Source organism: Corythoichthys intestinalis, chromosome 2 (genome assembly GCF_030265065.1).
Source record: "Corythoichthys intestinalis isolate RoL2023-P3 chromosome 2, ASM3026506v1, whole genome shotgun sequence".
Lineage (NCBI taxonomy): Eukaryota > Metazoa > Chordata > Actinopteri > Syngnathiformes > Syngnathidae > Corythoichthys > Corythoichthys intestinalis.
In genome coordinates, this window is record NC_080396.1 from 37,545,959 (window position 1) to 37,602,776 (window position 56,818).

At 40.5% G+C, this 56,818-nt stretch overlaps 3 protein-coding genes across 8 annotated transcripts; 2 read left to right on the top strand and 1 right to left on the bottom strand.

The window, feature by feature from the left end:
• Positions 1–2,344: 2,344 nt before the first annotated feature.
• snx21 (sorting nexin family member 21) lies at positions 2,345–11,149 on the bottom strand. Its single transcript, XM_057830738.1, has 6 exons — positions 11,017–11,149; positions 7,689–7,964; positions 7,542–7,630; positions 7,328–7,469; positions 7,082–7,247; positions 2,345–4,537 (listed from the first exon to the last, which is right to left on the bottom strand). Exons 2-6 carry the CDS (start codon positions 7,954–7,956, stop codon positions 4,132–4,134), a joined length of 1,071 nt encoding a protein of 356 aa, XP_057686721.1. The 5' UTR covers positions 7,957–7,964; positions 11,017–11,149; the 3' UTR covers positions 2,345–4,131.
• A 5,366-nt stretch (positions 11,150–16,515) lies between these two features.
• On the top strand, positions 16,516–28,165 carry LOC130908492 (deoxyribonuclease-1-like 1). 4 transcript variants are annotated; one of them, XM_057823957.1, is made up of 10 exons: positions 16,516–16,644; positions 19,198–19,366; positions 19,437–19,537; positions 20,771–20,782; positions 22,866–22,949; positions 25,209–25,306; positions 25,380–25,492; positions 26,171–26,328; positions 26,412–26,508; positions 27,665–28,165. In XM_057823957.1, exons 2-10 carry the CDS (start codon positions 19,208–19,210, stop codon positions 27,776–27,778), a joined length of 936 nt encoding a protein of 311 aa, XP_057679940.1. In that variant the 5' UTR covers positions 16,516–16,644; positions 19,198–19,207; the 3' UTR covers positions 27,779–28,165. The 4 variants fall into 4 exon arrangements, with proteins under 4 accessions (XP_057679940.1, XP_057679954.1, XP_057679949.1 ...); XM_057823971.1 differs by having other exon boundaries at positions 19,437–19,525; positions 27,665–28,164; XM_057823966.1 differs by lacking the exon at positions 20,771–20,782 and having other exon boundaries at positions 27,665–28,163.
• Positions 28,166–29,264: 1,099 nt separating this feature from the next.
• Positions 29,265–56,562, top strand: hm13 (histocompatibility (minor) 13). 3 transcript variants are annotated; one of them, XM_057823938.1, is made up of 12 exons: positions 29,267–29,669; positions 41,103–41,138; positions 46,606–46,704; positions 47,012–47,094; positions 47,174–47,262; positions 47,344–47,429; positions 47,522–47,647; positions 47,721–47,778; positions 50,228–50,348; positions 51,047–51,149; positions 51,229–51,314; positions 53,858–56,562. In XM_057823938.1, exons 1-12 carry the CDS (start codon positions 29,454–29,456, stop codon positions 53,928–53,930), a joined length of 1,176 nt encoding a protein of 391 aa, XP_057679921.1. In that variant the 5' UTR covers positions 29,267–29,453; the 3' UTR covers positions 53,931–56,562. The 3 variants fall into 3 exon arrangements, with proteins under 3 accessions (XP_057679928.1, XP_057679921.1, XP_057679927.1); XM_057823945.1 differs by lacking the exons at positions 41,103–41,138; positions 53,858–56,562 and adding an exon at positions 53,338–53,762 and having other exon boundaries at positions 29,265–29,669; XM_057823944.1 differs by lacking the exon at positions 41,103–41,138 and having other exon boundaries at positions 29,269–29,669.
• Positions 56,563–56,818: the final 256 nt, after the last annotated feature.

Here is a 56,818-nt window from a genome sequence, read left to right on the forward strand (position 1 = left end):
CATGATCCACCTTCTGCCAAGCTTTAACTTCAAAACAGATGGCGTCAGGTTATGTTCTAGGATTTGACAATATTCCTCAGAATTCATGATTCCCTGGACTATGTGGAGTTGTCCAGGTCCTGAGGATGAAAAGCAAGCCCAGATCTTGACATTCCCACCTCCATGCTTCACTGTTGGGAGAAGGTTCTTTTGGTGGTATGCAGTGTTGACTTTTTGCCAGACATGGCGGTTTTGGTTGTGACCAAACAGTTCAATTTTGCACCTACATCAGTTGATGAAAACTCTTTTTAATTTAGTCTCGACAACACAACTGTTAAAAAAACAAAAAAAAAACTACTGAATTGATTGATTAGGAAATCAGGTTGAAATAATAGAAAATTCCAAAATGTTGAGGGGGTTCACAAACTTTTGAGCAGCACTGTATGTATATACAAACGAGCTGTCCCGAGCCGAGTGCATAGTCTCACTGTCCCTCCCTCTCCCTGCTCTTTGTTGGTCAGGCAGTGCACTGGAGTTGCTTATGAACGTTAACGATGATTGACAGACGTTTAATGTTTGATCTTGCCACAGATGCCTGGATCATCATTTAACTTGTTAAACAGTTGCTGTGGCAACTCATTGTGGGTAAGTGAGCAGTTTGAGCAGATTTGAGTGGACTCACTCAATGAAGCATTTAATATAGACAAGCGTTATTATACTTTGATCTTAAAAATAATTTGATGGGACAGTAACATGTTTAAAACTTATAATTATTACATTTGAAGTGCTTAAAAAATGAAAACCATTTATTAAAAGATATATATATTTGACGAAAAACACAGACGAGGCCTTAAAAGCTGTTTCTGCTCTTGCACCACTTTAAAATAAACCTCTGTATTTTAAGCCAAAAGAACTTTTGTGTTTGATAGAACAATATGTCTATATGCTGCCACAGCAGTTTCATGGCGCATTAAGCCTCCAAACTATTTTCAATTTGTCCGTTTTACCCTGGAGACACCCATTTACAGACACCGAGCAACCGCTTTTGTTTCAACCCAGCCATAAAAAGAAGGTAAGTAATTATATTTATTATTCGAAATGTCTATCATTTTGTCAGCCTGAGATGGCAAGGTGGACTCAGCTGCGGAGTACTGGCAACAAAAACTTTATCAAGAAAACAAAGGTTCTTCTACTGGCATGCGGGGATGAGAAAAAGTACACATATAAAACACTCAAAACGGACGAAAAAGCCAATTTGAAAAGGAAAATCTCGACCACTCCTTGATGTCTGCAATTTCTTGTTATATTACCGTGTTTCACCCACAAAATCCCCCAAAAGTCCGGCTGTAGCCATTCACAGCTGTGTCTAGACCAGGGGTCCCCAAACTTTTCCCTGTGACGGCCACATAACTTTTCCCTTCTCTGATGAGGGGCCGGGGTCAGTTTGTAACAGAAAAGGTGTGAGGATTGCAGGAGTGCCAAAATGTAAAAATGTATTGTTTTTCAGAAAGCCACAATGAAATAACCCTTTCTGTATTCTTTACGGAACAAACGTAAATAAAATAATATAATATAATATAATTAGGGCTGTCAAAATTATCGCGTTAACGGGCGATAATTAATTTTTTTAATTAATCACGTTAAAATATATGACGCAATTAACACACATGGCCTGCTCAAACAGATTAAAATGACAGCACAGTGCAACGTCCACTTGTTACTTGTGTTTTTTGGAGTTTTGTCGCCCTCTGCTGGCACTTGGGTGCGACTGATTTTATGGGTTTCAGCACCCATGAGCATTGTGTAATTATTGACATCAACAATGGCGGACTACTAGTTTATTTTTTGATAGAAATTTTTACAAATTTTATTAAAACGAAAACGTTAAGAAGGGTTTTAATATAAAATTTCTACAATTTGAACTAACATTTATCTTTTAACAACTACAAGTCTTTCTATCCATGGATCGCTTTAACAGAATGTTAATGCCATCTTGTTGATTTATTGTTATAATAAATACAGTACCTATGTATCGTATGTTGACTGTATATATCCATCTTGTGTCTTATCTTTCCATTCCAACAATAATTTACAGAAAAATATGGCATATTTTATAGATGGTTTGAATTGCGATTAATTACGATTAATTAATTTTTAGGGTGTAAGTAACTCGATTAAAAATGTTAATCGTTTGACAGCCCTAAATATAATAACACTATTAATTAAATAGATAATAACCAAATAACCCTCTCTAGGTTCTTCACAGAAAAAAGCCAGGAAATGAATAACACTATTGAAAAAAAAAAAAAAAAAAAAAATTTTTTGTACAGGGGGCTGGACCAAATGTGGCCACGGACCGCATCGTAGTTTGGGGACCCCTGGTCCAGACACTCGATGAGACATGCTACACTGAATTTTTGGATCAGAACAAGGTAAGTACACAATAATATCTCATTAAAATCATGGTGTCTTTAATTATGCTCTCTCATGCTCTCATCTCAAGTTACCGGAAAGCTACATAAAAACATACACTGCAGGTCAATGCTAGTGTGGGAATTATGGACACAGCATGCTAACTGACTAGCATGCATAGCATTTTTTTTAAATGCTCTCCTGTTCAAAATTTTTCTTCCACCAGAAAATTGAGATTTTAAGCTTTCCAATGATATATCACACACGCATGTAGGACAATTTTTAAATTTAGCCAAATTGGGGGTCTCAGCGTAACTTCAAGTCACCTGAGTGTTTTCCGCCATATACATAAGTGTTTTTTATAATTATACTTTGAGGGAAAAAACAGTGAAAAAACATGTCTTATATGTATCTCTTTCCTATGCTAAATCTGAATAAATACATTGAACACACGAAAAAAAAAAAAACATTTTGGGGGGGTGGCGCTACTCCACGGTTTTTCACTTATCGTGGCGGGTTCTGGTCCCCATGAACTGCGAAAAACGAGGGATCATTGTAACTCCATCCTCAGATATTGGTGTTTTTCACTGTTGTGTGTCATTAGCCTAATGCAAGATCAATGGCGTTCGACTGACGGTTTCTGATACTGGGCAGTTTATTTCGCTATGAAATGCCATAATTTCCATCCAGGCCTGTTTTATGAGTTAGTTTAAAAATAATTTGCAAGTTCAAAAATTGTAATTGCATTATTATTTATTGTTAATTATGTCAGATCCTAGATTTATGATGATTTATTCACAGTGGGGTACCAGTACCACTACTAAAGATTTTACACATGTAGGCCTTCATAGGCATGGTAGTGAGAAAAGCGGACTTTGCCACCGAGGGCCCATTGACGGTGGGGAGATGGCATGAAAACAATGATTTAAATATTTTTTCCCTTCCAAATGGACTGGGACCTACAATTATAATCTATTTCAAATGCAAACTCTAGTATACATGCAAAAAATAAAACCACAGAGCAGCTCAGGTTTAGCCTTCATTAATGGCACAACGGCACCCAATTTAAAAACACAAAAGTTACATGAATGAAAAAGAAAATTATAAAACTTCATTGCACATTCATTTTCATTTAAAGTCTGTCTTTATCCCGCATTCAGACTGTTTTCCACGGCAACTCTGCAGCCAGATAAGCAGCACGTCTAAGTACATGCCATTGAAATTTGAAATTCACACATCAATTCAGTAAATGGAATGCCCCAATTCAAATAGAATGTTCCAATAAAATCTGCTTCAAAAGTCAAAGCATTATCATTTTGTGTTGCATCATATAGAACCCAAACACAGTGAGCATCTAAAGTACTGAAAGAAGAAATTGTTTTGAGTCTTGTTACTTCACTATTAAATAATTATTATTATTGTAGGGGTGCAATGGCTCAATGGTACAGTACGTAGTTGTCTACCAATTCCCTACCCTGGATGACCATGTCGAAGCTCCTGATGCTATGTTATCAGTAGGTGAATACGGTGACAACGTCAAAAAGCGCTTTGAGTGCCCATTAATCATTTTCTTTAGAAATATAAAATATTAAAAAAGTTACGAGTTACAAAAACTGACTTTGAATTAGTGACATTTGCATCAATGAACACTACAAACTATTGCAATGGTGTAAATGGTGAATCAAACAATAACTAATATCATAAATGCCCTATTTAAAAAATGTAGTTTTCAAGATTCCCTTATATTGTGTCGTTTTGGTTGTCTTGCAAGTTACATTTGACCAAAAACTCCTTCATGGTTGTCTGGTTGTCCTGCCCCACCCCCTTCTCCTCCAGCGTGTGCAAAAGCTCCTCCCATCGCCGCTTGTCTTGTCCTGTCTGCCACGACAAGCGCACCACGGCCCGTAACAGTGGTGGAAGCAGTGGATGGGGCCTGTCTAAGTGTGTCCTCTCTGATGGGATTAGAAGGTGGAGGGCTTGGTCACATTGATCCCTAGCTTCTTCTAGCTGCTCCACTTCTTGAAAGCAACAGCACAGAGCCACAAGTGTAAAGAGCCAATGAAGGGGCTCCAGGGGCTTGCCCAGTTTGTCTTGCAGCCTCTTAGCATTGAGCAGTGGTCCTAGAGCATCCTGGTAGCGGCCCACACTGGACACAATTAAAAAAAAAAAAAAAAAAATCAATCAATAACTCATTGAAAGCGATAGACATCAAATACATTTTAACGGGGATTGCTGGCACTAATTGATCATCTTTCAGTACCATAGATGGCGGACGACATCCAATGCATTTGGATGAATAGTCGAGTTAGACCTCCCAGTCGAAATGGATTGGGCGTCTATCGCTATCGTTGGCAGCTTATGAGTTAACATTAAAAGTGGGTTGGAGGGCTGACCTGTAATCCAAGCAACACACTCTGAACTTGAGACACTTCAGAGTTTAAGCATTTTATTCATGAAAACCACTGCTGTATATAATAGAAATACACAACAACTAGAAATAATCCATGTCCTCAAGTGATATGTAATGTATATAGTAGTATAGTAACTGTTGCCACAGTTAGAGACGACGTTAATGCGTGTGCCACCGTCATGTTGCATGCATTGACTGTTGTTGTTGTTCCTTAGCACAGCGTGTGTTGCCATATAACCGCTCATTTACAACCACCATTTTGGCGGTGTAAATGCCTGGCTACCAGGCAACTTGTGTTGCCCCATATGACACATAAAATAAAATAACACAAAAGAAGCAGCCAGATCCGCCGTCGTTTTTCCTCCACTAAGTGATCGCTTACGTGAAAAGGGGTTTGTTGGAGGTAAAAATGTCTTTTGATGGCCCAAAAACAACTTGTCGAGATCAGTTACCTTGCCATTTAGATTCGCTTGGAATGCTTAGAGGTCGCAAATGGTACTATGCGAATGGGCTAAGCCCGACTTCCCCACCTTCCTCGAACGCAGCATGAGCACGAGTGGCCGAAGCACTCCTCTCTATTGTGTTCGCATTACGCATCTAAAAAAAAAAAAAAAGTCCTGCGGAATAAAATGATTTACAGCAGTTTGGTGTGACATTGTTTTGGCCGGATGGATATTTGGAACAATGATCTGCATTTTGAATTTATTTGACCATCTTAGATCTGTTAATATCGTTTTTTTATTGATATGTTAAGATGAAGGTACCATTGAGTCACGCTAGTTTAGCCCCTCCGGAGCCCTAAAACTAACAAATAACTGACAAACTGCACGGAATTTGTTGAAATCAACTCCACTGACTAATTCAACCCCCCCTAACTCAATATTAAGCCTAATTTCAAAAATTCTAAAATTCCATTTTAACAAATGTGTTTCAAGAGCTACAGGTTAGAGCTGGGCGGTAAACCGAAAATTTACCGTCACCGAAATTCTTCACGATGACCGACGTGATTTTGAACATGTCGGTAAATTCGGTGAATCAATAAAAGAAGAAAATAGTCTTTTCATCCCGCTTTGACTCTGTGTTGTTCGCCTATGTTCATTCCCCTTTAAGAAAGCAGTGAATGTACTCACGTAGGGAGTCACGTGATCATCAGGAAGCCAATCAAACAGAAGCCCGGTAAGATAACGCTAGCAGCTAATGCTACAAGCAAAACGTGATGGAGTGTGGCTTAAGGGAGGTTCGCCAAACTTTCACCTGACATTTAATAGACTCTTGGTGGCATCCAGACGGGCTTTCACCCGCTGTCCCCCCTTGTTCTCACGATTTCCGGAGATGGTGCTTTCATTGCTTTCTACTGGTAGCCAGGCCACAGGGTAACGCTAGCGCCTAACGCTAGCGGCCGCTAGCGGCTAACGCTACAAATGAACGTGATGGAGTCGGATAGCGGCTCTAACCTTGTCAAAACGGCTGAACTTAATGAGTGGATTGGGCACGGACTGCATCTAGCAATTACTATGTCGCGTTATTTTGTATCTGACTGTGTGTGATTTCTCTGATAGCTTTTGTGATTGAAAAGCATTCAGCATTAAGCACAATCCAACGGTAAAAACTAGTATTACCGAGAATACAGCTATTTTTCTGTATGTGCTTAATTCTGTGTCATTATTGCTATCATAAAATCTTAAGTGTTTCATTTGCAGAAGATCAATATAGCTTTAATGTGTGTCTGTCTGTCTGTTTGGGGGTTCATGTATGCCTGCATTTATTAAAAAATGCACTGGGGGGGGGGATTGTTAAATATATCAAATTGAATGCTGGTAACTAAATCAACAAGAAACTGTTAATCTGTATTTCATGCATTGATTTAGATTTTCAAATTATATAACAGTCCGCTTGGGCGACTTTATCGTCATTTATCGTTATCGAGGTAAATCTGCTCCATTTATCGTGATACGTGTTTAAGGCCATATCGCCCACCCCTACTACAGGTGAGAGACAGTTAAATTTTGTTGTACTCAGTACAACGAAATTAAAGGCTTTGTATTCTATTCTATTAATAATAACATATAAAGTATGTTTATTATTCTTAGTTTTTCTGTCATTATAATCAGTATCCAAATGTATTTATTGGACAAGAAACACAACATAACTGAAAAAAACCCAAGCAGATCTCGAGGCCAGACAGACAGAAGAACACTAAGGGTCAATTAATAATACATATGAAAAATAAATATACAAAGGTGTGAAAGCGCACATTAATAAGTAAAAGTGATCACTCACCTGACGAGCAGCTGTCCAGTCTGGAGATCTGGCAAGTAAAAAAAGAATCGTACAGAGGGCGCCCCCCACAGGTCTGGTATGGAGCAGAGATGCGTCAAGTACTGCTCGAAGGCACGGCTCCGCTTGGCAATGGTCTCAGCTGTAAAATTCCTGCGCAGCTTCTTCCCTACAGAAGGAAACAAGAAGCGGTCACAGACAACCAAAAGGATTGGCCACAAAGACATCCTGGGCAGAGATTTCGCTCACGCGGGAAACACACACGCTCCATCTGGTCTCGATAGTGATGGCGCAGGGTAGCGTGCAGCCGCTGAAAGTCGGAGTAACGGCGGGTGATGACGGCTGGGGTCTTGTCACTGTTTCCCGCCTGGACGACGTGAATGGTGTACAGCTGGCAGGAGTAGTGCTGGTATCATCAATGTCAGCTTCATGAGCCTACCTGAACTTTCAACTCCCAACTTACCACATATTTTGAGGATACGTCCTGAACCACACTGGCATCCGTCACCTCAAACGACAAGCTCTCCGACTGGCCAACTCCAACCCCAATTCCTTGAAAACAAAAGAAAAACATTTCTCTTCTGTTGTGGTTTCTTACACACAACCTTACCTGTGTTGCAAAGCCCCTCCTCCTCAAGTGACTCGCCCAGGAAATCAGAGTCACTATCCAAGCCTGACCCCTCCTCTTCCACTCCATCCTCAGCCGCTCCACCGTCGTCGAAGGACAGCGTTCCAACCAGTTGCTCCGTCACACACTCATCTTCCTCTTCCAGTTCCGCCTCGCAAACATCCTCCCGTTCCCCTGTTTGCTCAGGCACCGCTCCTTGGCCATCTTTAAAGATCGAGCGCTTCAAGCGAGACAGCAGCCGCGATGCCATAGTGCCATCTGGAAAACATACCAGAGATGTTACTGATATTCATGTTTTATATACTGTACTGTTTGTTGCCTTTTTTGTTTTATCTCTTTTCAGTGTCTCTCCAATCCAAGGGCGTAGGTTTGGTCTCAACATTGGTAGGGACGATCTAGCAGCATAAACTGCATGTACACTTTTTGCTGAGGAAGGGGACATTAATAAGACCAAACAGATTACTGAACAGGGGTCAGGGCTAAATTTCTCACAAATATGAGATAAGAGATGATGATCAATGAAAAATACATCTGTATTGACTTATACTAACTTTCATGCGTATAGGTTCAGGTGAAACACGGTCAATTCAATCCTTTGTTTGCAAAAACTACTAAAGAACCATTTGAAGTGTAAGTCCCTTTATCGAAAAAACTGGGATCCATCCAAGAATGGGTCCACTTTTGGGGGAAACTGGAGCACCCCAAGATTCAAATTAAAGTATTGTAACATAAAAATGATTTGGGGGGCAAAAAAAAAAAAAAAAAAATCAATGAAAAAAATATGACATATCCAAGGACCGATGTACATCTGAGCCATACTAGACTACTCCAAGACTTTATAAATTAAGGGACTTGCACTCTAAAGCAACCGTGTTATGTTATCGTGATGCACATAACGCAAATAATGATCCAAATGAAGGATGGCTAGCTTGACTTCATTGTTCCTTGCGGAGGCTGGCTTGATGGCAGTTGTTTTGCAGGTTAGCAAGTTCACACAGTTTAATGTTATGCCAACTCTGATGCAGGTCCGATTTTCAGTTGCAAAATTAGTGGTGTGTTCCCCACCTCCACAACATTGACGTATTTTTACATTACTTACTGGCTGCTGCTGGCTGGAAAAAAACTTCTAATATCCCTCCTCTTCTACGGGGGCGGAGGATGCAGCATGTTGTCGACATGAATCTGTCGGGGTTGCGTGAGTGTGCGTGTGTGTCTGTGTGTGTGTGGGGGGACAAGTCCTCAGCCAATCAAACGTGTGTTTGAGGGGGGATAAATGAACCAGCACATTCAGCAAGTGAAAAAGTTTAAAATAATTCACTTATTAATGGTAGGGTGTATTCTATCCTCACAATATATGTGAAGATAATCAAATTTTTTATCATATAAATATAGTTACTATTGTTATATAACTGAATTCATTATGTAAAGCAAATAAGGTTGTTAAAGTTGGTGGGGACAATTTGAACATCCTGAAAAGTTGGTAGTGTTGTGTCCCCACAGTCCCTATGCTAACCTACGTCCTAGCTCCAACCCCATCTAAAACTACACTCCAGTTGTGTTTTTGTTGTTGTCTTTTGTTATTGCTTCTTGTTGTTTCCTTTTCTGCCACCTCCGAAACTACATGAAGCAGGAGTTATTACAATTTATTTCCTATGAAACTGCTGTTTGTTGTCTCTCCTCTGTAACACGAGAGACAATTCTACTAAGGGCCCCCTGAATTTCAGTGGAGGGAGCTTCTACTGGGGTTCAGGGTCAAAGGTGACTTGGCTGCCAAACAGTGGCAAGTTATGTGGTTTTTATTGGAAGGCATATTTCCCAAATACAATATCATGCAATTAGCCAATAAACTTTGCCCACAATCCTAACAAAACTTACTGAGGTAGCAGAAAGGTGTGCATAAAAATGTGACCGACAGCTGTTGTTTCCTGAGTATGCACTCATAAAGTCCAACTAGCATAGAGATGGTAGCAATTTTCCCACTAAGGCCGGATTTATGCTTCTGCGTTGAATTGACGGCGGAGCGACGGCGCAGACCCTACGTCGTTATTGAGAATTCGAAGTTCTGTGTCAAGAGAACGTGTTGCTCTGTAATTCACCACCAAGCCACTAGAGGGGTGTGTCATTGTCTTTGTACAGTTTTGGGGGACTCTTTTTGAATCCCTGTAGTTTTTAGCAATGGCATCGGAAATGGAACATGTGTATTTGCAGCTGCACTAATCAATATTGAACAACAAATGTTGTAAATACAAATGCTGAAGCACTGGCGACACAGACGTTTGCGGATGTTTAAAAACGGCGGTGTTGTTGTGCTGAACTGGAAAGAACGTTCTGAGCAGACCAATCACAGTCCTGTACATTCACGTTACCACGCGTGACACATAGTCAGGATTTCTTAGAGGGGCACGCCAGGCTACGGTGTATGGTCGTAAATCGCGTCTGCATTAACGGCATAGGTCCTCCATCATCGCAACGCAGAAGCATAAATCAGCCTTTGGGTGCGTGCACAATTGCGCACTGCTTGCACATACTCAGCACACAAGAAAATACGAAAACCTATAGCCTAAATGTTTGGGTGGTTTTAGTTAAAGCAGACAGTTTTTTCATCTGTGTGATTTTGACAAAGATCAAATCACATTTGATAGTGTTTTTATGCAGAAATGCAAGAAATTCCAAAATGTTCAGATACTTTTTCATGCCGCTATAGTTGTGAGATGTATGACCAGGGTGGGTGCGCAGAAACCACCCAGGGCTTTTGACACCCTGCCAAGCTGTTGTTCGATTTCTTTTTGAATGAGTTTACTTCCTGAATGAAATGAATTCTTTTCATTCTGGGTCAGTTGACAAGAGCATTTGCTTTAATTCTGGCATGTAGGCTCCAGAAAAACTCAGAAGAATACCAACATTTTCCTAATACATATTTGCTGTATTTTCTTCCTTTGGTGCGGTGGCGCTAAATTGCAAATAGGCATACACAATAATGTATGAAGTGAACTTTTTTTTTTTTTGGGACAGAATGACGTGCTACAAAAAGGTGTCACTGATGTTTAGCACAGCTAAATTCATGAAGTGAAGGAAATAAACAAGGCGATTTAGTTTTCTGAGACGTCCTGAATCCTTGTCGTCAAGATTGGTTATTCGATGGCCCAACTCGCAAATTTCAAACAGGGCATCTCAACACACAGGCTTGACAACTGTTTAACCAGCATATTTGTTTAGTTTGACGGTGACTGAGCACCAGGCTAACCGATAGCCGCAGAGTTAGCATGAAAGTTTGTGGGTTGTTGAAAGTTTTCATTGAGTTTGCACTCACCCCGAGCTGGTCACCGGACCTTTTACTCCTCGCCTATCTTTGTTCCGAACTTTTAACTTGGTTAAACTTGGTACTGATTGGATTCAACGGACCAAAACCCAAGACACCCAAGACGCCCCAGTCTCTCTCTCTCTCTCTCTCTCTCTCTCTCTCTCTCTCTCTCTCTCTCTCTCTCTCTCTCTCTCTCTCTCTCTCTCTTCCAGAGAATGAAAAAGAGAGAATGAAAACCTAACATTTCACAAGAGTCGTGGGGACCTCAATTACAATGAACGTAAAATAGTGACCTGTGTTTGAAATTAAAGAGTAAAGGTTGTGTTACGACTATTGCCTAAATGTGATTCTCATTTGTGTTTGGTTTGCTTTCAGATGTGAAAAAAATGAATATTGATGCTTTGCCCATGTGGTCGGAGGGAGGAATGAGGAGGCTTTGAAGTTGGGCAGTTTAGATAAAGTGGAAGTGACAGTGTTTTTTACCACTACCAGCAGCAGCAAAGCAGTACATAGACTATCTTCTTTCTCTTTATTTTCATTACAAAGTTTAAAGACAGAGACAAAAAAAAAGGGCGTTTCCGAAGAATTATAATTCCCCCAAAATTCAGTATTATGGAAAAAAAATATTTCGGTATTAAATTGACATCATGGACAAGTTTCTTTTTCAATAATTACTTTTTTCATCATATTCTATTTTTTAATTGAAATATTTGGAAAAGGGTCTGTATATTGATAACATCAATTGAGAGAATTTACTTTATATCACAGCCCGCTGTGACATTGGACATTCTTGGGGCCCTATATTTAGGAGAAAAATTGTTTTGTCGGCTGATAGCAACCGGCCTATTTGTTTGTTTGTTGTTGTTGTTGTTTTGTTTTTTGTAATATGAAATAAATACCACCTTTTTTATTTTGCTCACGTCTCCTACTCCGACATGAATAGGGGCCCACTGACATTAGGAGGGCCCAGAATTTGGTGCTACACCTACTGTATGTCATCAACAGCACAGCGTTATCTGCATCCATTTGCTCCCCACTACCCACTGTTCCAGCCAGGCGCCGCTATGACAGCTGCAATGCTTATGGTCAGAGATGGGTAGAGTAGCCAAAGATTTTACTCAGTGGTAATGGTAATGTAAGAGTAATGTTACCTCCTCCGTGAGTCATCACCTTATCGTGGTGGAGGGGTTTGCGTGTCCCATTGATCGTAGGAGCTATGTTGTCTGGGGCTTTAAGCCCCTAGCAGGGTCACCCATGGCAAACAGATCCTAGGTGAGGGGCCAGACTAAGCATGGCTCAAAATGACCCCTTATGATGAGAAAAATAAATGAACTCCAGTTTCCCTTGCCTGGATGCGGGTTACCGGGGCCCCCCTCTGGAGCCAGGCCTGGAGGTGGGGCTCGAAGGCAAGTGTCTGGTGGCCGGGCCTGTCCCCATGGTGCCCGGCCGGGCACAGCCCGAAAAGGCAATATGGGTTCCCCTTCCCATGGGCTCACCACCTGTAGGAGGGGCCAAAGGGGTCGGGTGCGCAGAGAGTTGGGCGGCAGCCAAAGGCAGGGGCCTTGGCGGTCCAACCCCCAGCTGCAGAAGCTAACTCTTGGGACATGGAATGTCACCTCTCTGGCAGGAAAGGAGCCTGAGCTGGTGGGTGAGGCAGAGAAGTTCCGACTAGATATAGTCGGACTCTCCTCCACACACAGCTTGGGTTCTGGTACCAATCCTCTCGAGAGGGGTTGGACTCTCTTCCACTCTGGAGTTGCCCATGGTGAGAGGCGCCGAGCAGGTGTGGGCATACTTATTGCCCCCCGGCTTGGTGCCTGTACGTTGGGGTTTACCTTGGTAGACGAGAGGGTAGCCTCCATCCGCCTTCGGGTGGGGGGACGGGTTCTGACTGTTGTTTGCGCTTATGCAGCTCAGAATACCCACCCTTTTTGGAATCCTTGGAGGGTGTGCTGGAGAGCGCCCCCTCTGGGGACTCCCTCGTTCTACTGGGGGACTTCAACGCTCATGTGGGCAATGACAGTGAGATCTGGAGGGGCGTGATTGGGAGGAACGCCCCCCCCCCCGATCAGAACCCGAGTGGTGTTCTGTTATTGGACTTCTGTGCTGATCACGGTTTGTCCATAACGAACACCATGCGCAAACATAGGGGTGTCCACATGTGCACTTGGCACCAGGACACCTTAGGCCGCAGTTCAATGATCGACTTTGTAATCGTGTCATCGGACTTGCGGCCACATGTTTTGGACGCTCGGGTGAAGAGAGGGGCGGAGCTGTCAACTGATCACCACCTGGTGGTGTGTTGGCTTCGATGGCGGGGGAAGTTGCTGGCCAGACCTGGCAGTCCCAAACGTATTGTGAGGGTCTGCTGGGAATGTCTGGCAAAATCCCCTGTCAGAAAGAGTTTCAACACCCACCTCCGGCAGAACTTCTCCCTTGTCCCGGGGGAGGTGGGGGACATTGAGTCTGAGTGGGCCATGTTCCGAACCTCCATTGTTGAGGCGGCCGATCGGAGCTGTGGCCGTAAGGTGGTTGGTGCCTGTCGTGGCGGCAATCCCCGAACCCGCTGGTGGACACCAGCGGTAAGGGATGCCGTCAAGCTGAAGAAGGAGGCCTATTGGGCCTTTTTGGCCTGTGGGACTCCGCAGGCAGCTGACAGGTACCGGCTGGCCAAGTGGACTGCGGCTTCGGCGGTCGCCGAGGCAAAAACTCAGACATGGGAGGAGTTCGGCGAGGCCATGGAAAACGACTTCCGGACGGCATCGAGGAAATTCTGGTCCACCATCCGGCGTCTGAGGAGAGGAAAGCAGTGCACCATTAACACTGTGCATAGTGAAGATGGTGTACTGCTGACCTCGACTCGGGATGTCGTGAGTCAGTGGGGAGAATACTTCGAAGCCCTCCTCAATTCCACCGACACGCCTTCCTTTGAGGAAGCAGAGTCTGGGGACTCTGAGGTGGGCTCTTCGATCTCTGGGGTTGAAGTCACTGAGGCGGTTGGTAAGCTCCTCGGTGGCAAGGCCCCGAGGGTCGATGAGATCCGCCCGGAGTTCCTAAAGGCTCTGGATGTTGTAGGGCTGTCATGGCTGACACGCCTCTACAACGTCGCGTGGACATCGGGGACAGAGCCTCTGGATTGGCAGACCGGGATGGTGGTCCCCCTTTTTAAAAAAGGGGACCGGAGGGTGTATTCCAATTATAGAGGGATCACACTCTATTCAGGGGTGCTGGAGAGGAGGGAAGTCGAATCTCGGATTTAGGAGGAGCAGTGTGGTTTTCGTCCCGGCCGTGGAACAGTGGACCAGCTCCACACCCTCGGCAGGGTCCTCGAGGGTGCATGAGAGTTCGCCCAACCAGTCTACATGTGTTTTGTGGATTTGGAGAAGGCGTTCGACCGTGTGCCTAGGGGAGTTGTGTGGAGGGTGCTCCGGGAGTATGGGGTGCCGAGGGCTGTTCGGTCTCTGTACGACCGATGTCAGAGTCTGGGCCGCATTGCCGGCAGTAAGTCAAATTCGTTCCCAGTGTGGATTGGACTCCGCCAAGGCTGCCCTTTGTCACCGATTCTGTTCATAAGTTTTATGGACAGAATTTCTAGGCGCAGCCTCAGCATTGAGGGTGTCCGGTTTGGAGGCCTCAGCATTGCATCTCTGCTTTTTGCAGATGATGTGGTGCTGTTGGCTTCATCAAGCCGTGACCTCCAACTCTCACTGGGGCGGTTCGCAGCCGAGTGTGAAGCGGTTGGGATGAAGATCAGCACCTCCAAATCCGAGACCATGGTCCTCAGCCGGAAAAGGGTGGCATGCCCTCTCCAGGTCGGGGATGAGATCCTGCCCCAAGTGGGGGAGTTCAAGTATCTTGGGGTCTTGTTCACGGGCGAGGGTAGGAGGGAGCGGGAGATTGACAGGCGGATCGGTGCAGCGTCTGCAGTGATGCGGACTCTGCACCGGTCCGTTGTGGTGAAGAAGGAGCTGAGCCAAAAGGCGAAGTTCTCGATTTACCGGTCGATCTACGTTCCTACCCTCACCTATGGTCACGAGCTGTGGGTCGTGACCGAAAGAACAAGATCCCGGATACAAGCGGCTAAAATGAGTTTCCTCCGCAGGGTGTCCGGGCTCTCCCTTAGAGATAGGGTGAGAAGCTCGGTCATCTGGGAGGGGCTTGGTGTCAAGCCGCTACTCCTCCGCGTTGAGAGGAGCCAGTTGAGGTGGCTCGGGCACCTGGTTCGGATGCCTCCTGGACGCCTCCCTGGAGAGGTGTTCTGGGCATGTCCCACCGGCGGGAGGCCGGGGGTCGACCCAGGACACACTGGAGAGACTATGTTGCTCGGCTGGCCTGGGAACGCCTTGGAATCCCGCCGGAGGAGCTGGCTGAAGTGGCTGGGGAGAGGGAAGTCTGGGCTTCCTTGCTAAAGCTGCTGCCCCCGCGACCCGACCCCGGACTAAGCGGAAGATAATGGATGGATGCATGGATGGAAGAGTAATGTTACTTCAAATATTAAATTACTCAAGTAAAAGTAAAAGTAGTCATCCAAAAAATGTACTCGTGTACAGGTAAAAAAGTATTTGGTGAAAAAAAAAAATACTCAAGTAATGAGCAACATTTTGAGTAACTGCTTAAGATATTAGATTTTTTTTTTTTAACAATGGTTTACAGCTGTCAGACCTAATGTTTTTTTTTTAATTTTTTTATTTTATTTTTCTCAGCACAAAGTAATCTATATGAATTATTATTATACTGTTCTATAACATATTACATAACCACATCATACCAAAGTAAAATACAAAAAAAAAAAAAAAAAAGACATTGAATTCCTGCAAGTGAAAAAAATCTACAGAAATTAAGCATTATTTGTCCAAAGAGTATGAGTGCCCTCTAGTGGAGAAAACATATTTCCTATGATGAAACTAAAAGGATCATATCTCTGGTTTTCCTAATGTTTTCCTAAAAATTCCTGGTGTGCCTAATGGGACGCGACGCCTCTGAGTATGTCTTAGTAAAACTACTCTAAAGTTACTTAAGTAAATGTAATGGAGTAAATGTACAATAATGCATTCCTACCCGCCCCTACTTATGGTCCGCGTTGGCGAAGCTCAAATTCAGTATGTGGTATTTGGATGGGTGCATCACGTTTGTTACTTCCTCACAGTCCCAACGCTACATTAAGCTCACAGTTCACTTGTAAGTCTTTCATTGTTAACGCCAAATTTAATGGGAGGATGTCCTTTTGTGACTTTTGTCAGAAATAAATTCTTCTCTTTTTCGTCAGTCCTCTCTGCTTGGGGGGGGGGGGTGTCAAGATGAAGATTCAATATAATCATTAAACAACTCACTTCATGAAAGACTCATAGTACTGTAAGACTGTACAGATTTCATCCATGATTTCGTGCAATCCTCATTAATTTGTCCTTAAAAATATCATTTCACCTATGGTTCTTACAAAAGTCCTTGGATGTCTTTTTTTTTGTAAGGGCTCTGAATGCAGCATAGTTGAGGTGGGCGTGTCCAGCTGTTGAGTCATGAAGGTGTGAGCAGGTAAGGCAAAAGTAGAGCCCTCACCCAGTCACGTCTGTGCAAATCTTCCTATTTTACCCTATTCACCAAACAAAACAAGGGCGAACTTTGGGATCAATCGCTCAGGTAAGACCATTCGGAACAGAATGTCATTCACTTGACCGCGTTTTAGTGTCGCAATAGGCGCTGTTTGTGTGAAGTGTCCAGGCCTGCCTTCTTAGCTACAAACTAGCATAAACATTTCTACCGAAACACAATTAAACAAATACACGCAAATATCCTTGGCGTCCAGCACATTTAAAATCCAATTCTGTGTAGAAATTGTAATGAATTATATGACGTAAATCAAAAAATTAAATGAACCAAAACGTAGTTTTGATTGTCGGGCGGCAAAATCATTTTTTGCTGAACTAAAGGGTAAAAAACACATTTTGTTGCAAATTCAATAACTGCAAGTTATTCTCAGTGTGTACAAGACGAGCGTGCTGTGTGAATGTCACTGGACTGGTTCCTGCCGCCTCAAAGTTGATGCTGAGCTCTCTCGCTTCCGGTTTTGCGACCACAAGCCCGAACACGTTTTTGACAACGATATCAACAATAGTTGGGGATTGAGCCCCAAGAATGAATGGAAATTTGTAAAATGGGCGATTCAAAACAGTGGCGGTTCTAGGATTTTTCTGAAACGGGGGCCAAGAAAGGGCCACGTGTAACCGCCAGGGGCTAAGTGTTTGTTTTGGTCAACAAGGCAATACACAGGTTATTCTGCATGTAGCGGTAAAAACTTCTTTGCTTGACACTGTCAAGCAGAGATGAGCCAGTAAAGTTGGTAACACTTTGTATTTAATCATACTCTGTGCACGTAAGGATACACGGAACAATTATTTTAATCACTTTTTTGAAAAGGCATTTTAAACATGAAAAACAGCATTAATATGTACCATACTAGAGAATACTCCGAAACGACATTGGAAAAAAGTATCATTTCGATTTTTGGGGGGGGGGGGGGGGGGGGGGGGGCATTTGTGATGCATTGCGATATTATATTGTGATAATAAAAGAAGAAGAATATTCACGAGTTAGCTCTGTTTGGGATAGACCTGAAATATATTGGAAAAAAATAACATTGTGAAGGTTCCTTGCCATGGAACTCATAACATTCATATATGTCATTCATTCATTCACCTTCTGAACCGCTTATCCTCACGAGGATGGTGGGGGTGCTGGAGCCTATCACAGCTAACTCCAGGCAGAAGGTGGGGTACACCCTGAACTGGTTGCCAGCCAGTCGCAGGGCACGTGTAGACACACAATGATTCACGCACACACTCACACCTACGGACAATTTGGAGTGTTCAATCAGCATAGCATGCACGTTTTTTTGGGATGTGGCAGGAACCAGGAGAAAACCCACATACGCTGCCTTCATAACGTGAATTATTTTTAAACAAGAATAACGTGGAAAAATGCTTGTCTTTATTTAATGCTTCATTGAGTGAGTCCACTCAAATTCACTCACGCTTTGACGCTCATACTGTCGAGAAAAGCCTCTCATTTACAATGCCACAGCGCACTTCAAACTCTGCTGCAAGTTTAACGATGATTGAAACATTTGTGATGGGACAAACTTTGCCGTAGTGGAAATTCTTTTTGATGTGATGAATGGGTAAGTGTATGTACGATGGATGTCTTGTGTAAAAAGGCTAGATAATGGAAATACACGAAGTAGGAGCCTAGAAGGTGGTCCTTTTAAGGTTTCCAAATTGGTTTGATCTAACAAGAAGTGCAGCTTGCAGTCATATATTCTTGCATGCAAATGTATGCCTTTACCCAGGATGCTCAAACCCGCACACGGGTATCCACGGGAACTTAAGAGTGTTGTCAAAATGGAACAATCACCGTAGTAGTTAGTCTTTGAACACACCTTAAGTGGCAACATTGTAATGATGTGCCGGGCAGAGGAGTGAAATGTAACTAAAACATTTTGAGAAAATATGAAGCACATTTGTCAAAAAATTTAATAAATACTGTAAGCTGCTCCATTGTAAAAGCCAAAGAGTACAAACCGGGAGGAAAAACAAGTTTCGACTTATATTCTGAAAAAATACAGTACAGTGGTACGTCTACATACAAATTTAATTAGTTCCAGGAGCTGGTTTTTAAGTCGAAATGATTATGTCTTACGGGATTTTCCCATAAGAATACATTCTAATTCGATGAATCCGTTCCACAGCCCTAACTAAACCTACGTTAAATCCTTAATAACTAACTAACTAACTGATAGCAAATACACATAGCAAAACAAATGAAATTATAAATACTAATCATAATAATAATAAATGGGGTAAAAAAAAAAAAGCGTTTTTATTGTCACCTCAACTTAGAGACTGGCGACCAGAAGTGGGAGGTATGAAGCCCCTAAAGGGACATAAACAGAAATAAAATAATTTTAAACCTACTGGCCCTTTACATGTCTAAAAGTTGCCTTCTCTCGCATTTCAAGTCAAACATGTGACATTTTTCTTCTTATATCTGAATTTGTGTCTTTCACTTGTGATTTCTGTCATGTTCTTCTCATGCAACCTCACTTTCCCATGTGACCTCTCTCACCTGCACACAAGCGTAATACCATACCATCACTTGTGACTTGATTTCCTTAACGTGCAACCTTTCTGCAAACAGGGTTCCCATCATGAGGGGGCGCACTCCTTATCATTGTCTCTTGTTTGCCTTCCTGTGCTACGTGGTCGGGGGTGGAGCCATCTCAGAATTCAGGATATGTGCCTTCAGTATGAACAAGTTTGACACACAGAAGACGTTTCACTACAAAGTGCTGCACACGCTCACAAGGGTACCTTACACGGGCACACACACTCTTACACTTTTACTGTTTAAGTGCTCAAAGGTGTACGTGTGTATAGATTGTGTCTCGCTGCGACATCGCCTTCCTCCAGCAAGTGGTGGATTCTGATGGCTCACTCATCAAAAGTTTGGTGGCATCACTCAACAGGTACAGTGGAAGGTACTGATGCAAACCACAACCATTCTGACAAGCATTGATGTTCCTTTCATTTTAGGTGTTTGAACTTATATCTGTGGACCTCAATTTGCTACTGTTAACTCATTGAGTGCCAACCATAAAAAACATTAGTTGCACTGATCTTACAAGGCACACAAAATTCAGTGTTCTCGTACGATATATAGTAAAAGAAAGAAGGAAGAGGGTTCTATTTTTTGCCATTCTTCTCAAATCACCAATAGAGCATAGGAATGTTTTAGAAATGTTGTATGCTTGGTGAAAAAAACACACTAAAAAAAACCTGAAAATTAGCATTTTGTGAAGTGAAGTTGTACTCAACTGTATTTGTCAAATTAATGTAACACATATACTGTTGCTTACAACCAAAATCCTGAGTACAACTTTGACTAGCATTGTGCTTCTGCTGGAATCTTTCTTAGAATAAAATGTCAGTTTGCCTTGCGGATGAAGCTGCTGAACATGACTGAAAACCAGTCACTAAAATGTTATGCACGTTGCAAGCAATAATACACACTGAACCAGACACTACCCCCAGGATTTCAGCGGTTGTGGAATGTTTGCCCTTCTTCTGCTGGATGTCAGGCGCTTCAACGTATGCATTTACCGCTCAAGGCAAACGAACTACAGCACGCTGATGCTTGAACACTTGAGATATTGCCCATATCTAAGAGACATTAGCGGTGTATATATAGACACTCATATTGTAGACAGCCGCTCCCTTAAAGTCCCTGTCAAATGACCGGTAGGGAGTAGCAATGCTCTTTCACTCACTTAACTGAGCTCGTAGGAGTCCAAATAAACACTAAAATATTAAGGTCTGTTCATGCAAGATTATTTACTCAATATAACACTTGAGAATTTTTGACAAGGCTGGATAATTCGTTTGACTTCGGAGCCCTTGAACATGTCGGGATGCTGGGTTGCTAACCGGCTTCTAATGTAGCTCGTATTTCCATGGTGCACTTTCAGTATTTGCATATTGTCTATTGTTTGTCCATCAGCTTTTTATCATAATTTTTGTTGATGTGAAAAGTCTAAAACGCTTCCACACATTCGACTTATACGCCAGTGGTCCATTCATTCATTATCAGTTGGGTCAGAATACATTAAAGATTAGTAGCTTTGTGTAGCTCTGTTGGACGCATGAACCACTAGGTGCTTGTAGTGACCTTTAACCCTACAGTGACACCATGTCTTCTTTGTGACCTTCAACAGGGAAGCTCAAAGGTATGATAGTTTCTCCCAGCATGTGCAGTCACAGCTTTCGCAATCAACCTAATCCCCTCTACTAATCTGATTGGCTGCAATCACGTAATGTGAATGCATCAAGAGACTTTGAAGATGTCATTCAATTTTTATTATGCCATGTGTACAACTACGTATATATTATCACATACTTTTGATTTAGATCATAGTTTCTAATGGTGGACTTTAAACAACCTGTGTTTATCTATTTGATCAACACTCAAAAACACTGTTTCTTATTCTCAGTAATTTCAATGATAGTTGGTTTAATTTAAGGCCCCTGACTAACATGCTCACTAATAGAATTCATGCTGATTCTGCTCTGTTATTATTTGGTGAAAGTGCTTGACCTGTGATTGGTGGATGCAGCGCTTGCATGTCTGATTGTCTCTTGGCATAATTGTGTACTGTCATCATTACATGACAAGGGAGGAGGGTTGGGTGTTGCTTATGACTGATGATCATGCAATAATTCGTTAGCATTAGCCGACTAACAGGTAACAACAGAAGGGGAAGGTGGAGGGGTCTGCTGCTGTGAGGTTTCGTAAAACAGCGGTTCTCAAACTAGGGTGAAAGAACCCCTAGGATTCCGTGAGCTGTAACTTTGAGGTTTGCAGAATAATTTGCAAAAAGTTTCTTTTATCACTCTTTTGAAAAAGTGCATTCCTACATTATGGAATAGTGGTCACTGTGCAAATAATAACAAACCAACTACCTCTCTATATATTGGCTTTGGGCGAATTAAAAGCGCTTATAAGATAGAATCTTAAAGTCCTCTGTGCATGCAACATTTCTTGCTCCCTCACACATTGTAAGGCCAGACATGGAGGCACGTAATTTAAGTATACAGTAAAACTTCCAATGTGAATAAATCAGAGATGCACAGCTTGGGTACAATGTGTGCTGACAGTGCGATGGCGATGGGCATCCAAATTGGGGTGTGTGTAAATTTGTAAAGAAAGATACCTATTTTAACTTTTTTTTTTTCTTCCTAGGATTGACAATAACGCCAGCACCCCTATTATCATGTACCATAGATATTTAGTTGAAAATTTAAAAAAATATATGTATAAATGTAACTGTGGTGTTCGTCTCTGCATTGTATATTAATGACGACGGGAGTCAAGACTGCTGTGTGATGAGCTCCTAATTGCTCTGACTGATAAAGTCACAAAATAAACAATCCTCCTGTCAAACTCGGTAATAAGTAATGTGCCCCTATTCAAACTAAAAACAAAGAAAGATAATGCAATAGTTATACATGAATACACGCCTGGAAATTACATTTTTAGAACAAATGCTCTTCAGGCACATTGGGCTTACCTCCCCATTGACATCCACAAAGAAAAATGTGTCGCGTTAATGACTGACATAGGGGAAACCACATGTAAAGAAAAACTTCCAACTTTGAAAGAGGAGAATAGACTGAAACAAAATGGGGAAAAAAGAAGAAACCAACCAAGTTTTGCGTAATTATAAAATAAATATACAATATTTGCTTAACTGGAGTACTCCTGTTACATTAATAACCATGTTATTTTTCCAGTAAGGGGTCTCGGGATATAAACAGTTTGAGAACCCCTGTTTTGAAGAAATGCTAAAGGGGGGAAAATGTTCTAAATCTAAATAGCTTTAGCCTTAGGAGAGCTTACAGGAAGTGACATGTTGTAGACCTGCCCAGACTCAAATCTTTCCAGTAGTAAAACACCACATTTACTATTATACTTAGTATTAGATGCATACACAGAAATAGTGAAAAATACACACTTCAATCAAAAGACACTACGCACATATCCATCCCAAGAAACAATTATTAGTTCTAAAGGGACATTTCATAAACAAGTGTGTATGTATGTATAAAATACATATATCGGTACACTTTTTTGTTCACTCCAAAAGATGCACTTCTAGGTCATTCCAAAGAAGATGTGAATTATTTTAAATATACATTTAATAGTTCTTAATAAGTCAGTGTGTAATTCCAAATCATTGATTATTGCAAAAAAAAACAAACTTTAGTTAATGTTTATGCTGTGTGTGTGTGTATGGTTTTGGTTGTGTGGAGGTATGAAGGCTACCACTACAACTCTGTGTCCAGCGCCAACCTGGGAAAACCTAATGACCTGCAGAAGTACGTCTTCATTTACAGGTAGGTTACATCACAATTTTCTTTTGTGCATCTCCAAATGTTGGATGGCTCATGCTTATGCCCTGCTGTAGATATATGCAAGTGATGCACAAGATTTTTAGACTTCCCGTAGGGAGGTCTCAAGTTCTCGCTCACTTCGTTGTTCTTATTATTGTTCTACTAGGGGAAAATACAAGCTTAAATTGCTACTTCTTTGTTATTCATGAAAGGATCAGAATTAAATGTGGTAGGTATATTCAAGGCCTGTATATTCATTGATTGTCAAAGGTGGATTTTTTTTTTTTTTTTTTTTTGTCGCGAGGCTGATTAATTACATTGATTAAATGTGGAATTAAACTGCTACTGATGTGTTCTTTGTGGATGAACCAGAATGAAATTGTGTAGGTAAATTCTTGATATGAATACGAATCAATCCTCAGATCCCTATTTCTATTTTTTGTCTTAGGGCTGATTCATCACATTCATCCATTCATCTCATCCTCATTAATTCATTATTTGCAGACTAATGGTTGCCTGTAGGTTTTGAGTTAGCCAGTAGAAGGAGCTGGTCAGTTCTTGTTCATTTTGTACTTGTTCTCAGTCCGATACCAATGTTTTTATTCCAATGTTAATATCTCTGGAGGGTGGTACATTGGATAAGTCCTCACAGTTCTGAGATCAAGGGTTGTGTTTGGAGTTTGCCTTAGGGATGTCCCGATTACATATTTTTGCACCCGAGTCCAAGTAACATGATTTTGAGAATCTGCAGATACAGAGTCCTGATCCGATAATGAAAAGTTTTTTTTTTTTTTTTTTTTTTTTAAATCTAAACAAAAGTTCCAAACATGTTACAGTACTGTACTTTTTACAGTACTTCCTCTTCGGCTTTTTCTGGGAGTGTTGCGGTGTATAAAACATATATATTTTTGTATGTTTTGGCAATGCCATTGTATTTCTGGATTATTTTGTTACATTTTAGTCCTGGATAAGTAAATATTTATAATGTATATGTATATATATATATATATATATATATATATATATATATATATGAATTAGGCCTGAACGATATTAGTTTTTTACTAATGATTTAGTAAATGGTTAATTAATTACTATCATTGCAATTTTATTGTGGGTTTGCAATACATATATTGTGATATTGTATTGCAATATTAAAACTAGAAGAATTTTCACCAGATTACTTAAATAGCTATGTTTGGGATAGGCCTGAACAATATTGGGAAAAGATTAACACTGCAATATATTTTGCCAAGCCTCCACACTTACGTTTTGCATTGGTTACACTGGTATGCCTAACTTTTTTCTTTAGACGCACCAGCACAAAATGTAAGCGCACCCACATTTTTCATTGTATCACCTTTAATGCCATACTTTTTAACCACTGTCCATAACATTCATATAATTCATTCATCTTCTGGAACGCTTTTCCTTACGAGGATCACAGTGGTGCTGGAACTTATCACAGCTAACTCCAGGTAGAAGGCAAGGTAGACCCTAAACAGGTTGCCAGCCAGTCGCAGGGCACATATAGACACGTAACCATTCACGCAGACATTCACACCTACAGACAATTTGGAGTGTTAAATCAGCATACCACATTTTTTGGAAAGGTGGCAGGAACCCTGAGAAAACCCATGCAGGCACGGGAAGAACATGCAAACTCCACACAAACTCCACTCCTCCTGCTGTGCCGCCTTCATATTGTGAATTATTTTTAAACAATCACGTAATAAAATGCTTGTCTTTATTAAATGCTTCAATGACTGAGTCTACTCAAACCCGCTGATGCTGCCAAGAACAGCCTCTCACTTAAACAATGAGTTGCCACAGCACACTTAGCTGTAAGTTCAACGATGATTAACACATTTGATCATAGAGCTACCTGAAGCTTCCATGGCAAGTTAAAAGCTACAACCCTGTCAATCATCGTTAGGTTTAAGTACCAAACATCAGCTACACTGGAGAGTTTGGTCGCACTGCTTAGAAGGGGGGAGAGTTTTGGGCTGTACGAGCATGAAGCAGAAAAACATAAATATATATTTGTAATTAAAAACCCGATCCTTTTCACCCGATTCCGATCCTCTGAAAAATGGCGTGATTGGCCCAATTTCCAAGCCAGCCCAGCCCATCCCTCCTCCCGCAGCCCAGCAAAGGGGCCATCGTCACCCCTCAAGATCCAGGGTTGTCCCCCGGGCCACCCGCGCCTCCATCACCCGGCCCAAATTAGCTTAATTTTTCCTCCTCTTTGTTTTTTGTCAGGACCGAGACAGCACATGTAACTGCTCAACAACAATACCAGAAGCAAAATCAATTTCTCCGAGCGCCTTTGGCTGTTTACTTCCACAGCAACAGAACTAGTAAGCAAAAAACTTGAGAACTATTTTCTTTTTTTTGTGTGTGTTGTTTTACTTCACTTGCTTGTGTTATCAGCTATCAAAAATTTTGTTCTGGTCGGGTTGCATACGGACCCAAGTAGCACCGTACAGGAGATCAACCGCCTCTACGATGTCTTCGAGGAAGTGCTGAAAAAATGGAATAACAAGGTGATGTGACGTTCATGCTAATTTGCTGACCACCTGAAATCTAGTTAACCAACTTGCACCTAGTACCTACAACCTTGAAAAGATTTTGGGTCAGTAAAATTTGTCAAATATGACAATAAGAATCATATTAAAAAATTGCTTGTATTCTGGGATAAAACTAAGAGTGGCTTGCTATGTCATTTTAGGACACCTGACTCTACATTGTTTAAGCATGCATTGTTAGAACAGATAGCTACTACGTTTGTTGGCCATTTAAGCGACATTCAAATGAAGATATTTTGGTTCAACTTATCCACCCCCCTTAATGAAGAACTTGTAAGCCACAACGCAATCAGGGTTGAGTACAAAAAAATCCTTTGTTGTCCTCTGGGCAGCCTCTCTTCCTGGCAGGCTGTCACCATCTTTACTGGGTGAGATGCAGAGAAGATGCATCAGTGCCAGTTAGTAGAGAGAGCCCATAAACTGACTTCTTGTTGTAGGCATTTTGTTTCTGCGTTATAGGAGTTTGGGTAATAAGATTAGTATAAGTATAAAATACGGTGCAATGTTTAGGGAAAACATGTTTTTCCAGATAGCATGATCATGACTACATATGCGAATGAGGTTCTTTCATGCAACATGGTCAATCTTCATATATCCCCATCGCACAGGAAAACCAGTGTGTTTGTGTGTTTATAGAACGTCATGTTCTTGGGAAATTTCCACGCTAGCTGTGCCTACATGACACGCCGTGACAAGAAGCAAATCCGACTGTTCACCAACACTAGCTTCCACTGGCTCATTAAAGACAAAATGGACACTACCATCACAGATGAGACAAACTGCGCATATGACCGGTGTGTGTATGTGTGTGTGTGTGGGGCATGTCTGTTTTTGTTGGACTAATGTTTGACGGGTGGCGTTGCATCTTTTAATGCAGAATCGTTGTGCACGGAAAGTCTTTCCTGAAAGCTATCGAGCCGTTCTCCGCTGGTGTCTTCGACTTCCCTCGAGAATATAAGCTTTCCAAGACAAAAGTAATGGACACTTTTCTTGTCACCTATCATTTTTTTAATGTTTAAGTATTTATTGATGCATATTGCTACACCAAAGAGCATTACAGCAACACATGACTTAAAACAAACACAGTATGTGTATGTTTCTAATACTGGTGCACAAATGTGACAAAGGGAGTCAAATTTCAAATTAGTTGTAAGGTTGTGGCAAGCACTTTTCTTAGATCGCAGGTCATGTGGTAATACAAAAACATAAGTGAAGATTGACAACTTTTATTTCAAGGGCAATATGAGAAAAACTATTGTTTTTGAATAGTTTTAAATTCAAGAAAAATACATCATAAACGGATGGGTTTTTTTTAGACACCACGGTAAATGTCTTTTTCAATTTTAATTTACACACAAATAATTAATTTTGATGCAAATTGACCCCTACCACGTGGGACGCCACTGGAGCTTGTAAAAAGCAGTAGGCGTCTCGAGCTTCAATCGTTCATTCTATGGACCTGACTACCTCGATAACGGATGTCGTGACATTAGACACCAGGCATACCATCAGTTACAGGATTTTTGCAAGGCCCAACTATGGACGCAATTACTGTTTTTCTCATGAAAGTGGTAAATATTTTCTCCAGTATCCCCATCAACATAAATGTATCTATATGTCTGCTAAGTTGACTTGTTCAAAAGATGCTCATGATTGAGTGGGACAATTTTTCTATGTAACACTGTTGGTATCTAACTAGTGAACCATACACATACACACACATAGTGTATATATATATATTAAACTTTGATTCATGAAGTTAATGTATGTATATCTGGTACTGATATACTTCCTCAGAGAAAACATTTTTGCTCTAGAGAGTGTAGTATTTTATAAACAAACAGGAAAATAATGGTCTGTAAACTCTCCCCAGTATTAGAAAATACACATAAACAAGTGTAAAGGGAAGTTAACCACTTTATATTCTGTATTTAGCTAAATGGTGTTGATGTTAGACGTCTGCATTTGTTCAGTTAAAATATATTTACAATATGCAGTTAACGCATATTACTTCTTTGCTACGGTCCATCATTAAACACTACATAAAAAAATCTGCTTCGGTGTTCTTAGGATGACGGATCTTAGTTGATCCTTGTTTACTGAGCTCAAGTGTTTCTTGTTGCTTTCCAGGCGCAGGAGGTGAGCTCCCACCTTCCTGTGGAGGTGAGGCTCAAGAGCTCTGCCCTACTCCTTCAGGCCAAACATCTCCTGGTCCTGCTTGCCCTGTGTTGCCTGTTTCTGTGAATTGTTTTTGTCATGTCGGCGTGCTCACTGGACGTCTTGTATCACATGATCACTACCATTTGGCATTGCACCTTGCTCCTCGGAATTGTTCTGGTCCGAATGGCGAAGGTGCTGTTATCTCAATGTGGAGAAAGTTTTTTTTTTTTTTAACTTGGCAGTGCCAAACTTTCATCAATGACACAGCTGTTATATTTTTATCACACACGGTCATATTTTTCCCTATGGTGGGGGATTGCACAGATCAAGAAAAAAAAAAATCACCTAAGGTTTCAATGAAACTTAAATTGTGATGATTTGAGTTTGTGCGTAATGTGATTACTTGTGAAACCACATTCTCTTCACTGTTGATTTTAAATTGTTTTTTGATTTTTTCCAAATAAAATTATGAATATTTAAAAAGATGTTTTTGTTGTAACAACAGTTTGTTTTGTTTTTAAATTTAATACTTTATTCAAATAACATTGAGCTACTTATATTTTGCAATACTTGGGTCAGACTGACAAATCTGTCATGCTCCCAATCCTTACTGTTAATTACACTTTGATTCAATGACCCCACTTGAATTATCAAGTGGACAGAGGCGATACGATCACTTCTGTTGCCCGTATAATGAAACCACGCAGACGATTGACTTTACCGCAAATGCAGTAAGGGCTTCTGTTGCCCGTATAATGAAACCACGCAGACGATTGACTTTACCGCAAATGCAGTAAGGGTCTGCACTACGCTCGCCTTATCAGTGGGTGGCGCTGTTTCGAGAATCAAGTGCCTTGAAAATGCATACATACATACATACATTCATACACTATATAATGTAGTTAGTTGTAGGACCTCATCGCTTCCTGCTTATTGGGAAGAGATCTACTGTTACTAATTTACTTCAAAGGTTCTTTACCCAACTGTTGACAAGTGTTTTGTCCTCGTAGCAGAGATCGTCAATTTTTGCAAAGAGCACATTGATTTTAGTGTAATCACTTGTGTGCAATGGTTGGTTCTTTAGTGGGGATGTTTCATCCAAGTAATAATAATATTAACAAGAACACCCTTTATTTTTAAATGTGATTGAATAGTTTATACCATTTTAACCTTTGAACCAAGATAAAATGCTTTTACATTACAACTAAGCAAGAGTTCTATGCATACATTTATTATATGTTGGTGGTAGCGGTCTTGAGGATAAACCATGCGTTTAGGACTAGACCAACTCATGTTTTGTTTGTTAAGGTTTTCCCTAAATACAGTCATATCAGTTAATATAAGCTATGCAATGGTATTCAATTCCTTATTTCTGATATACAAAAAAGATTCGCTAAAAGTTGAAAAGCATATACTAACAAACTAGATGCAGTAGCACAGACAACATAACGATAACGTGGTCAAATAAATAACGAAAGTACGGTGTCAATTTAGCGGAATTCGATTAAGATTTTGACCTTTAAAAAAAAAAAACAATGATGTCCGGTTCTTAGACCGCATCAAAGTGGGACGTCTGTGCACGTGGGGAAATCTTTGCTTTAAGAAACGTGGCCTTAGCGGGTCACCGGCTTGCTGGTTGGCGTCTCGTCCATGACACGCATACGGTTGCAACTTCTATCTCCGACTGTCCGCCTGTTTTCTGTCCACTTCCAGCGACACCCGACACCCTTGCTTAAACAGCCGCCATCCCTGGCGAGACATGTCTGAAGTGGAAAAAACCGTGGCTTCGGCTTCGGAGCCCACCGCCGCGATGCTGGACGCCCTGAACGCCAACGGGACGGAGGCGCTCAACGCGACCGCCAAGTTCGTGGCCACGCCGGAGGGCACGGCACTGGCATACGGCAGCCTGGTGGTCATGGCTCTGGTGCCCATCTTCTTTGGAGCCTTGCGCTCCGTGGCCTGCTCCAAGTCCAAGGTATGACTGCTGTTAGCTGGGGCTAACTGAGCTAGCTCTACGTCACAAATTGTGATATGAAATAGAACGTACGTTCTAAATACTGTAGGTCAATAACAAGCTTGTATTGATTCTATATGCCACATTGTTTATGCAGTCTCATGTTGTATTACGCGGTTGTTGACGTCGTCGTATTGTTTGTTTGTCAAGTCACATTTATTTTACATAGCCTTTCTTTGTACAGCATGTCCATCTACGTGGACATTAGCTGGCAGACCCGTCATCTTACAATGTTGTCATTGTGATAGATCTATTTTGGTGCTTCCTTTCTTAAGATGCTCACTAAAAGCTTGGAGTGACGTGTACTTTGGGAGGTTTTTGTTTGAACACGTCTCCGACTGAAAGTGGCGCTAAAGGGCTTTTTTTTTTTTTTTTTGACTGGATTCCCTTTAAAGTGCCAGTGACACGATAAAAAATCATAAATACCATTATAATTGGAATTAAAATCATATTGTGAGACGATTTGACTATAAACAACAATTTGGCAAAGCGCAGATGACGAGAAATGAGTCTTTTAGCTCCTCCTGTCATTATAGCGCTCTGGCGCCTCTATCTGGGTGATGACGTCGGCGGAGTAGCGATTTCAGCGGATTTAGAATTCACCCCAATGAAGGAGGAAGCGTTTTTCAGTGATTCTGGTTCAAGTGTGGATCTTTCAAGTGATATTGTCGATCCAGAGGAAGGCTGTGGCATATGGCCATATATGTTTGAGTCGTATTTGGAGGAAGAGGAAGATTCAGAACGACCACAAACACGAGGCTTATGACTGGAGCATACTGTAAAACGTTGTCATTGTTTTTTCTTTCTACTCCAATATTTTTACAGGATATTCATTGTATCTAAGTATTTTTCCCCGATAGCTAAATAAATTGTATGGTCATGACAAACAATAGTCTTGTGCTAAATGGAATATGAAATATTAAAAATGCATTTATTCAGTACGACAGGGCTAAATTACTGCATAAAGGTCCAAACTGCCAACTTCTTAAACCTCCCGAATGGCATTTTATGCCAACGGAGTTAATCCGGCTCTTGTCATCCGGCGGATACTTGGAGTAGGAGGAAAGCGTGTAAACAAAATAGGACTGTGAGAGCTGGGGTACATGCTAACCACAACCAAGCGGCTCTTCCAATTCTCTTCTTCGCCTTTCGAAAAATGACACAAAACTACCCCGACTCATGGCACACACGGCAGCGGGGGTGATAGCCTTGACCGATCGGCCAGCCCCTGGCGGCGAGCAAGTTTCGGCTTGTCGTTCCCCCTGCTGCGATGATGTCTCCCATTAACGTCACATTCGTCTCTTCCTCAATTTGAGACCGTGGCCAGAAGTCATTTTCGTAATGGGATTCAATTGAAAAAATATGTAGATCGCTTCTGCACACTTACATGAGATCGATTTCATTCAGGAGCATAAAATACCGAGTGTAGTGTCACAAGCACTTTAAATTGAAGCACAAGTATTGATTAAAAACTTAATGCAATGATGTGGAGGGCTTGCTTTCAATATTTTTTTCCGGAATAGATCAATAGAAAGTGGATAAGATGATAGGCAACAAGTTTAAAGTGAGAAAATGTGTAATTTTCTGGGAAACAACAGTATGTTGATTTTTAAACTTCATGGTGTGTGTGCACCCGTTGGTGTGTGTGAATGTGTGCGTGAAAGGATAAGTGTTTGCTAATGTAAAGCACTTTGGGCAAGGTGACCATGTAGATAAATTTATGCGTGATATAAGTAGTTTCCATTTACATGGTGTCAACAAATTTCAAAATGGTTGGGTCAAGGCAATTTTCAGCAATCTGAGGCATCCTCTCTTCTAACAAAAGTCTGTAAGAGGACTGGAGACCAAGGAGATGATGCAGACCTAACTGTTTAACTGTCCTAGGCCTGCTTTGTTGCACCTTTTTCTTTATGATGTGCTGTTTTACGAAATTTCAGACGAAATTTCAGGACCGCCAAAATGTCGCCAAAATGGTTTAAAACAATTCTGATACTGCTTATGATCAATCACAGTATCAGTGAAAATGAATTAATTTGTCTGTTATATCCAATCAGACAAGCATTCTTTGAGTAGATACTGTTTATAATCAATCACAGTATCAAATAATATCGGCGACTTACATGGAAATTTCGTAAATTTATACGAAGGTTCGGGATCACCCTTTTATGGAAGATGAAACTTCGTAACAGGTTCGCAGTGAGTAGAATAACAGGCACACTTTTGCGAAATAGACAATGTTGATTAGAAATTGTAAATAGATGAATAAATGGAGAATAAACGAAGAAGTTTAACTGATTACAGTCCCACAAAAGCAAGCAAAAACAAAATCAAGAATAACCACAACGCTAGGTCTGAATTGTAACCCTTACGAAGTAGTTGAAAACACGTCAACACACAACAATGGCGCTAGATAATTATTAGTTGTCGAAGCTAACACAATATCTTCACACCAAAGCACAATGAGTTCCTTTGATATTGAAATCAAGCTCTTACCTTGTCGACAATGAACGGAGGGCCACACAACGTTCCCGGTTTGAGCGAAAGGAAACTCCGGGCGAGCGACCACACGTGAAGTCCTACGATTCCGACCCTAAAGTGTGGTCCGGGATTAGGCTTTTTATAGGCATATGTCACGTGATCTCAGGAGACACACTGCCTGTCCAATCATGGCTAGCCTCTGTATTGTCGTGTCCAATCATGGTTAGGCTCTTTATTGTCGAAGGCAGCTGTTGTATTCTCAAAGGAAGGAACTCACTGTACTTTAGTACATAGTTGTACTTTTATACATAGCCTAAATGCATTCTTATGGAATCAGTGACTGTGCTTTAGTACACAGTCGTACTTTGTTATATACTTTAATGTGTATTAAATAATGATGGAACCAGTGCGGGTCACAAAAAGGTCACAGGTGTTTTTCTCCATACATTCCACCCTTTGACCCGCACTGGGTCACCATCATTCCCTTACTTAATACCCTGGTGCGAAGTCAATTCACATATCTACCGATTGTATTCTCATTGATAGGCCAAATTATACATTTCATTAGTTAGCGACCGCTTTACCTTTCGGACATAGCAAAAAACATACATTCAAAACAGTATACTTAATACAATGATTACATATAAACATCGGAGGTACGAAATATTGTCTTGCTGTCATAGACATCCCAGTAAATATATCCCACCAATGATGAGCAGACTCCTGCTCAAATTCCTTGGCTGCATGTACCACTTCATTTCGAGCTATCAATGTGGACACTTTAAGCTTGGAAACATTAGACCTGTGTTCAATCGTTCAAAACGAATTGGGCCCAGCTCCCCCACTGCGCAGCCAATTTCCTGTGAGCAGTTTGTTAATGCCTCATCGGTCTGTTTCGATGACATGCCAGCGGGTCAACGTAACGCTGTGCATCCCCACGCTGCACATCTTCTCCTGTCTAGTCCCTGTTCCTCCATCCAGGGACTGAGGCCGGGTAATCGTGACTGTGCCTGCCTTAGGTTGTCCCAGAGTTAGGAGGCGGGATCTTACCCGTCCTTGGCTATCCAGCCTTCCATACCCGCCTGTTATAGTCAGGAGGTGTGCCAGGTAATCGTGACTGGGCCTACCTTAGGTTGTCCCAGGTTTTAGAGGGATCTTACCCGTCCTTAGCTCTCCAGCCTTCCATACCCACGTGGGAAGCGTTTCACAAGTACCTCCTAGTTTTTTTCTATATGACCCTCTGCATAATCAAGAAGCCATAGCCTACAGCATCATTATTGGGGTGCTGCAAGGGATTTCTGCAGTGGGAATGCTGGGGGCAGTACCACCTAGAACCTTAGTGCAATTTATAGGTCTGGTTATTCCAAATGAAAAACTCCACATTGTCAAGACAACCCGAAAACGGTGTTTTAGGCAACGGTGGGTGTGGTTTCATAGTACCAATCACATAATGCCTGTGTCGCGTTTAAAACATGCTTCTTGATACATTACTTGTTTCATACATGTCATACCTTTATCCGATGTGTCGCATCCGCTTAGGTCATAAGTAGGATTGGTTTGTGGGCTAAACCATTCCCCTTGAGGTCTCACAAAATAATAAGCATTAGTTGTAATTACAGGCAAAACATATCTGCAAACTAATAAGGGTTCAGTTATAGTTATTTGCAACCACATTATGTGACCACCCTTAGGACCCTTCCTTTCTGTAATTTCATGTTAAGTATCTGTAAATTACACACAGTCATATTCAATGCATTAAAACGGCATTTCCGATTGGATCGGCTTCCCTATATATGGAGCAGGGGGAAGTGATGTCTACCCTGCAGCCTCCCTCTGGCAGGACACGTCCTCAGTCGCCAGAAACCGCAATGAGCTTCCCAGAGAGTCGGTATCGCCAGAAATGGCAATGGACTCCCCAGAGAGTCGACGTTCTTCCTCCACCATAGCACAGAGGATGGTGGCCCGGGATCCGACACCACCTTCGATGCAGAGGAACGCAGTACCGCTGCGATCTTCCCGCAGGTGTTCCAATCCACCGTCTCCACATCAATCACCAAGCTGAAAAAGAAAACAGAACAAAACGCTTCGGAATGGACAAAGATTGGGCGCTCCGAAGTTTGTCCATTCCGATGATCTATTCCACTGAATAGATATCTTTTGGCAATCGTCCAATTAAAAGGGGGAGTTAAACCTACACTCCATTCACATTCCCTTGCTAAAGGTTGTGCAATTTTATCGCCGGATTTCACAATGAACGGTTCAGGGGTCAAATTATACATTACAACCCCCAATTTTCCCTGAAAATCGGCATCGATGACTCCCGCAAGTATGGTTACCCCTTTTAAGTGACAATCCAGACCTAGGTAAAATGTGCCCGTAGTGTCCCTTGGGACATCTAAGTCCTAGTCCAGTTGAAACTACATTAGGTATCGCGGGAATTAAAGTGCTCGTTTCAATGGCTAACATCGAAAAGTCGAAATCATAGTCAAACTCGTTATAATTGTCACGTGACGACGAAATCTAGAATTGTCTATTAGCCACTGAGGTCACAGCCGAACAAAGACAGCCAAATTCCATAAATTCAAATTACCAATAAAGCAACTCATGTCAAATTAAAGTTCAATTCATGACAGTGAGTGTACATTATTAACCCTTAAATTGCCAATACCACACTTCAGTTGTTACAGCTTCAATTCCTTAAGAACAAATTTTAAATTCAAATTACCAATAAGGCAATTCATGACAGTGAGTGTACATTAACCCTTAAGTTGCCAATACCACACTTCAACTGTTACAGAATAATCACTTTATCACTGTTCCCATTAACATAATTTGTCAACACTATCAACAATCCTGGTTGTTTTGAGCTTCTGGGCGGGAACTGGAATACCGTCATCTGTTGATCAAGCAGATGCTGGCATGCACACTCCTCACCTCAGGCATTTTTATCAAATGTCTAACCCAATGTCTAAATCCACGAGCTCGTTGATAATTAATTATCCTTAACATTTCATAAGTTTCAATTGAGCTCAACCATCTATTCTCATCTCTAATGAAATTCCATTTCATTTTTGTTTGACCTGTTTTCCCAATTTGTTTCTCAATTTTATCCTAAATAATATAAGGGAAAGGCTGGGATATTCCCAGCTGCAATCACAACCTACCCTTATAATCAATTTGGGCAAAAACCCAGCAGATGCCGTCGAGGACCCCATGTTGCAAATAGGGGCCACCGAAGGGCTGCACTCATGTTGAAAAACATCTACTTTTTTCCGATATTGCGCAATAAACGATCAGCCATATACGCAATAAACGGTCACGCAATAAACGGTCAGCTATTCACACACGATCCCACACAACAAGTCATAATCAGTTACGCGACAATAACTACAATTATCCACACGTAATAAACAGGTCAGCTATTTACGCCTGAGCCTCTCGAAAAAGAATCATGACGCAACGCAGCCTCACATTCAGTCTCACAACAACCATCTCCAATGACTTATCATACAAGACAGCACAGTTTCAAATACAAATCAAAGTCATCATATATTCTACCAGTACAAATCAAAGTCATACAAATCAAAGTCATACAAATCAAAGTCGTCATATATTGTACCAGTGGCTCACACCAGACCAAACATAAAAACATACAATTTGAGCTCAATGACAAACTAACGGTCAACACAAATCCACAGATATCTGACGTCGTGTGTAGTACAATCCCCTAACGAATCCACGTATCGGGACGGTCACCGCATCCGCGCAAACACGACGCAATTCCATTCCAAGGTTCTTTTCCCAAGCAGGAGCTACGACCACCCTATCGATCGACTCCTCAGCTTCTTTCACATTACACTTAAGCAATTTCTTAAACATCGCTATTCTGTTACGTCTCACTCAGTATTTACCAAATCAATTGACCAAATAAAATTCCCAGTATTACTTGATCACAATGACCAATTCCAATCAATAGTCAATTTATCAAAATACTATTGATCCTGCCGACAACGCCAAAATGTTTTACGAAATTTCAGACGAAATTTCAGGACCGCCAAAATGTCGCCAAAATGGTTTAAAACAATTCTGATACTGCTTATGATCAATCACAGTATCAATGAAAATGAATTAATTTGTCTGTTATATCCAATCAGACAAGCATTCTTTGAGTAGATACTGCTTATAATCAATCACAGTATCAAATAATATCGGCGACTGTCTGTTATATCCAATCAGACAAGCATTCTTTGAATAGATACTGTTTATAATCAATCACAGTATCAAATAATATCGGCGACTTACATGGAAATTTCGTAACAAGTTCTTTTATACGAAGGTTCGGGATCACCCTTTTATGGAAGATGAAAGAAACTTCGTAACAGGTTCGCAGGGAGTAGAATAACAGGCACACTTTTGCGAAATAGACAATGTTTATTGATTAGAAATTGTAAATAGATGAATAAATGGAGAATAAACGAAGAAGTTTAACTGATTACAGTCCCACAAAAGCAAGCAAAAACAAAATCAAGAATAACCACAACGCTAGGTCTGAATTGTAACCCTTACGAAGTAGTTGAAAACACGTCAACACACATAACAATGGCGCTAGATAATTATTAGTTGTCGAAGCTAACACAATATCTTCACACCAAAGCACAATGAGTTCCTTTCTGATATTGAAATCAAGCTCGTACCTTGTCGACAATGAACGGAGGGCCACACAACGTTCCCGGTTTGAGCGAAAGGAAACTCCGGGCGAGCGACCACACGTGAAGTCCTACGATTCCGACCCTAAAGTGTGGTCCGGGATTAGGCTTTTTATAGGCATATGTCACGTGATCTCAGGAGACACACTGCCTGTCCAATCATGGCTAGCCTCTGTATTGTCGTGTCCAATCATGGTTAGGCTCTTTATTGTCGAAGGCAGCTGTTGTATTCTCAAAGGAAGGAACTCACTGTACTTTAGTACATAGTTGTACTTTTATACATAGCCTAAATGCATTCTTATGGAATCAGTGACTGTGCTTTAGTACACAGTCGTACTTTGTTATATATATACTTTGTTATATATATGTGTATTAAATAATGATGGAACCAGTGCGGGTCACAAAAAGGTCACAGGTGTTTTTCTCCATACATGTGCCAAATGTTCTCTTTTGGTGAAACATTTGGATTATAGGCTGGCCATCTATATACCCAGATCGATCATTTTACCACACGGCCATGTTTGTTGTAATTATGCTGCTTTTGGTCTGGCATTATCACTTACAAAAATGCAAGGTCTTATCTGAAAGATTGGACCGAAGCATATGTTGCCCTAGAACAGGAGAGTATACCTTTCTGCACTGATGCTGCATTTCCAGATTTGCAAGTTGCCCATGCTACACGCCATCATGCAACCCCATACTATCACAGATACAGGCTTCTGAACGGAGCACTGAAAACAACTTGGGTTCTCCCAGTCTTTTTTAAGAGGCACTCTATTCAGTTTCCAATAATTTTAATTGTTTCATGCATAAGATCTTTTATTTATACTAGAGCTGAAACGAATCCTCGAGCAACTCGAGTAACTCGAGTTTAAAAACTGATCCGAGTAATTTTATTCACCTCGAGTAATCGTTTATTTTGACAGCTCTAAGCATCACGTTTTGCTGTCACGTGCGTAGAGAAAGAAGCAAAAAAAAAAAAAAAAAAAAAAACTTACTGCAGCCGACAGCCGGTACAAACGACGCCGACGTTGTAAATACTAGCGCGCACGATGCTACGTTGGGAGCAGGTAGCGAGATCACATGTATGTTGAACTAGATGCGAATTGACAGACTCGGCAGCGTCTGGGCAGCGTTAGTAAACAGCCGCCATCTAAAAGCAGTAGAGCGCTAAGCGCTAATAAAGAGCGCTAAGCGCTAATAAATAAGATTAACGTTACTGTTACTAGCTCACGTAACGTTAGCCCTGCGGAGGGCTAGGTTTCTATTAATTATGACCACTGTCAATGCGTGGCTAACGTGTCTTACATACAGGCTTTAACATAAGATAGCGATGTGGAGTGATGAGGGTGTAAAATAAAAACTCAATAATACTAACTATCAATTTTAGCTCAGTAGTCATTGCTGGATAAAACACCAAGTAGCACTGGTCCCTAATGTGCTCCAATACAGCCTGTATCATACATTTATTTTGAACACTGCAAAAACTCAAAATCCTATCAGGACTTACAGTTTAGACTAACTTAAAACTTAACTAGAACTCAAAAATGGCTTGTCACAAATAGAAATTCAATTGAAACACGTGGGAAAAAATCCTAACTTTTAAGTGATGTGTGTTATCAAGCGTAACGGCATTTTTAGGTGTATATACAGTATATATATATTTTAATAAGATCTAAAGTTTTTTTGAGTGAAACCAGTGAATTAGTCTTTTTTTATTCTAGTTACATCTGAGATGCAATTGTTGGCTGTTTTCAACAATATACATCGAAAATAAAGACATTGATTGACTGAAAATGGTTCAAGATTAGATGAAATGTCTTGTTTTCTCATGTATATTTATAATTGCTCTTCACCTAAAAATATATTTGTTTTATCCGATTACTCAATTAATAAATAGAATTTTCAGTCCATTACTCGATTACTAAAATATTCGATAGCTGCAGCCCTAATCTATACCTAAAGGTTGAAATGAAAGTGTGCTCTTTGTTGAAGTGCATTATCCTAATTAGAATTAAGGATTTTATCAACGGCGTTCCGTGCACGCAGTCAAGTACATCTTTAGTTTGGATGACATGGCGTCCCAGTTTTCAAAAAAGAAATTGGAATTGTGATTCGTTGGACTAAAAAGGTTTTTCACTTTGCCACACTTCATTTCAAACGATCCCTGTCTCAGAATAAAATGCTTGTGCTTCTGGGCCTTGTTTGGATATGGCTGCTTTGCACTTTATACTTTCAGTTGGCAATGGGGGATGGCACGGTGGATTGTGTTCACTGACAATTGTTTGTGGAGGTATTACTGAGTCTATTCTGGGCTTTCCTTTACAGTAGCATTTCTGTTTGTGGTGCAGTGTCATTTCAGGGCCCTAAGATCAAAGGAATCAAGCATGATTTTCCAGTCTTGACCCTTTGCACTGATCCAGATTCTATGAATATTTTGATAATGTTATTCACTGTAGATGATGAGGATAACGTCAACCTCCGCAATTTATCGCTGGGGAAACTCCTTTCTGATAATGCTCCACTATTATTTTTATACGCCGTCGGAGGTATTGGTGATGCTCGACCAGGCTTGGCTTCTGAGAGACCTTGCCACTCTGAGAAGTTCTTTTTTTCCCCTCAATCAGGTTGCAAATGGACTTGTTTAGTGGCGATTGGTCTTTCAGCTGTTCGTTACATGTGAAATTAATTTTTCCAGGCTTTTATTGCTACTTGTCCCAACTTTTTCTTTTTAGATTTGTTGACACCAAGAAATTTCAAATGAACATATTTTCCCTTTCAAATGATAAATATTCTCAGTTAAAACTTTTGATGTGCCGTTATGTTCTATTTGGAGTTTAAATATTTGAAAATGACACCTCCATATCATTGCCATGTTTTTATTGATGATTTGTGTAGCGTTCAACCTTTTTTTTTTTTTTTTTTTTTTTTTTTTTTTAGTTTGGTTTGTTTTTGAAGCACATGGGCTGGCGTGGCTCAGTGGTAGAGTCGTTGTCCCCCAACCCAGAGGTTGTGGGTTCAATTCTTCGCCCTGATGAACTCGTCTAAGTGTCCTTCAGCAAGATACTGAACCCCATGTTGCTCCTGGTGCTGCATCATATGGCGAGATAGTGTAAAGCGCCTTGAAAGGTGGAAAAGCGCTATATAACACCATTAACACATAAAGCATCTTTGAGTGTCCAGGAAAACCCTATAAGAATTTGATTTTTGTCGTCTGCTTGGCACAGGCAGCTTATTTTTTTTAATACGCATTACGATTATTGATTTGTGACACATCAATGACAAGACTTCAATGAAACATAATGACTGAATATCCATTTCTTCCACCGTTGGTGTTGGTACGAAATCCTGTTTGAGTATATATACAGTACAGGCCAAAATTTTGGACACACCTCATTCAGTGCAACACAAATGAAGGTCCCAAATTGATAAAGCAATACATTCCATTAATTAACCCTGTAAAACCCTGTAAAGTCAAAAACCAATTAAGGTGACTCCATCTTGAAGCTCATCAAGTGAATGGCAAGAGTGTGCAAAAAATGTAATCAGAGCAAAGGGTGGCTACTTTGAAGATACTACAAAATTATATGTTTTTAGTTGTTTCACCTTTTTTTTTTTTCGCAAAGTACAAAATAAAATTGCAGAAATATGCACAAAATGATTATTGCAACTACTGTATTTTGCTCACAATTGTAAACACAATTATTATTATAATTTTATTATACGGATTAACACATTAATATTTTAACCGTGATAGTTTAACAAACCATGTTAAGTTTTCAGTGTAAAATCAAGCAAGCTCCAATTCTAGCAGGTGTTCTCTTACACTGCGGCTCTTGTCACTTCAGTCGAACCAATTATATTAAGCACAAAATCATGAGCTTCCTTTAGAATGTTTACAAACTGCTCAACTAATCAGTATTTCCATATTTAATATTACCAAGGTTAGCCAACACCAAAAACCATTCATTCATTTTCCGAGCCGCTTATCCTCACGAGGGTCCCGCACCAAAAACCACAGAAGGGAAAATACAAGGATATTGAAATAGAATTGAAGTGACATTGGCCAGATTGGCCAGACACTATCATATCTCTATATGTGCTTGTAAGTGAACAATCGAGTGTGTGCTTTTCCCTGCCTGACTAGATGGATTTAGTCCTGATACTGTTTCTTTCTGTCTTTTTCCGTTTACATTTATCTTGTCCGTAGGATCTCGGAGAAAAAGCATACGAGTCAGGGTTCCGAGTGAGTATGATAGACGCTGTTTGTATGCATGTAAACATACATAGTTCGTGTGTGCGTGCGCGCGTGTGATATTAACTAATTACTTCGCTATTACATCACTGTGACGACTCCGAATTTTGTTTCCTGCATGAGAGCTTGTATCACATTTGTGTTCTTCCTTTCATCAACCTATGAAACTGTTAATTTGGTCTTCATTTTAATGTGATGAATCCCGTGAACCGATGCTTCAATACCAATATTTATCCTTAGACCTTCCTGTTGGTCTTACCCAGAGCCCTGGATAAAGTGTTTAAAAAAGAATCAAAATGTCATGTGACATCACAATGTCATCACCATCACCATTTGCTTGCCATTTTCTAGAAAAGTATGGCGAGTCTTAACACTTCCACAATGTCTTCTTGTCAAATGAGTGTGTTTCATTGTTTTTTTTCCTCAGCAGTTAATTGGTATTTGAATAAATGATTGGGCAGCATTGCATTTACGGCCCATTTTTTTTAATGATGACAGAGACTTGACAAGCAGAACATGGCTTTTCCATGATGGATCCACAACGAGATGTATGGTGATGAAAATGTTAGTGGTTGGTTTGTCAAAAGGTTCTGTCACAGTCCACCTTGTACAATCACACTCCTTTGTTTTTTGTTGTTGTTTTTGTTTTTTTTGTTTTTTGGTACCAAAGTTCCAAACATGTTATACTGCTGTACTGTTTACACTTTACAGTACTTCCTCTTCCGCTTTTTCCAGTAGTGTTGCGCTGTATAAAACATATCTATTTCTGCTTCCTTTGACAATGTCATTAGATTCCTGGATTTTGTTTAAAAAATTTTAAGGGCTAAAACGTGTATTTTTTCGTGTGTGTGTGTGTTAAAATTAAAAACGTGATCCTTTTCACTCGATTCCGATCGTCTGAAAAATGGTGTGATTGGCTCGATTTCCGATCATGTGATTGGATCGGGGACATCCCTAGCAATAGGCGCTTTCGCACTGTTGTAACTATACGCAGTTCCTCGACCCATTTGGGGGTGGATGACGTCATTTTGTGTGTTCGGATATGTAGGAACCTAGGACACGGACCTCGTCTTCTGAGCTACATTTTAGCGCCGACTCTGAAGTGAGTACTTTCCGCGGGGCCGCAGGAACGATATTACGTAACTCTTTGGTGATTCGCTGAAATCAGCGCAAACACGCCCCTTACTTTTCGCGCATCACGTGAACACTTACATCCTTAGTAAACACGTCAAATACATTGTTTTACACTTACCCTTAGCCTCCTTTGTCTTCTACGGTCGTCTGCTACCCTTTCGGTCTCCATGAAACGAAGAAACATTGCTTGCCTTTTGCTCTGTTGTCTTTTATTGTGCGCTACCAGTCTCGTCGTTAGACGCTGGGATTGCTCGCTGATGGAAACGATTCCCTTCAAACATGCAAGAATTGCTGCGGTGTCTTCAACGGTCTCGATTTCGTTGTCTTCCATTTAGCTTATGCGCCGCTGCTAGGTGTGGCGACTGTCGAGTAAATAATGCGTCACTGGCGCAGACTAAAACGTCACAGCAGGTCGAATTGGGCGTAGTACCCCATGTGCGAACACGACTGCTTCGCGAAGGATAGCTCCTCGAACTACAGAAGGGCGGGATAGTTAAAGGAGCCAAGTACTCAAATTCCTACAGTGCAAAAGCGCCTAATAAGTGCTACTAACTGTGAGATCCCGGTTCTGTTATCTGTAGTATCATCATCATGCAACATTTAGAATACTGATCCCCTCACGCTGATCTAAGTCGAATTGATTGCTGTCCTCTGAAATCTTTCAAAACATGGTGGCTAGAGAGTATGTACTTAAACTTTCCCGAGAGTTGGTTAGAGATATTTTAGACCTCGCTGATTATATGGAAGTGGGCATGTGCTGGTATGAGATTTGACGTTATGATAACCTTAAGCAGTAATACTGCAGTTTCACAGTATTTCAGTTATAGCTCTAAAATGTGTTACTTTAAGATGTATGGGTTCATTTTTTTCCCATTGAACAACATTTTTTATTTTTCACAACATATTTGCAAATTGGGACAGTGTAGTGGACCGACATACACGCGGAGACTGGTGTTTCAACTTAGGTAAAAATTCCATTTAATAAAGTCACAAAACAAACAGTTTAACACAAACCTTGGGCCCAACATAAAAGAGGCCAACATAACAAAAAGGTTTTAACCAAACTGACCTCACCTCCATACACGTCTCTGTGGCCGTTTAAATCAGGGCAGACTCCACTAACGACCACCTAAAGGAGGTATGACAAATTAACCAAACATTGTCAACTTAATAAAACGACAACAGATGGAAAATACATATATTCAAACAATAACTAATGTGCATTTAAACCAACAGTGAAAACTTTACTCCAAACAATCATAATCGAATCAACTTAAATAACCCCCCTTCAGAATGGTAGGTGCCAGATCTTCCACAGCTGTGGTCGTTACCTCAAATTGGCAAATAAAATCTAATATCTAATATTAACTAAAGTGTGCACCCATTACAAAATACATGCCCAAAAAAATCACATAAATAATAACTAAATCTTGAAACACTAAATTGTGGTGGTAGTGGTAGCCACCACAGACACCAACATGAATATGTTAGAATAAATCAAATAAAAAAATAACTGAAACATTTTAAATAAAATGAAAAATGAACTTATGGACTAAACCCAGAGCCACAGCTCAAGTTGCTAAACATTTTAACAAAAATAATCATTTCCCCTAAAAAATACACTTTTAAATAAAATTTAAAATATATTGCTGTTCGTTGCAGCACTGCATGAATTTGAGCCACTCGTCCTCCGCTTGTTTCACCCGAGTGAAGGAACCGCCACCTAGAATGTTAGAATATGTTTACTGGGTTCTTCATCAATCATTTATCTAAACTCGACCACTCACAGGCTGACCCCCCACCTCTTGAATCTCTGCAGCAATGCTGACTGCACGCCTGTAACGAGTCACATGACATTTTGGAGGGAAAATGACAAGCAGTACTCAATTTGGACATTTAGGGATGTACGTAGTTTCTAAGGGGTGTACTCACTTTTGTTGCCAGGGGTTTAGATATTAATGGCTATATTTTGAGTTATTTTGAAGGGAAAATAAATTAACTTTATTATGTAAGCTGGACACAGACTACTTTTCATTGTGTCAAAGTGTCATTTTGTCAGTGTTGTCCCATGAAAAGATATCTGCAGAAATGCGAGGGGTGTACTCACTTTTGTGATACACTGTATTTATATATTTCATTCTTTAAATGGACCAAATTTCCATAGTCCGATCAGTATTCGAATTAAAATTATGATCGGATGTACAGTTTTCAATGACACTAAAAATATTAGGACTTGAATGTTCATGTATCAGAACTTCAGTTGGAACAAATTTTGACGTGCCCATGTTGATGTTTTCATAATGGTGTCGTAATTATGGTAAATAAGGTTAGAAGCCAAGTTTAAGAAGATATATCATCAATTTGCATGTTTTTTTATTTATTTACGCCATCATCATAATGTAGTGTACACATTTATAAAAATCTTATTTTTTTAACCAAGTGTTCGGTAAAATGTTCATTTACAAACAAAAGTTTACCATTTGCATTTTAATGCATTCTCTTCTTGTTGTTGTTCATGAGTTATCACATAACAAACCAAAATGAAGTTCATGCCCGCTATGCTGTGCTAACAAAAGCACATGAACAAGACGTACTCTTAATTACCAATGTGGTATGGTTCTTCTTTCCCACAGCATGTGAAGGCAGCATGACCTAACATACCAGAAAGAATAGTGATAGAAGAAGTGGAAGCCGTACTGACTTCTGTGTCAACAAAACATGGTTCAGTCTATTTAGACTTTGTCATGCAGACATATTCGGCTGGGCAGCAAGTTGTTGAAAATGTCACATTGAGTCCTGTTTGACATATTTTAATGCAACACTTTACATTGTAGCACTTTATTGTTGCTGTTCCCTCAAAGTAAACAAACAAGCACAACAGAACACATTCTTATTTGGGCCATAAATTTCTTCAAGGTTAGGTCAATATCTGAACTTTTTTCTGCTTGTATGATGTTTGAAGCTATTTGTCCTTAGCCAGGTACAGTGGTACCTCTACATACGAATTTAATTCATTCCAGGACCTGGTTTGTAAGTCCAAATGTTCGTGTGTCGAGCGGGATTTTCTCATAAGAATACATTATAATTCGATTAATTCGTTCCACAGCCCAAAAACTTCGGCTAAATCCTTAATAAATACTGCTGGTGCTTTTACAAATAGCACAAAAAATATATATATAATGAATAGTAATTGGACTAATAATAATAACTATGCAACAAATCAGGTTCTAATGTGGCGGTTTTGTTTTGCATGCTGTTACTGAACGCACCGTGTGACTGACGACAGAGTGAAAGATGTGCAGAAAAGTTTTTACTTTTCATGTTGTTGTTGTCCGCTATGGCGGACAGTAGCCGTGTTGTGCTGCAAAAGTTCTAAAACAAATGATTAAAAACCTGACAAAGCTGGCGACTTCCTTGCCGATTTTACAACAATAAATGTCACCTTCACTTATAAAAATTGGCGAACAAAGGTCGTTGGAGGACCGTCGAGATTGTAGACATATACCAGCAGTATTGTCGAGCCAGTTCACTGATGCGCACACCACGCTAATTTTTCTATCATTTCCATTTTAATTTCAATGCTAAGCGTTACATTTTTTCACCACCTGCTCTAATTGGGACCCATTTTGATTTCTCTCACAAGAAAATCCGCTGTGCGGCCGTCTTGCAGGAAAACAAATTGCGGCGCTGTCATAAATCGACATATTTCGAGCATGTTGTCATATGTCGAGACAAATGACAAGTCAAATTTGACGTCGGATGTGATGCGATCGTATGTCGAGGTACCACTGTACTTTTTTGATTACACATATTCTTTATTATTCTTAATATATTCTTAAGTCTTTTAAAATTACTTGTAAATAATAGTTAATATTTATTTTTATTTTTCTCCACTCTTATACATCGGAAAAATGAAATTGTGTCTATTCACTTTAACAAGATCTTTCCAAGGGATGCACTTGATCAAGTTCCTGTCTTTTTAAGTATAATGGCCTCATTTTATATAACAAGTATACAATATAACAATATACAAGTATAACCTCATTTTGGAGTGCAGCTAAGCGCCTCCAGCTACTCACAGATTTAGTATAATTCAGTGGCACTCAATGGCCACAGGGAGCAGCAGCGGAGGTAATGGAATAGCCTCAGATACTAACCCCTGTATCACACTTGATGTTGGATTTCCAGTACAACTTTTTTGCAAACCTATATATTGGTAAATATGTATAATATATGACCTGTTTTCTTAGTTTACTTGTACCTATGTACTTACTCTCACTGGTCCCAAATTCGTTTAATTAAGTACACCTACTGTTGTCCACAGAATGCGTCAGACATGCCAGAGACCATCACCAGTCGAGATGCTGCCCGATTCCCCATCATCGCCAGCTGTACTCTCTTTGGACTCTACCTTTTCTTTAAGGTGATCTTGCAGGTTCTGCTGTGTACTGGCTTCAAACTCTGTTATCTGTTAGATTCAACAGCTACTTGGTACCACTGCTTTACATAATGGGAGGAACAGACCTGGCAGAAGTAGTTGGTAGACCGCAGACTCATTTAGGCTTGTCCAAAAATTCTCCTAGCTGAAGAAGTTAAAAAGGTTTAATGCTATAACTCAGCATTTCAACACTCATCTGTTCTCTGTCATTGAAAGTTTGATATTTTCATGCATTTAGTAACAAATCATCAAAATTATTTCACAGGACATTCAGCAATTGCGTTTATTGCAGGTTTTTTCTCAAGAGTACATAAACCTACTTCTATCTGTCTACTTCTTCGTGCTTGGCGTCCTGGCGCTGTCTCATACAATGAGGTAAGTTGCAATGCCTTGTACATTCAAACGCACCCTGATGTCTGCAAAAATGTGTTAACTTTTCTTTTTGGTGTCTTAGTCCTCTTCTGTCCATGGTGTTTCCAGCTTCTATACCAAACAAGCAGTACCAGCTGCTCTTCACACAGGGTGTCGGTGAGGCCAAAGAAGGTGAGGCAAAGCAAGTGCGTGCCTTCCCCACCTTTGACCAGCACGCACTGAGCGTCAAATTTTGTCGTTCTGTCTCTGTAGAGATCATCAACTATGAGTTTGACACCAACAACCTGGTATGTTTGCTTGCCAGCAGCGTCGTGGGAGTGTGGTACGTTCTCAAAAAGGTATTGAACATCATTTCATGATTTTGCACACTCATAGTTTATGGTCTTGTACGTGTGGACTGTCATTAACACAACATGTTGTGGCCTTGCAGCACTGGATCGCCAACAACCTCTTTGGCCTGGCCTTTGCCCTCAATGGGGTTGAGCTACTGCATTTGAACAATGTCAGTACTGGATGCATCCTGCTGGGGGGGTTGTTTGTCTATGACATCTTCTGGGTAAGCACCGACACAACCTGAAATATGAATTGACTGTTGGTTGACGATTGTGCTCACATGCTGATCTTCTCAGGTATTTGGTACCAATGTCATGGTGACAGTTGCAAAGTCGTTTGAGGCACCTATCAAACGTGAGTATTGATTATGGTTACTAGACTTTTACTCAGAGGTTGCGCTAGACTTTTTCGTTGTCTGTCATTTTGACTGACAGGGTCATAAAAATCCGGTCATAATCTATTTTTACCCGTCACTTAAATTTTGAAAATGACTATATCTTGATGCAGTCACTATATGTATATACACAATAATACAATAATACTTTATAATATATAGTAACTAACATTAGTGCAGTCTTGGATTACAGTAAGCAGGCCAGTGCTGTGTTTCCATATATATTTTTATTATATTATGTATATACAGGATATATCTACCCCCCCAAGTGGGACCTTCCATGATCCTAATACATTTAATAATAATAAAATATTATATAATTCAATTTTATATATATATATAATATTATTTTATTTTTTAAAATTCATTATTATCATTATTATTAAATAAAAATGCACGTTGATACGACGCACATAAAGGAAACTTCAATTTTTAAAAAAAATCGTTAGAAAGTTGTATGGACTTACAATCCGCTAGCTTGTTTCCTGTTGTCTTCCGAAATACACCTGGGTGACGGCGCGTCAAGTGTTCGTTCATAGCCGACGTGCTACCGTGGTATGCGAGCTCAGCTTAGCAAAAAGAGTACACACAGTGGTGGCACCCTCCATATTTTCCTTGAAATAATTTCAGGCTCTGGCTAGTCTGGTCCGCTTTTTTGGCTTTATGCCGCTTTCACCGTGTTACCAATTCTGCCCTTCTTGGTAATTGGCGGCGTTTTCAATGGCGCAATGAGGAGTGAACCGGCGATTCACTTGATTCGTTGTCATCCTTCATCCTCCACTGCATCAGTCCCTCTTTTTTCACCTCTTTTATCAACACCATCGTCGTTTTGGGGCTTTTTGAAGAAACTTCGGACGCTCAGTTGCCTTGACATTTTTCCGAGTTAGGCCAACGACGTCATGCATCAAGAGAGACAATAGCTAATTAATATGCTCACTCGCCACCCTGTGGTCTGGCGTGTGAATTGCAACCTGTCAAAATGACAGATGGACTTCAGTTTTTTCCGTCACCGTTTTAAAAAACCGGTCAACGACGGAAAATATTCGGTTAACGCGACCCCTGCTTTTACTGTCTGATCGTATGGCCACAATGGTGCAATTAATTGTCTATAATGGACCTATTGCAAAATCATGCTCCAAATCCCAAAAGTCTGACTTCTAGCCGTAGAGTTGCAGAGGAGAAAAAAAATCCGATGGTTTAAAGCTGCATGGGGTACCTGTAATTCCGACACCAGGTACACCTAAAGATTGGGGGGAGAAATTTTTTTTGTGCTATTTTCAAAGCCCAAAAAAAAGGCTCGGCAAATGCACGCTATACTAGTAGATAAGGGTCTGTCGTCGACCACATAAACAACTGAATGTCAAGACAGTCACCCAAGGACACGTATGCTTGTTCAAAGGTAAGTTAATGATCGATTTGTAAAAAAAAAAAAAAAAATCACAGCATGGAGTAAAATCGTAGACTTGACAATTAACGTTAGTTTGCTAACGTCAAATGACTGCCTACTTGTTTACTAGCCTGTCACTACATAAATCGAATAAAACATAACCAATCAAAGCTGTCAAGACCCCAGCACTGCAATTCCAAAGTAAACACCACAAGCTTTAAATAAAAAAAGGAATATGTTCTTTCGTTTGGTCACGGAAAGTTCTCGTCACGCGCACACCTAGCATTTTGCTGCGGTCAACTCGAATGACACCGCTCCCTCAACGTTGTGCATTTATTTGTCGTACTCATGTTGCACATGTATGTCAATGATGTAAGTTATTTATTTAGCACCTCTGGATAATGAGAAGCCAACTGAATGTAAAAGACTGCTTATTCATCGCCACAAAAGCACCGGGAGAAAAATCTGACAACACATGACATAATGTTACTAAGTAGCTAAATAGCTAGATAGATATTCAGCCTGTGGAGTTTCTCATTTTTACGTTGTGAGTGGTAGCGTAAAAAAGTACTCTGTAAAAAAAAAAAATATGATGGACACACCGCTCCACTGCATACTGCAACTATGTCTGCTTCTAGACGAAATAATAAAAAGACATTTAAGATCAAATTTGCACTCCCCCCACCATCATCCATAAATCATTCGTTCACTCAATCACTGCCACTGAGACAATTTGACAGCCTTGAGTTGACAGTGACAGTTGACAGCGGTGGGGTGAACAGTGACTTATTTGCATGAGACAGCATTGCTACCACAAAAATGTACACTTTTAACATGGTTGTCAAAAGAGGCTAAAAAGTGATGTCACTCTTCAGTTCTCTGCTTGCTTCCAAAATTATTGACAAAATGGCATTTAGTGCCAAAGCACTTTGATTGCTTGATGGTGGAAAGGCACTATACAAATGTAAGATCATTTACCAAAATAGTAGCGGCATTCTGATTTCTCTCTTTCCTCCGGCCAGTGGTGTTTCCTCAAGACTTGTTGGAGAAAGGTCTTGACGCCAGCAACTTCGCCATGCTGGGTCTGGGTGACATCGTCATCCCGGGCATCTTCATTGCACTCCTGTTGCGTTTTGACATCAGGTAACCCTGAGGACGGGGTTCCTCGCCATACCATTTGTTTCTGATTCTGGTCTGTCATCTGATTGTGTGATTTTTTTTTTTTCTACTTTTTTCTGCTGCTTCTTATCATTTTACTTGTCCCTCTACTGGACCTAATGCTATTATTATTTTTTGTTAGTCATTGCTTACTACTTGTCTTCATTTTCCTCCTTATCCTACCTCTGTTCTTGCTTTGTCTTTCTTTACTTTCAACTTGTTCCATGTGTGCCCATACTTCTTGCTGTTCTGCTTCTGCATGCTCTTCTTCTCATTGTGCTTAAATATATATATTATTTTTCTTGTTATTCTTCAATTTATGCTACCGCCACAGTCCTTATTTGTGATCCTTTTCTGCTTGTTGTGCTTTGTCTTTTCTTTCCCTTAAAGTCCCACTGTCAACATTTTTTCAACACAAATGTAATAATTGAATATTTTTAAAAGGTGTTCAAAAATGAAATAATGACTCGCACAGATCCATGACTATTGAAATTGTGCAATAAAAATCATTTTTGTAGCTGTTTGCCTCTGCATAGTTCAAACCAATGACTTATCATGAGGCAGGATTCTGGCTGTAGGCATATGAGTCAATGGGAAACTGTAGTCGAGACTTGTTCATCATCTACTTGCTCATATTCTTATGCTTGTTTTGATTAATTTTCTTACTTTTTCTTTGTCTGCAGCCTGAAAAAGAACAGCAGGACATACTTCTACTCCAGCTTCTTGGCTTACATCTTCGGACTGGGCCTCACCATCGTGATCATGCATACTTTCAAGCATGCACAGGTGAGAAGTTAAGGGTCAATGCTCTGTTAATCCCCATCCCCTTGAAGAGGAGCTCACATGTGTTTTTGTGCATGGCCAGCCCGCTCTGCTCTACCTGGTACCAGCCTGTGTCGGCTTCCCAGTTTTGGTGGCCCTCTTCAAAGGAGAACTTACCGAAATGTTTAGGTGAGTGTGAGGAGCAGGACACATGGGGCAATTAGAGCCCCCGCTGCTGTCATGGTAACAAGTGTCAGTGAACACAAGCAATCATTTTATTCATTGCTAGGAAACCATTTTCCTGCTCACTGTCCACATTCTTTTACTTTTCAACTCTTGTCTTTCCCCATTTCTTGTCTTTATCCTTGATGTCCTTGTCTACTTTCTGTAAACTGAATGGATATACGCAAAAACTGTGGACGATAGGGCTGCAACCAACGATTATTTTTTATAATCGATTAGTCAGACAATTAAACGATTAATCGGATAAATGTTTTATTCCAATTACCTTTCAAATTTAACTTGAAGTTGTTTTAGGCATGTTGTGAATAACAATGAAGAAAAAATGGATGACTACTTCTTTCAAAAATATTTTTGAACCTTACTGTAGTATACAAGTGTACTGTTTTAAGTACATAAAACTTAAGATTTTTAATCAAAGTTCTAAGTACACAAATAGGACAAAAGTCCTGTTCATTCCCAAAAAAAAAAACAAAAAAAAAAAAGAAAAAAAAAGGTGCTGCTGATTGACATTTTTTACTTGTGGGCAAAGCGCGGAAATGTGTCAATGACTCATTTATTTTAGATTGTAATGAATGTTTTCTTTAACAAACATTTTTTCATAAATCCAGTCCAAATCCAATTTCAAAGCACACTCTTGTATGACAATTTACATTTGAATATGCGTTTGTGTTGAAAGGAGACTCTTAAGCGACTATATGAATGGGTTTGTGTTTCTTTATTAAAAAAAAAAAATGACACTACTATCTAACAATAGCTCAAGTGCCAATGCGCTTCTCCAAAACACAATACAAACTGACACTTAAAATACTGATTAACATAATCGCTAACTATTTTAATGCTTCGTGCTTCTCTCAACATCTCATCAACAAAGAATACAAACAATACAATTGACTTCATTTACTCACCTCTGAGAAGCACACTGGATCCAACAACACAAAAGACAATACCACTCTGGACACTTTGTGATAAGATTGATTCAGCAACCCAACCTGAGTGTAGCCGTGAACTCTCTCTCGTTCTAATCATTGGCGCGCACAGCCTAACATTGCACACAAGCGAGCACCTAAATTGGACTGCTAGTAATTGCTGCCAAAAATCGGCTATCAAATATGTTGGCAACTAATTTATTAATCGATTTGATTGATTAGTTGTTGCAGCCTTACTGGACAATAAAGAGCTTGTTATGCTTCTGCGTCAGGGCGATGCTGTAGCTATGCCGGTGACTGCGTATACTACGGTGTAGCCAGACATGCGCCTCCCAAAAATCAGGACTATTTGTCACTAAGTGAATGGCAAGGACTGTGATTGGTCCACACAAAATGTCATTGCTTTCATTTTATTTTCATGCTGTGTGTTTGCTGGTGTGATGCTAAAGGTTGAAATTCACCGAAGAAGAAAGTCAAATCTGCCCGCTAACATCCAAAAATATCAAGCGTGCAATTCTTCGTCCATCCCCCTTGGTGGGTGAACAAGTGTGGCTAATCCACCCATTCTCTACCTCGAGTAGTTCAGTGGTCGGACAGACCAACTCCGCAAACGTTTTCTGCGTGTCCTGCATTTCAACATTGGGAGTAAAAGCAATTCTTCTTGAATTTCGATGAGCGCTAGCTCGAGAAACTGCTGCACTCTGACATTTAATAAACCAAGGAGTGCTAAGTGAAGCCCTGCTAAACCCTACGAAACCACATAAAGATGAGGATACACCCCCCCCCCCCCTAGTGACTGGGTGGCGCACTACAGTGCAATGCATCACCTCTACACAGAGCTTTAAATGCTATCAACTACCTACGCCGGCCTGACGCAGAAGCATAACGCTTAAGTATTTGAGCATGTGCAGCAACTACCTGTCGATGTTTCCCTTCTCTTAAAACCATCATCCTTTCAGTGTCGGGCCTCCATCTTTTTTTAACCTTACATCTTGGCCACTTTCCTTTTTTTCACCTTCTCTCCCACCCTTCGAGGCACTTAGCTATGAGTCATCCGAGGGTGTCCTTCCAGCCTCTCCCAGGCTTACTTCCTTCCCAAGCATCAGCGGCTCCCCTGCCAGCATCGCAACCTCCATGGACGCGGTCTCTATGGCAACAGACTCCTCCCACCGGCGTCGTCGACTGCCAGCCGCCATGTTGATGCCCCGTCCTGATATCTCACTTTGGTGTTCGCGTTTACCATAAAGACGTCTGCTACTACAGGGGTCCCCAACCTATTCCACTAAGGCACACTGTGGGTGCAGGATTTCATTCTTACCAAACAAGATGACAACACTTTTTCCCCAATCTGGTGTTTTACAAGTGCAATCAGTTGATTGCAGTCAGGTGTGGCTTGTTTTAGCAGAAGCCTCATTGGTTCAACTGTCTCTGCTGGATCGGCTGGAACAAAAACCAGGACCCACAGTGTGCCTTGAGGACTGGGTTGAAAACCCCTGTGCTACTACATTAGGGCACGTGTTAACGTCTACTTCCTGTGCGACATCATCATCTGTTCTCCCCCAGGTACGAGGAGTCCTTTGAAGAGGAGGTGCTAGCTAAAGATGGCCCGTCAGAATCGCTGAAGAAGGAACAATAGCATTTATTCACTGACCCCACCTGCCTCGCAAACACCACATTTTGCCTGGCACCGGCCACCACATCCCATCTAGCTGCCTCCCGCCAGAACTTTTGATCACTTTTCATTCTGGACCTTTATTGCCAGCAGGGGTGGGGGGACAGGGAACAAGAAGCCCACTTCCACCAACAAGATGCAAGAATGAGTAGATGGGGGCAGGGACTTCTCAAAATTGATGACCACAATGTTAAGATGGGTAGAGGCGAGGGGGGGGGGGATAAAATTATTTTGAGTTTGCTGAAAAATTCAGAACTCATAACGTCTGTTCATCTTTACCTATGATGAAGAAAAGGAGCGCGAGTTATTTTAATTCTTAGAAATGAATCTTTTGGACAGCAAAAAAATCACACAATTTTGATGTGCCTTTTTCCACCCCTAATTTAGTATTGTAATTACTACAATACCCAACATGAAATATTGTCATGTGATCATAAATTGCTTTCGAAGGGCTGTTCCAGCATTTAGTATAAGGTAAGTTATTGTTATTCTTGCTTTCCAACAATGAAACCATGATAAGCCCCTCCCCTCATCTGCGCTCTTGCATGTAAATGTTGATGACATCAGGGTTGAAGGTCATCACATCTTTTTCCATGCTTTTTTTTCTCCTGTTTATCTTTTTGTTTAAGGATTTGTTTTTTTTAGGTTTATAACTATAAGGTTAAAGGGAAGGTCAAATGGTGTTTCACAATAAAACCTCATTTCAGTGAAAGTTTTTTTTTTTAATCGCGCTTGGTGCTTCGATGGTTAAGAGCATTTTGGAAAGTGCTGTTTAAATAGTATTGTATGGGCTGAAATTTGTGGCAGTTGAAATTTAAATAGCTAAACTTTAACAGCTGTATTTAAAGTAAAACTAGGTAACTTTTCAACCTTTAAAAATATTTTCATAAGTTATGGTATGTCTACTGACAACTAGTTGAATGACACCTTCTTTATTTCTTTAGGGGGTCTGTATCGCTTTCCTTGCTTTGAGGAAAACAAAACACCAAAATACAAATGTGTTGACTGCTTTACGGCGTACGTCACTTCCTCCTTCCCCCATTCGTTATAAATACGTAAGTCAATGCGAACGCTTACGCGTGAATTCTGCAAAGATGGAAGAGCAACAAAAGAGGGCCAGTGGGGGTAATACGGTATAAAATTAAACGTTTATTTTCAACATTGTTGAATGCTATTGTTTAGCCACAACTGGATTCATTACCTCATTACTATTCATATTGGCGCCCCCAGGGGGTGGCCACGGCCACCCCTATAAATTTGTTGGCCACCCCACTGGCCACCCTGCTTGCCAGTATATCATTAGAATGTTGTAGCATCAGTTATGCATTTAATCCCAAATGCAAATCTGCCAGCACCTGCTTTTCCCCAGTAATTATTTTGTTTTGTTAAATGTAGATCTTATCCCTAATATATACATAACAATTAATCAGAATTGTTGTGGAAGTCAAAATGTTTACTGGACAGTTATGGACTATGCACATTAAATCATTAGTAACATCAAATATTACACAATACACCAAAGTATATCGTAGCCGTGTCCTTAAGTCTTTCTGATAGTTTTCCCCTGACCTTTTTACTGCAATAATATAATGAAAACCCGAAATTACAGCTTTTAGTTTTGGTGTGCCACCCCAAGATTTTAAGTGGCCCCATCTGGCCACCCCTATGAAAAATTTCTGGAGGCGCCACTGACTATTCATCCTTCACACAGCCACTAGAAAACAGAAATGTCGTTCAATCCATCTGCAAGTGAGCAGGTAATCAGGATATTATGACACGATAAGGAACAGTCTTCCTTTAGGTCCACCTGAGTCGCTAAAATCGACCAAAACTGAAAAGTTACCTAGTGTCGCTTTAAGAAGTGAAATATATAAATTTTAATCTGAATCATTGCATTGAATAATTCAATTTATACTTGAAGTTAGGGAATAATAGCACAAGAGCATAAAGTGTATATTGAAAACGACTTTGATGGAACGGTGCGAAGCTGTGAAATCAGTGGTGAATTTAAATGCAAATCTAGTGATGAGTCATGGCGAGACTACACGTCCTCAAACCTTTTCCATCTCTTATCGTTTGACATTAAAAGAGTTGTGAACATTGTGTGTAAAACTTGCATTATTTGCTTATTATTTCCCCTTTACATCCTCAGGGTAATTGTCACGTGCAAAATGAAAGTGTGACTGGCCAAGAGGATATTTGTTTCCTACAATCAACAGCGTTTCCTCAAGTACCTAATGTGTGTCACGTCAACATTTATTGGGTCATTTATAGACTTTGAGTCACACCATTCATATTGTGTTTCAATTGAGGTACTAACATTAATGCAATTTCTAACTATTTAATTCCAATTGTTTTCGTTTTTTTAACTTCCAAGTTTGGCATTTCAGGTTTCTTTTTTTGGGTGTCATAAATATTTGCTCTCTGAATCTGAGATTACTCAAGTTTTAAATGGTTAATGCTTGAATTTGCTGTTGCTTTCTTTTCTCTTTTTCTACATGTTAAGGAGGGAAAAGGGCATCATGCTCATGTACAGCTGTTTGAAGATTGCATGTTAATGTTTTTGTCGGTGCATAAAGAAGCAAAACTTAACTCATTCCTATGACTCATATGTTGGTGTCGCCATATCTTAATGTTCAGAAACATGAGATGGTGTATTCACTCACCTATTTGTCAATTTCTTAAAATGAAAACCATCACGGCGAAGGTCTTAGAACTGGTTTGTGATTGACTTATACCTTAATTGCTTGTTATAAAGTGGGGAGATCAAGTATTTGATACACTGCTGATTTTGCTGGTTTTCTCACTTGCAAAGCATGTAGAGGTCTGTAATTTGTATCATAAGTTCTCTT

Bases quoted from the DNA above. Each gene is read 5' to 3' on its own strand.
- snx21 (XM_057830738.1), bottom strand. From the start codon at position 7,956: ATGGCATCGCGGCTGCTGTCTCGCTTGAAGCGCTCGATCTTTAAAGAT. The intron at 7,631-7,688 runs GTAAGGTTGTGT...TTTGTTTTCAAG, and splicing joins GGAGGGGCTTTGCAACACAG to GAATTGGGGTTGGAGTTGGC. The intron at 7,248-7,327 runs GTGAGCGAAATC...TTCCTTCTGTAG, and splicing joins GGAGCGTGTGTGTTTCCCGC to GGAAGAAGCTGCGCAGGAAT.
- LOC130908492 (XM_057823957.1), top strand. From the start codon at position 19,208: ATGAGGGGGCGCACTCCTTATCATTGTCTCTTGTTTGCCTTCCTGTGC. The intron at 22,950-25,208 runs GTAGGTTACATC...GTTTTTTGTCAG, and splicing joins AAGTACGTCTTCATTTACAG to GACCGAGACAGCACATGTAA. The intron at 25,493-26,170 runs GTGATGTGACGT...GTGTGTTTATAG, and splicing joins TGAAAAAATGGAATAACAAG to AACGTCATGTTCTTGGGAAA.
- hm13 (XM_057823945.1), top strand. From the start codon at position 29,454: ATGTCTGAAGTGGAAAAAACCGTGGCTTCGGCTTCGGAGCCCACCGCC. The intron at 47,648-47,720 runs GTAAGCACCGAC...TGATCTTCTCAG, and splicing joins TTGTCTATGACATCTTCTGG to GTATTTGGTACCAATGTCAT. The intron at 47,779-50,227 runs GTGAGTATTGAT...TCCTCCGGCCAG, and splicing joins GTTTGAGGCACCTATCAAAC to TGGTGTTTCCTCAAGACTTG.